A 72,089-nucleotide genomic window follows, 5' to 3' on the forward strand; every position below is an offset into this window, starting at 1 on the left:
AAATGTGTCCTTACCTCGGCTGCACTAGATGCAAGCTGCCATTTTGCTGTTATGGTCAAAATCCATATTCTAGATGCTTGCAGAATTGTAGGTTTGTTTTTTCTTTCTGTCTTGTCTTCTGTTGTATCTCTACCACTAGTACATAATACAATTGTATATTCAAACTTACACAACAATCACAAGAACAAACAAACAGTGCATATAGTATCAGGTATGTCTGCTGCAGGGCTGGCGCAGCGTTTTCAAAAGTGTGGGGGCCCACTTCCAGGTTTCATGAGCTAACAAGCAAAAAAAAAAAAAAAAAGGTCCTCAGCTCATCTCTCCCCGTCGGATTTCTTCAGCTGACAAGCAAAAAAAAAAAAAAAAAAAAAAAAAAAGGGTCCTCAGCTCATTCTCTCCCCTTCCATTTCCGGGTGTTTTCACCTGACAAAAAAAAAAAAACAAAAAAAAAAAAGGTCTTCAGAGAAAAAAAAAACATAACCTTACCGCCGCCATACTTCAAGATCTCTTTCTATATTAGTGCCACTTATGTACTTCCGTGTTTTAAAAAAAAAAAATATGGGGGCCCAAAGTGATGACACCTTGTGTATTCCTTTGTATGGGTGCACAAAAAGTGTGGGGGCCCGAGCCCCCACGGCCCCCACGGCTGTGCCGGCCATGTGCTGCAAGTGGATGGTAGAAAAAAACTAATAGTTTCAGGGGTAGAGACATACTGCAGCTTCTCTATCAGATGTTCATGACGTGCCTATCATCACCTTGCCTTTTTCTTTATATTAACAATGTGTGGTATCCTGAAGGCCAGATATATGAAATTTCCATCTAGGCATCTTGTGCGATTTGCAGCACTAGTGATAGCTTTGCATGTATTCATGTACAATGTACCTCCTCTAATTCTCTTCTCTCCCTTGCTGATAATGTTTCATATTCAATATCATACCAATTCTGGAATACAGTATGTCCCAAAAAAAAAATTACAACGCGGCCTTCCGCAATGATATCTTTAAAAATAGTGAGTGAATCTTAATAAAAAAATTCAGGGTATGAGACTATAACTCATTGCCCACATCTTACAGAAAAAACCCCATTCGATTTGCTTCAGTGGTCAAAGAGAAATACGGAATTTTGTAGAGGATATCGGGAATCTCCTCTGTCCAAGTTCTGTCTATTGTTCACACACAAGATCATCGAAATGCTAAACTCGGAAGAATCCGATTCATGACATGCTTTACAACAATCCACATTTTTCTGTGACCGCTTAACCAAATTGAACGGGGTTTTTTCTGCAAAATAGAGCTAAGATGTTATACCTTAAGACTCTGAAGTAGCACGTACACAGGTTGATCATAATAGATGTTATCAATTCGATAATCTGATTGTAATTTTTGGGGCGACCTACTGCAGTATGTCCCCTAAAAAAAATTACAATAAGATTTTCGCATTGATAATGCCCAATATGATTAAATTTTTCAAATGCTACTTCAGGGTCGTGAAATATAACATTTTAGCTCTCCTTTGCAGAAATCCCCATTCGATTTGGTTAGGCGGTCACAGAGAAATGTGGATTGTTGTAAAGCATGTCATGAATCAGATTCTTCCGAGTTTTTAGCATTTCGATGATCTTGTGTGTGAACAATAGACAGAACTTGGACAGAACAGATTCCCGACATCCTCTACAAAAGTCCGTATTTCTCTTTGACCACTGAAGCAAATCGAATGGGGTTTTTTCTGTAAGATGTGGGCAATGAGTTATAGTTTCATACCCTGAATTTGTATTTAGATTGATTCACTATTTTTAAAGATATCATTGTGGAGGGCCCCGTTGTAATTCTTTTTGGGACATACTGTATAGATCACCAAGGAAATATGAAAACACCGCTCTTACAACCTGCTCTTAGAGTTCCACATTCACTTCATTTTCTAACCTCTTCACCTTCTTCTCTTCATTGCTTCTCCAGTTTTGGCTTTTCATTGATCATTTCAGTTTGTCACTTCAACATATATATATGTATATCATGGCTCGACACTAACTTTTTTGTTTGGTGGCCCGATGGGGCCACCAAAATCCTAAATTTCAAATTTTTGGTGGCCCGAGAGAAAAATTTGGTGTCCCGAAAAAAAAACAATAAAAGACATTAAAAGTCCTGTTTTTTTTTTTAAATGAGTCAAATATTTAAGTTTTATGATAGTAAGTATTAAAAAGTTGGACATATCTACTCATAAATTAAACTTCAACAAACTTGCAACACTCACTCTCAGGCACTCATTCAGTCCTTTTCATCCATCCTTTAAACAAATTTAACTGCTAATTTCCGGCGCAAAAAGTTACGAATTTATTGACATACTTTTCAAAAAATTGTGGTGGCCCGAGGCGGGCAAACCAAATTTGCCCTTTTTTGAAATTTGGTGACCCGACTTTCATTTTTGAAGGCCCCGGGCCACCGGGCCACCGTTAGTGTCGAGCCCTGCATATATATATATATATATATATATATATGCACCTAGGTCTCTATTTGTGGCTAGCACTATGTGGTTTTAGGGTGGTTGTTGTTGTTGGTTTGTTTTTGTCTTGTTTGTTCAATTGTTTGTGTTATTAAGTGTGTTTGTGTTCCTCTGTCTTGGTCTCTATTTTCTCCGTCTGTCATTTCCACTGATTGAAATCTGCATACCAATAGATTTTTGGCTGATCAGAGCTCTGTATGTTCAAAACATTCACTTGTTTTCCAATGTAATTTTCATAGATTATTCATGGTTTTTGCTCATAGGGAAGAAACATCACCACCACTTACTACACTATGTACTACAAATATACCATCATAATCAACACACACACCACCACCATCATCGTCGTCGTCATCATGATTATCATCAACATTCCTCACTATTCATTTCTCAGCTGCATTGTTTACTTAAAACAGAAAAATGCTAATTACAAGACTTCTGTTTTTTGGTGATATGAAATTTTTACTTTCTAAAAACATGATAAGAATTTACTATACAAGTGGACCTCTGTACAAATACACTAGGATATAGAAAACAGTCCCGATATTTTGAACTCAACATCTTCACCGACGTTTCCTGTACATACTTCACTGAAACATTGTACATATGTGACACTACTGGGATTCACAAATTGCAGAACAAAGATTGGGCTGTGTGTGCAATTATTGTCCTTGATCGAAAACCAAATTGCAAGAATCAAGCATATTTTTGAGGTAATTTGTACTCTCACTAATTGCTCACAAACAGACAGTGCATTGGTTTCTTTATAAACATCAAGCCACCACAGCTGGTACCAAGTTTTACAAACGTGGACAGCTTTAAAAATCATAGAAGTTTATTAAAAGTGTATCTGAAGAATAATAATAAACAGAAACCCCTCCTGTTTTGAGCACACTTTAAAATGTACACTTGGCAAAATGGTGCAATACAAATTGGCCATGCGTCAGCCAAAAAACCACTGCAATATGTACCTTTTCCACTACAGCTTTATTTGGTTTTTGTACCCCCCCCCCCCCCCCCCAAGCAAAAAAAAAAAATGTGCAAATCTCGTACACCTGTTATCCTTAAGTTGGACAAAAAGAAGCGTACAACCATATTTTTTCCTGTCAAGAAATACGAACAGCACATGTGCAGAACATATCAGCAGAGACTACTACATAATTTCTATTCAATCTCCTCATCAATAACATCTACACATTTCTCTTCTCTTTTATTCATACATTGTATATGCTCCACTGTTAGCGTCTTACCTAATGCTACTCACAAACTGCAGCATGGCTTGGCAAATATCAAGTGAGGTTCCTGTACACATCAGTATGTATATCTCTTTTTATCTTTCTGCATCAATCTATTCATGCTTCACATCATCATTGGGGTTGAAACACAGGATCAATGTAGACTGCACAGACCAACATTTACATGTACCATCCTAACACATGAATATAAAAGACTCAATACTATATACACATACATTGTACCTGTGCAAATACACAACACATTGAAGTCTCAAAATAATATGCACATCAAATTTCTCTATAGTCGTTTCAGTGGGAAGACTTGTTCAATTTGGCATCGTATTTCAAATATTTCTCCTTTTTTTTCTGAGCATGGACTCTACTAGAAGGAAAGGGAGTATACAATGAAACTACGTGAGCATTTTCTTCCACAAAATAATGTATCACTACAAACATATTTCAGAAAATGAGTACAATGTACAAGATAAGCTCCAGATAGAATACCACTCATCTCCACCAGTGCCATGATATGTGCAAATACCAGAATATGATACTGGATTTCATAATTTCGTGATTTGAGAGACGACATCGACCACTCACTATATTTCTGAAATCCAGGGCTGCTTGATTTATCAGGTTGTATCTATCATTGCATTTTGAGGGGTTGTTTTGATTGTTTGTTTGTTTGTTTGTTTGTTTGGTTTTTGTTTTTTTTTTTTTGGGGGGGGGGGGCATTGGGCGAGGAAAATTGTGTCATTAGAAAAAGAGGAACACCAACAACTGAACAAAACATCAGGACATTACATAACACACAGGACATTGTCACATACTAATACAGTGTATTCGTCAACAAGACACACAAGTACACTCACTTGTGACCAGGCATTCCTTGGACAGACTTAACCCATTCACTGTTCACTGTGAGTTTCTAAATCCCCCCGCCCCCTCCCCCAGGGGTTAAGGGATTGTATTCTATGTTGCAGGAGATATACTGCCAACAACACTGGCCAAGATAGGGAGGCTCTCAAACTCCTCCAGCCTCTCTAGCACTTAGAATTATCCATTTACAATGATCCCTACAGCCATTCATGATCACAAAATTGGCAACTCCCAACCTTCCAAGTCATTATCACTCTCCTGTTTAGTTGCCTTTTATCACTACTGTAGCAACGCTGACATTTATCCTTTTACGAATACATGTAGTACAATGCTCTGCTCTGTTGGAAATATGAAGCAATTACCTGGAATATGCATTACATATTAACTGTTTATCAACACCATGGTTTTAGTTAAGATGTCCGGAAAATATTTCCCAATGTAGTGATCATAACACGCAATACATAGGGATGTGTGCTCGCTTTATTTTTGTCAGATTTCCTCGGGAGAAGTACACATATGGTGAAGTATTAACATTTCAGAATGATCATTAGCAAGGGTCTGGTAAAAGCAGATGGTAAGAAAAATTAGCACAAAGAGAGTACAGGCATCCAGATATATACAGATAATCACAGTCAGGGATAAGGCAGGCATAAAGGTATGCTTAAAAGGAACACAATTATAAGTGCACACGAAGTTACAGAAAGGAGAGAAAGAGGAAAAGGGGAGCAAAATGATATAAATTGAACTTGTGTAGGAGAAAAGCAGACAGAGAGAGAAAGAGAGGGAATTACTTGACTTCATATCATAAAGAGGAGAGATGCAATATTGTGAGAAGGGGTGCGGTGCATAGGCAAGAGGTATGACAAGGACAGTCCAAAGCAGATCTCGTAAGTCATGGCAGTAACAAAATTTGTGGCCTTTACCTGCCGACAGTCAAAATCAACCCATGCAGCATAGCAAATGTACATTCATGTATAATAATCTCTGAAAGAGGGAAGAAGTTCCTACACCTGGGCTGGAACATGTAGGTAGTGCATTGTTTTCTGGTGTCTATATTTCTGTGACACTAAACAGAAATAGACGCTTTACACAAATGCTCGCAAACCTCGATAGTAACCTCAAACCCCCCCCCCCCCCCCCCCCGAACAATTACTGCACACCATATCAATAACATTTTCAGTGGGTGAACAAGAACATTGCGTGAAATGGATACAGCAGTTGATTAGGTTTCACATACTTTGGAAAAGCTATTCCGGCACCACTTTAATGAGGCCTCTCAACAAACTGTAGATGTCACAAGAGTGATGGGGAGATATCATAACACTTGGGACAATGTCAAATTCATGGTGGACATTTTCTCAATTAGGGCAGTGGACATGTTACACAACATGAGGTGTGTGCACAGCTTCAACATGATATAACTAGCAGTCCCCTATGTCAATATGCAAAAGAAAAATAACTTTACACTTACCATTATGTGTGCATACAGGCTATTGAAATAGGTTTTTATCCACTTTTGTTTCAAAAGAAGGACAAAGGGGGCAATAAATTGGCACTGAAAGAAGTACCTGTATGTGATTTACTAAGCCATACTCTGTAAAAATAGGTCTCTGATAAGACAGTGTAATCTACTGTCTTAAATCACCATTCTAAGGACTGTTTTTCAAGACTACAATGCTCCAGAACTGTGAACTACATTCAGGTATAAACTTATACCTGAAGTCCATTTATGGACTGATCAGGACTTCCATAGAGCAGTTTTTTTAAGAGTTGGCTACCTACAAGCCGTTTGTAATGTTATGTTTAAGTGATTCACCATTAATGAAATTGCCAATACTTTCTTGATATATTTGTCTCATGTTGATCACATTGTCACTTATCTGTTGTCTTTGTGTACTTGAATACAGTCAGCATAGGATATTTTGTGGTGATGAGTCCATTTGATACCAACAAACAAACAAACAAACAAACAAACAATAAATAAATAATAAATAAAAAGGATTTACGACATTTAGTCCACACAAGTTTATGCCACTGAAAGTAAAGGTGTCTACAGTGAGCTCATAAAGGACATACAAACTTCATCCTACTGGACTGAGTGCAAGAGATTAATAAAGCACATTTTTCAATCTTACAGCAGAAGTCTTTCTAAATATGGATTCTTCTTTTACAAATAAATCCCATAATGAAAGAAAGATATTATTCAGAGGGGTGAAGGTTCAGGTGTGAGTTTCTTCAATTTGTCTCCCTCTACAAATTAAATTTGTAGAGGGAGAAAAATTGAAGAAACTCACACCTAAATCCCATAATGTTTGGAGTCACACAAGGACCATGTTAAATGGGCTATAGTTCCTGTGGCCTTTTCCATTCTGATAATTTCCAGTAATGTAAGGAATTACACATCGATCAGAATATGACACGCGATGTCACATCTTTTCGATAGGAGTCCTGCTCATATGATTCACAGCAAACACACTTTACAACCACCCTAGGAATCGCGACAAAAAAATACAAATATCTCTGTTCACAACAGTCAATATAGCTTCAATCTTTGAAATATGTAACTGCTAATCTTTTATGCCATTCAGTTTGATGTTTACTCATTCTCTCTGAAATAAAAATGGGGGTGGGGTGGAGAGAAAATGAATGCACCTGCAGCAACATTACTTAGAAGAAATTCTACAATTTGATTCTATTCATCACTTACTGTAGTAATCTTGTGGGGTTTTTTTTCATGATTTTATCTACAGTGTTCACTTTAAGTAGAATCTGCAGAATGAAAGCACTTGTTCCAGTATTTTAACTAAAATTTCATTTTTTTAAACTAAAATTTCATTTTCTAACTAAAATTTCATTTAAGCTCCATTATCACAGGGACGCATACAGGACAGGGGAAAATCGTAACATTGTTTTACTTTTCTGCAAACTGTGACAGTCTCATAAAAAAATAAAACAACAAAAAATGTCACAAATAGGCTGCAAGCAAAGTTATTTCACTCTGTTATGTTGTACTAATAAAATGTACATTTTAAGTACTTGCTTGACAGTGATACTTATCTCAGAGGCAAGCCCTGATGAAATGTCACCTTAATTCTTGTTTTGTTTTGAAACATTCATACACCCTCACAAACACACTCAAAATCAACCATGTTTTCTTTAAGAAAAAAAAATGCAATAATGATGCAAGTACTTGTTGGGAATCACTTGGCTGAAAAATCTAAAGCACCATCCTTAGAACAACCTCTCTGTCCAATATTAGAGTAACTTGCCAGAATTCCCGTCATCCAGAAAGATACCATTGAATATGATATCATGTTTAACACTCTCATGGTCCTATTGACTGTTGTCACCCATACCTCTTGTTGGTCCAAACTTAATTATTTGACATGACCACCTTTGGCAGAGAGAGCTTTTCTCCTACTTTTGCAGTGCATCATTCATAATATATCTTGATTTTCATCAGAAATAAGTTTTCTAACTCATTCCCCTTCAGAGAGATATTTTACTTCCAAGATTTGCAGGAGGGAGATAACAACATAGACAACATGTGTACTTTGACTGTACAAAATATAAAATTCAAAGAGATATGACAGGAATGCACTGGCCAAATGCACAATATTTTGTCAAGGTAAACTATGGCCATCAATATCATACATCAACTGTGTGACAAATGGTCCTTATTTTGACACAAATCTGTTTTTGGGTTTTTTTTTTTAATTTCCATAATACAAGCTGTCTAACTGTGAGGATACATATGAAAAGTTGTTGTATTTGGTCCCTTGCATTTGATTTTGATGTATTCTAACCAGCCACACCTTAACAGATATGAGTTCAAAATGATTTAGCTCTTGCTTTCACACATTTTAGTACCACCTATTTCTAAGAAATTGGAAACTGGAAACTACATTCAAGACCCAACTTCAAGACGATGTAGACCTTCACAAGAATAGGACTTCTACAAATGTTGGATTAGGATCAGAGAAAACTACCAGTAATCTTCATTTCAACAAGAGGCACGAATGTTCAAAAAAAAAGAGAAGAAGAAAAGAAAAACAAAATGCTATGCACATAACATTCCACTGGCTGGCTGTAATGTAAAAAAAAAAAAGAAGAAAAATCATAATAGTGATAAAATATGAATGAGTAAATTAAACAGAAAATGGGATAAAGGTTTGTGCTATCGTAAGTTTTTTCTTTTCATGTGTACAATAATACATACAGTGATAATCCAATATATACAAAACAATGCAACCGGGTAGGTGAGCTAGCTTTGGCCTGCAGATGTGCTCCCAGCTATGTGATTGGCTGCGTCTTGAGCCGGACGAGGGGGATCTTCTTCTCCCGGACACAGCGGTCGCACACCCACTCTGCGGCCTGCTCCGAGTTGAGCAGCGTGTAGGCCGTGGTCGTCATGCCGGTGCAGATGCGGTGGTACCAAGTGTGGCAGCTGCTGACGCAGATGACCGCATCCTCGGAGTCCTGCACTTGCTGGTGGCAGATGCCACACGCAAACAGAGTCTGTGGGTTGCTGTACATCATTGGCGGCACGGGGCCGTTCGAGTTGTGGCTGTTGGCCAGGCTGTTTGGGTACGGGGCGCCCCCGCCCCCTCCGGCGCCGATGCCCGGCGGCATGCCGTGGTGCTGGTGGTGGGCGTGGTGGTATGAGTTGCCGTAGGGGCCAAACTGATTGTTCATGGCCGCCGTGCGGCTCAGGCGGCGCGTAAGCAGATTCAGGCCCCGGGTGGTGGCCGTAGCTCCACTCGGGTCGTCTTCAAAGGGGTTGGCAGCTACAATGTTGTCACCACTTGGGTTGGGTGGGGGCGCCAGGTTGCCCGCTGCGCATGCACCACTCCCGGCACCCTACAGATCAAAGAAAAGGTGGAGCAACCAAAGCAGAGAACATGTGAATGTGCAGACGTTCGTTGTGCTGTAAACATGAACACCAATCACTGTACAAAATTATGGTATACATACCTGGCTACCTCAGTTTGCATCATATCACAAGAATATCAACCTACTGGCAATAGTTGTCTATTGCAATATTCAGAGTGCTTTTAATGAGATATACATGTACTATCAGTTGCTATCTGCAGTACCAAGCATACTTTGCTAACATTTATGGCTAATTACAGCAGGAGTGATGAATATAAAGACTTACCTACGTTTTGTATCTACAAGGTATGTAGATGCTCTACAGAGATATGTACTGACAGTTAATTAATCTCTAGCAAAGGCTTTCAAATCTTTATCCAGAGGCAAGTAAAAGTCTTCATTAGGTGATCCGAGTATCCTCTCGGATCACCTTCTGTATCTGTACGGATTCTTTGTTCTTCTTCTTCTTCTTCTTCTTCTTCTTTCTTTATTTCTGGACAAAAGTTGTGTATCTACGTACTCAAAAAGTACTCAGAGTATCAACTTCAAACTCATACCATATATGTATCATGTCCCAAAGACGACAAATCTAATGTATCATTGTGATTGGTCGATCGTGACGTCACTATGACGTCATTATATGAAAACACATTCTCACTCCTATCTCATTAAAGGAATGGAATTTTTCAATGAAATTTACGTCACATATAGTTCAAGTCAAGCGCATTCTACTCATATAATCAAAATTCATATTTTCTCTTAAAACGTGCGCGTACGCGCGCGTTGAAATATTTGTATGCTCAAATCGAGCTCAAATTTTTTTCGCACACGTTTCAGACCATTTGGAGCATTTTTTGAAAAATTGAAAAAATTGGACGGACGCGTACGCGCGCGCGCATATACGCACGTAAAGCTCATATGCAATAGAAATTTCCACTTTTTTTACACAGATCGGATGCCTGAAATGTCAAGGAATATTTCTACCAAGTTTCAAGTCAATCCCACTCAAAATGACGTCATACGGGTCCGTCAAAGTTGAAATTCCGCGCGCGCGTCAATGGCGATATACAGTGCAACAATGCCAAAAAACTGCCAATTTCAAATCCGATTTTACTCGTCAGGATGGACGGTGACCCCCCATTTTCTTTACATATTCTGAATGCTGATGAGTTGTACATGTCATTTCATGGGTTGGCAATGCTGGAAAAATGATTAAAATATATCAAATTTCTTAATAAAGTTAAAAAAGTAAATTTTCAAAATGACGTCATCAAATTTCAAGTTCATTCAAGCATATCTCACTTATTCTTTAGTTGATTTTCGTCCAAATTTCAATATGTTGTAGCTTATTAAATGATCTTTCAGATATATAATAACAACAATTTGATTGGATGACGGCATCACCTCGTAAAAAGGGATTAAAAGTAACATTGTTAAATTTGACCAGTTTACGTGTTATCTCTATGGGAGTGCAGTTTTTCTGGAAATGAAAACTGACATGACTATCTTTATCGAGCACTAGCTCACTTATGCTTCGATGAATTTCTCCCAGATTTTAGTATGTTGTAGCTGAGACTTTGGGCTATCGTTAATGTGCCCTTCGTTTTTTCATACGGAGTCGGCATCATGCCCGAAAACTTGGTTGAAATTAAAGCTTATCTTCCATGTATTTTCATATTCCTTTCTTTCTGCAACTTTCTTTGCAATAACTCAAGAAAAACAAGCTCTATCAGCCCAATATTTTGCACATGTTTAGTTTATGTCACGTACATTATTTCATAAAATAACAACTACTTGATCGGGCACCTTCTTGGGTATGTAAATTAGGGTCAAAGGTCAAAAATGTTTCATCCTGTATCTTGGTGAATACATGTCTTATCTTTCCCATATTTTGCATACGTAAAGACCATGTTACAAGAATCATTTCACAAAATAACCACTTTTTGCTCAGACGCCATCTTGTCTGTGCAAAGTAGGGTCAAAGGTCATATGTACTTCTTTCTTTATCTTCATTATGACGTGTTATCTCTATGGGAGGGAATTTTTCTAGATGTGAAAATTGACATGATTGTCTTTATTGACGACTAGCTCAATTACCCTTCGGTGAATTTCTTCCAGATTTTAGTACATGTATGTTGTAGCCAATGTAATACTCTTTAACTTTTGTGAATCAAAGTTTTAATCGGATGATGTCTTCACCACGTGAAAATGGATATAATGTAACCTTGTCAAATTTAACCAGTTTACGTGTTATCTCTATGGGAGGGAATTTTTCTGGAAATGAAAATTGACATGACGGTCTTTATCGAGCACTACCTCACTTACTCTTCTGTAAATTTCTCCCAGATTTTAATATGTTGTAGCTGAGACTTTGGGCTATCATCAGTGATTCTCCATTTTTTCATACGATGCCGAGATCACGTCAAAAAACTTGGTTGACATCAAACTTATCTTCGATGTATTGAGATATTTCTTTCTCTCTGCAACTTTCTTTGCAATAACTCAAGAAAAACAGCCCCTATCATCCCCATATTTGGCACATGTTTAGTTTATGTCACGTACATTATTTCATAAAATGACAACTACTTGATCAGACACCATCTTGGGTATGTAAATTAGGGTCAAAGGTCATAAATGTTTTAACCTGTATCTTGGTGAATACATGTCCTATCTTTCCCATATTTTGCACACGCAAAGGCCATGTTACAAGAATCATTTCACAAAATAACCACTTTTTGCTCAGATGCCATCTTGGCTGTGCAAAGTTGGGTCAATGGTCAAATACACTTCATTCTGTATCTTCGTTATAGTGTATACCGAATTTGGTAACAAAGATAGCAGACCTGACTCTCTTTTCTAAATGAGAATCCAAATATCACACGTCCAATGTCTCTAAACACAGATGAAACCTATATGGTCATGCCTATTGCGATCAGGACTCGAATCATTGTTTTAAAAAAAATCGGATCACCTAATTTGTCAGTCTTGACAAATTCCAAGTCTAGTTAGGTGATCCGAGTATCCTCTCGGATCACCTTCTGTATCTGTACGGATTCTTTGTTCTTCTTCTTCTTCTTCTTCTTCTTCTTTCTTTATTTCTGGACAAAAGTTGTGTATCTACGTACTCAGAAAGTTCTCACAGTATCAATTTCAAACTCATACCATATATGTATCATGTCCCAAAGACGAAAAATTTTATAAAATCATAGTGATCAGTCGACCGTGACGTCACTATGACGTCATTATACGAAAACACATTTTCATCCATATCTCATTAACAGAATAGAATTCTTCAATGAAATTTACGTCACATATATTTTAAGTCAAGCGGATTCTACTCATATTGTCAAAATTCATATTTATCTTAGAACGTGCGCGTACGCGCGCGTTGAAATATTTGTATGCTCAAATCGAGCTCAAAATTTTTTTGCACACGTTTCAGACCATTTGGAGCATTTTTTGAAAAATTGAAAAAATTGGACGGACGCGTACGCGCGCGCACATATTCGCACACACAGCTCATATGCAATAGAAATTTTCAGTTTTTTTACACGGATCGGATGTCCAAAATGTCAAGGAATATTTCTACCAAGTTTCAAGTCGATCCGACTCAATATGACGTCATACGGGCCCGTCAAATTCAAAATTCCGCGCGCGCGTCAATGGGGATACACAGTGCAACTATGCCAAAAAAACGCCAATTTTAAATCGGATTTTACTCGTCAGGATTGACGGTGACTCCCAATTTTCTTGACATATTCTGAAAGCTGATGAGTTGTACATGTTATTTCATGGGCTGACGATGCTGAAAAAAGGATTAAAAGATATCAAATTTCTTAATAAAGTAAAAAAAGTAAATTTTCAAAATGACGTCATCAAATTTCAAGTTCACTCGAGCGTATCTCACTTATCCTTTGCCAATTTTCACCCAAATTTCAATATGTTGTAGCTTATGAAATGTTCTTTCATAAATGTATAAACATAATGTTAATTGGATGACGGCATCACCTCGAAAAAAATGATTGAAGGTAACCTTGTCAAATTTGACCAGTTTACGTGTAATCTCTATGGGAGTGCAATTTTTATGGAAATGAAAATTGACATGACTATCTTTATCGAGCACTAGCTCACTTATGCTTCGATGAATTTCTCTAAGATTTTAATATGTTGTAGCTGAGACGTAGGGCTATCGTAATGTGCCCTTCGTTTTTTCATACGTTGTCGGAATCACGTCTAAAAACTTGGTTGAAATTAAAGCTTATCTTCGATGTATTGAAATATTTCTGTCTTTCTGCAACTTTCTGTGCAATAACTCAAGAAAAACATACCCTATCACCACCATATTCTGCATATGTTTAGTTCATGTCACGAACATTATTTTACAAAATAACAACTACTTGATCAGACGCCATCTTGGGTATGTAAATTATGGTCAAAGGTCATAGATGTTTCATCCTGTATCTTGATAAATACATGTCCTATCTTTCCCATATTTTGCACACGTAAAGACCATATTACAGGGATCATTTCATAAAATAACCACATTTTGCTCAGATGCCATCTTGTCTGTGCAAAGTGGGGTCAAAGGTCATATGTACTTCTTTTTCTATCTTCGTTATGACGTGTTATCTCTATGGGAGGGAATTTTTTAAATGTGAAAATTGACATGACTCTCTTTATCGAGCACTATCTTACTTATGCTTCGGTGAATTTCTCTCAGATTTTAACATGTTGTAGCTGAGACTTTATACTATCAGGACTCAAATCATTGTTTAAAAAAAAAATCGGATCACCTAATTTGTCAGTGTTGACAAATTCCGGTTCTAGTGTTAAACTTCCCGTTGTCACAAAAAAAAGTTCTTTCTCCTCAAATGTTGTGTAGAGGTTAGCTCAGAAAGTCCTCATCCTATCAATGTCAAAATTATACCATATATGTATCATGTCCCAGAGACGACAGATCTAATAAAATCATAGTGATCAGTCGAAAGTGACGTCACTATGACGTCATTATATGAAAACACATTCTCATTCATATCTCATTAATGGAATGGAATTTTTCTATGAAATTTACCTCACATATAGTTCGAATCAAGTTGATTCTACTCATGTTCTCAAAATTCATCTGTACTCTTCAAACGTGCGCGTACGCGCGCGTTGAAATATTTTTATGCTCCAATCGAGCTCAAAAATTTTTTGGACACGTTTCAGACCATTTGGAGCATTTTTTGAAAAATTGAAAAAATCGGACGGACGCGTACGCGTGCGCGCATATACGCACGCACAGCTAATATGCAATAGAAATTTCCCGTTTTTTCACTCAGATCGGATATCTGAAATGTCAAGGAATATTTCGACAAAGTTTCAAATCAATCCAATTCAATATGACGTCATGCGGGCCCGTCAAAGTTGAAATTCCGCGCGCGCGTCAATGGCGATATACAGTGCAACTATGCCAAAAAAACCGCCAATTTTAAATCCGATTTTACTCGTCAGGATGGACGGTGACCCCCCATTTTCTTTGCATATTTTGAAAGCTGATGAGTTGTACATGTCATTTCATGGGGTGGCAATGCTGACAAAATGATTAAAAGATATCAAATTTCTTAATAAAGTAAAAAAAGTAAAATTTTCAAAATGACGTCATCAAATTTCAAGTTCATTCGAGCGTATCTCACTAGTCCTTTGTCAATTTTCACCCAGATTTCAGTATGTTGTAGCTTATTTAATGTTCTTTCAAACATAAAATAACAAAATTTTGATTAGATAACGGTATCACCTCGTATAAATGGATTGAAAGTAATATTGTCAAATTTGACCAGTTTACGTGTTATCTCTATGGGAGTGCAGTTTTTCTGGAAATGAAAATTGACATGACTATCTTTATCGACCACTAGCTCACTTACCCTTCGGTAAATTTCTCCCAGATTTTACTATGTTGTAGCTGAGACTTTACGCTACCGTAAGTGTGGCCTTCGTTTTTTCATACGATGTCGGGATCATGTCAAAAATTTTGGTTGAAATTCAAGCTTATCTTCGATGTATTAAGATATTTCTTTCTTTCTGCAACTTTCTTTGCAATAACTCAAGAAAAACGGCCTCTATCACTTCTATATTTTGCACATGTTTAGTTCATGTCACGTAAATTATTTCATAAAATAACAACTACTTGGTCAGACGCCATCTTGGGTATGTAAAGTAGGGTCAAAGGTTATAAGTGTTTCATCCTGTATCTTAGTGAATACATGTCCTATCGTTCCCATATTTTGCACACGAAAAGACCATGTTTCAAGGATCATCTCACAAAATAACTCCTTTTTACTCAGATGCCATCTTGTCTGTGCAAATTGAGGTCAAAGGTCATATGTACTTCTTTTTGTATCTCCGTTATGACGTGTTATCTCTATGGGAGGGAATTTTTTTTAAATGTGAAAATTGACATGATTGTCTTTATCGAGCACTAGCTCACTTACCCTTCGGTGAATTTCTCCCAGATTTTAATATGTTGTAGCTGAGACTTTGCGCTATCGTTCAATTGCCTTTCGTTTTTTCATACGATGTCGGGATCACGATAAAAAACTTGGTTGAAATTAAAGCTTATCTTCTATGTATTGAGATATTTCTTTCTTTCTGCAACTTTCTTTGCAATAACTCAAGAAAAACACGCCCTATCACCCCCATATTTTGCACATGTTTAGTTCATGCCACGTACATTATTTCATAAAATAACAACTACTAGATCGGACAACATCTTGGGTATGTAAATTAGGGTCAAAGGTCATTAATGTTTCATCTTCTATCTTGGTGAATACCTGTCCTATCTTTCCCACATTTTGCACACGTATAGACGATGTCGCGAGAATCATTTCACAAAATAACCACTATTTCATTAGATGCAATCTTGGGAGTGCAAAGGTGGGTCAAAGGTCATATGTTCTTGTTGCTGTCTCTTCGTTATAATGTATACAAAATTTGGTACCAAACATGGCAGATATGACTCCCTTTGCTAAATGACAATGCAAACATCACACGGCCAATGTCTCTAAACACAGATGAAACTTGTATGGTCATGCCTATTGCGATCAGGACTCGAATCATTGATAAAAAAAATCGGATCACCTTAATTTGTCAGTGATGACAAATTACAATCTCTAGTTTCTTCTTGAAACTCCTCCATATCTCATGTTATGATTTCATTTGTTATTTGTTACCATTTCTAATATTTGTCTGAAGGCACTAAATGAATTTTACAGGAAGATGTGACCACTTTTAAGAACATCATCTACATATATGTCCAGAAAATCAGTTCAGGACTGTAAATCTGTAGTGCCACTAACTTGGGGCAAGTCACTGCAACCAAGTTTTGAGCTGGACAAGTGAACTCCAAACACTTGCCCAGTTGGGCTTGATGAGCAGAGTATATATCTGTAGCATCTCAATTTAAATAAACAAACTGTAGGTACATGTAGCTATTAAAATATAAATAATGCACACTCCTTTTTTTAAAAAAAAAGAACAAAAATTGAAATTAGGCAGTGGGCAAATATGTTACTGTTGACCTAATCTTATGCTGGCTTCTTGGTGAACTCTGTTCCTGACCTTTGAGCCGGGAGCTTTCTTGCGCTTCTTCGTTGGGCTGGGGGGCTGGCTAGTAGATGAACCCTTGCTGCTGTCTGTGTTCTCACGCTCACTGTCTGTTGATGCAGCTTTCATTGGCAGGTAAAAGAAAACGTTAAGAGGTTAAAATGGAGATGGGATTATTAATACAGCCATCCTACATTGAAGGAAGATATGATGCATCTGTCACCTGATGAGATGGGAACATGTTTTTCTTTTCTAAATCTTTTACACAAATACTGTTCTACTCAGAACAATTTCAGCATGTTACTGTTAATCCATCTCCTCCTCAATACACTATGAATACATAGTTTCTATGTGCTTTAAAACTTACAAGTGCGTAGTCAAGTTAGGTATCATGAAGAGGCATTGTGATGTCAGTGACTCCCGAGATCCCGTCCTGAGAGCCCTTTTTTTTCAAAGAGGATTTTAAGAGTGTGAGACAGATTTTCAAGGACATGCCTTGTCATACAATGCCCGACAATTTCCTCATTCCATGCCACTCATCTGATGGCTAGAGGAAAGTAAGCTTGTGTAAATCCTATCAAGACTGTCTTCATTTAGCATCATAAAGGGGCATCAAGATGTGTCAGTCTCCCAAAGACAGCCCCCTTTTGCACGGATTTTAACTGAGTGAGAGGCAGATTTGACTCGTTGAGGACGGACTGATTTTGCTACAACACAAATTTCCCATAGACACATGCCTGAGTATACTTGGGACTCATCCTCAACGGGTTAAAGTGCAAGTCTTATCATTTCTAATGCCTGACAGTTTTATTATTCCATGTAATTGGTCTGATGATACAGAGGATTATCAAGTAGACATACAACCTGAACATCAAACACAAGCTTTCTTGAATCAGGAACACATCCAATCATATTTAGACAGAAAAATTTGTCTGTTTGGAGGAGTTTTATAATTTTTTTTTTTTACTTTGACGGTTCTTCTCCATGGAGAGGGATTCTGTGAAGCCAGATGTAGTCTTGGTGCTGGTGTACTTTTGCACCACCTCGTCAATTGATCTCCAAACAAGCACAAACCCATCCTAAATATTCAGCAACAAAGAATATTTGCATCTGAGTGAGTCCAAAGTCCGGCAGAAATGGAATATTTGCTGTTTTGACCGAGTGCCACTTTTACAGTATGTTGATTACAGCTACAATATTTGTAGTTCACTCTGCACTGCGTTGTACAGAAGCAGAAGGCCTGGCATTGCATACAAAATATGTCCACAGCAGTGAGTGCAGCGATTGATCTGAATATAGCAATCTCACAGCAATCACAGCAAGTTTTTCTATGGTATCTTTAAAAAGATTAATTAGGTACTAACTAAAGCGATGGACTTCATAGTATAGTATCCACAGAATATATCCTCAACCGAAACTAGGCGAAAGATCGGTCTGTATCTGGTTGTCGGAGATATGTTCTGCAGAGACTGCATCTGGCTTCACGGATCCCCTCCTACACTACAAATCTCCGGAGCTCCGGAGGAGAGCAATAACTTCAAAGTATAAAAAAAGACTCCTCCGAACAGACGGATCTTTCTGTCTAAGCATATCCCTGACAATATACAGACTGAAATTTCGGTCTACTTTGTAGGCCCTATAAGACGTATTGTAGAGTTTCTACCTTTGTAGCATTCATTCCATGACATGGTGATACAATTTTAAATGCCTAGAAGAATAGACAGGAGTCATACCTATCTGCCTATTACGCTCTAAAAATAATAACAAATTATTGCTAATTTTAGGCAATAAAGCTTTTTAAAATAGGCCCTAAATCAAGTTAGAACTAGACTAGGCCCTACTGCTAGGCTCTAGTAGTAGGTCTGGTCCGAGTCAGTAACGTTAGAATGGAAGGTGGCATATGAAAACGCATTGCCATTTTGTCCACAGGAAAGCGAAAGTCGGATGTGAGTTATTAAATTATAGAAAGCCTGTGTAGAACGCTACGTCGATCTTCGCACTGCACTGTAATCAGGTAATCAGTAATTTAACTACAAACGCTGATAGTGCAGAGAAGTGCTTAAACTACTACGTGATGCGATGCGGTCTCCGCAACTGACTTGAATTATGACTAATTAGTGCATAGTGGAGCAGTGTACCGAATTACGAAGATTACTGCTGCATGCACACCATCCACCACTTCCAGGCGAGGCGGTGACGCGGTAAGGCATACGCGAAACGTTGCGGCGTAGCGGCTTACCAGGGTAGTGGAAAGCAAATCCACGTAGTCCGTGCACAGAGGCAATTTAGTCATACAGATCTAGTCCCATATCACTACTTACTGCGGAGTCTTTTGGTAGGTTTTTTGTCCCTTGGCATCGGGTAGCTAGTTGCAATAATGTCGCTGTGCAGATATGGTGTTCCAGCTCACGTTTCGTGCATTTTAATGTCACTATTTCCGTTCTTAGCTATTTCTATTACGCACTGGCCGGGGTCACATACATGATTTTTTTCCTTTACAGCAATATCATGTTACTGGCTCTAGAGGGCGCTATAACTATTTCACTGTTTCTAGTCATTCCTTTATTTTTCAGCAGGCAGATCGTGTGCTCAGTATCTATTCATCGAAAAAAAAAAATACGAAATTAAAAAAAAAAAGATACGTAAGGCTACGCTCGCTCAGTAATTTAGACATTTCATGACTGAATTCACGCTGGAAAAGGAATTCAAAATAGGCACACTAGCAGTGAGAATTTGGGGCATGAATGTGCAGGTGCTGTTTTGGTGGAATTACATTATCACCTTTAAGAAAAAAAGAAAATATTTCTTTCATGCATTATTCCTTATATATTTCTCTTTCATGCATTATTCCTTATATATTTCTCTTTCATGCATTATTCCTTATATATTTCTCTTTCATACAGTCACATGTCATATTTGCGATGATATTCTCACACAGACTCACGTGATTTAATGTGCTCTGAGATTTCTCAGGCACTGGTTTGGCAGAAGAAGAAAAAAAAATGAGAGTGAAAAAAAAATCATATGACATAGTCATTGTAGAGATACAGGAATGGTAAGAGCTGGACAAAACAAACAAACAAACAAACAAACAAACAAACAAACAATTTTCACACACAGTCACCACGCAAACACACTCAACAGAGTTGAAACTAATACCAAACTCACTGCAGTATGTGCAAGACCAGGCTCGAGTTGGCCATTACTTGTCATATTTTTGTGAGGAAACTTTACGAGAGAGACTACAAAACTGTTTAATGACAAGAACTGTTACACTGTAATGTTGTCATCTGCAAATATCCATAAAGAATTTCTTCCTCCTCGTCAATATCCACTCATTAACATTATACATACATTATTTTGCCAGCCTCCCTGCTCTGTTCATGTATTCCCCTTTCCTTTCAACACCTTTCTCTCTCTGTCTCTCTGTCTCTCTTTATATCTCTCTTTCTCATACACACACACACACACACACACACACACATACACATACACTTTCTCTTCTCAACATTGTAGCACTTACTGCTATCTGTGCATGACCAGACAGTTGTATCAACTTCCTCTCAAACACAGTGAAACTGAATTTAAAAATGAATTTTATTCATACAAACATCATTTACCCATTTTGGGTTATAACATCTTCTGTAACAGACAACAGAAATATTTCATTTGGCCAGGTAATTCTTCATACACAACATATGAACACCCTTTTTGTCAGTGGTGTTTGCATGACGGAATATATTTCGTTTGGGGAGGGTGGAAATGGGGAATAGGGTTGGGGGATATGAGAACATGTTTCAACTGGAAACAAACAAACAAATAAACAAACAGAAGGCCATACTTTAGAAATATATGAGTTTAAGGACTTGAAACATTGACAGATAGAGATTGAAACCCTGTTTTATCAGACCTTACCCTGACAACGTCGAACATCAGGAGAACAAAATTCCTTGCCTCCGGCAGGAGAGAGTGAGGGGTACCCTTTTTAACAGACACACACCAAAAACCGTCTCTGGGTAGGCTTCCATAACAACCTACCCATTCATGTGCAAAAGGTGGTGTGGTTACAATCCATGCATGTCATCGGCGAGCGGTGTGTCATTCTGTTTGAACTATTGCGCATGTGTGTTTGAGTATATCAAAAGAATGTTACCGCAGAGCGTTTTAACAGAAGGGTTGTTGGGGTAATGTCAAGGTACATGTAATTACCCTAGCTACCCAGGGTAGAATTTGGCAAAAGTTACCGCGACAACGTCCCAGCAACATTTTGCAGGGACTGTTTTAATACGCAGGGTAAAAAAAAAGTTTGCCCAGATGTTGTTGCAGTAACTCTGGTTTGAAAGGCTCTGTTAAAATGGGGCTTGAAAAAGAAAACTGTCTTGCATTTAATCTACCAGTTGGTATTGTCGTTACAAAGGCCCCCTTCATTCATACTCTCATCGCTTGTACAGGCTTGCCAGATAAGGACAAGGATACAAATAAATCAAGGCACAGAAATACACAAATATTGTGGTTATGCTTCTCTTCTCCTTTGTTTCATGGTGAAAGAAAATCTTCATACCTGCAGCAGTGGTACAGGTCTGGAAAAGTCCAAAGTATTCCATAACGAAGCTGAATGTGTAGAATTTAATGTGCCCATATATGTTCATATTGCATTTACAAAGAGGGTATCATGATCAATATGGCATCTGAGGACACTGACTTGTCACTTCTTTATCTGTACATTGCTGACACAGATTGCTTCTCTTTGTAGAGATAGCAAATCAAATTGAAGCTGTCCCCACAAGAAATCAAATGACAGCCTCCATGATTGCACAAAGAAATACGTTAACCAGTACACAGGTACCATGTTAACCTGTTAAAGATGAGTCCCGAGAATACTCGGGCAGGTGTCTATGGAAAATGAGTGTTATAGCAAAATCCGTCCATCCTTAATGGGTTAATAACCCTATGTGTCCTCCTGTCGCTCTCCCAGATATACCCTGTACCACTAGCACACCTGTGCCCTTGTGTACTGTCAGTTGCTATGACAACTCATGAGGAAACTCCACACCACTGGATTCTCGATAACAATGCGACATGACTTTGGAGGTCTGAGATTTTCTCCTAACACCACATGCAGCTCATCTCAATGTGGAGTGAACATCACAGAAATAACGCAAAGTCCTTATGTGTTACAGGAAGTAAATGTTGTGCGCTTGAGCATGGGTTGGAAACTTTCTGTCAGCTCAATGTGTACTAGGATATTGATATGGTTTGAACAGGGAGGTGGAACGAGAGAGTCTTTCCACCTACTGTAAAACATGATATATTCGCGGCATGAATTTTTCGCGAATTGCAGCCGACGGCCTTTTTTGCGGCATGAAATTTTCGCGAACTACCACTGGCATTCAATGCATATAGTGTAGACAAAAACTTTCGCGTGCATTTTAATTTCGCGAATCTTGGCGCTCGCGAAATTCGCGAAATTAAAATGCACGCGAAAATTCCTCGTTTTACAGTATTTGGTTTGCCTGTGCCCAAAATACTCTGGACTGACTCATGACGTTGATAGCTGAGATCTAAAAAAAATAACTATAAATACATAAATAAAAAGAAGAATATGCTGATAATTATGAAAACTTTGAGACTTACACTTTCAACTCACAAACAATGTCTGCTAGACATCATCTGATAAAATGTCTGTGTCTTCCTGGCAGGTCACAGAGTGGTGGTAATAAATAGCATTCCTGGTTCTCCGTCCCCTTCCTTGATATCTTTCAGATGGTTCTTAAACAAACACTCTCATTGCTTGTTCAGCTCCATTTTAATTGTGTGACTGTCCATGCATAACACAAAAATAAATACATGGGTACAGAGTGAAACATATGCACTCCTATGATTTATCGCTGCATCTAAAAAGTACTCCAATGCACCTGCTGTGCTATGATCTCCCACTGGCCTCTTGCATGATGAAGTTGTTCAGAACGAGCGCTGTCTGGTCCACCTGAAGCTCACTCTGTTCTAGTCTGGTGCCATGGAAACGGGAGAAAAAGAGATGCAAAGACAAGATTGAATGGGGGAAAGGCCTCCTTGTTCACAAATGCCGCTGCATGCCTGACAGTTGCATTTGACAGCAAAATGCTTGTACAGTGGACTCCTGTTATAACGAGGTCCTCGGGCCCGGCAGTTTTCTTTCGTTATGTCGAAATTTCGTTATAACCGAACAATAAAAATACATAGAGTGAATAAAGTTACAGCCTGAATTTTCATTTTGTTGAAATTGGGATTTTGTTATAACCGTGTTTGTTATAACGGGAGTGCACTGTAGATGTAAGCACAAGATAATTCACGACTTACTTCCTCAAACCTAACTCCATTCTATTTGTGAGTAAACACTTGTCACACATTGTTGATGGTCCCTGCTATAGGTTATAGCCCTATGTAATAAGGACATTCGCATCTTTGCACTTTTGTCTACTACATGCCTTCTTCAACATAAATTAATCACAACCTACTCTTCTATTGTTGGACAACAGCAAATATCATATATCAAAACAACAACTACAAAATAAGGAGAAGAAGCAAAGAATAAGAGCAACAGAGGAGGAGAAATGACAAAACAGTAAAAGGTCATGGCACTCACTTTGCTATCCTCCTCTTGTACTTCTGGAGTTGCTGCTTCTCAAGGGGTGTCATCATCTTCTCAATCTCCTCCACCTGGGCGGGGTCGGCCCCAGAGCCCTGGAGGGAGGCAGTGATAGCCTCCACCCTCTGCTCCTTCTCAATTAACCTCCTGGCAAATGGAAACAATTTTGGGCAAGTTATAACATTTTGGATTGGCATGGTCTTTGAATTCATCAGTCAAAAGTCACTGCACTATGATTATATGGGCACAAGAATACAACTCACATTAAAAACATGTAAGTTTAATGCCTGGTTCATTTTATCTTAATCCTGTTTTAAGAATAGATGAATAAACAGACAGACAGAAAAAGGAAACATAAGAACCAAATAACATCTAGCAGAGGCCATATGTCAAATAGCATTTGTACAGTGGATTTGATTGGTGAAACATTTTTCACTCAGTCCCACCCATGTTGATTTTTGTATGTGAAGTGTCCTCCCTGGTTTAACCCTATTTACCTGTTCTCTGCTGACTCGTACTGCCTCCTCAGCATGGTGTTGATGAGGGACTTGTAGCAGCGCTCCATCAGCATGTGGCTGACCTGACACAGGCTGACAGTGAAGAGGTAAATGGTGCGGGACGGGGCGTGGTCAGGGGTGCGCGGGATCTCCTGAACACTGAGAAAGTTCTCTGAGAACATCTGGTACACCAACTCCTTGGCCTCCTTTGCCGGTATCAGGGCAAAGTTTTCTATCTAGATAGAAATAGAAAAAAACAAAACAAAATCTGGTTCATTTGATTTCTTAATGTCAAATTGTTTGCTCAAAGTGAATGTAGAGTTTGTGACAGCACAAACTCACATGTTGTGTGTTCAAAAATGTTGTTTGCTCATTACTGGCATTCATACAATCAAACTCTCCCTCAACTCACATTTCTACTCTAAATAATCTCCACACTCAACAAGGACATTATTGTAATTTCAGTAGCAATATTAATCATCTAATCCATGTTTCATTAAAGCACTTTTTGCTCAAATGTAAAATTCCTCAAACTCGCAAATTACAGAGAAATGTCTATGACATGTACGATCAAAAACCATCAGATTCCTGCACTAGTTTTTATTGCTCGGTAGTTTCTATCATTTTTATCCAGATCACTTCTATTGACCATAAGAAAATCATCTCTTCTTGTTAACTGAACTTTACCATTCTCATTTGTTTGGAATCCTTTGATCTGATACATAGCACCACTACACTCTGTGGTTCCACATTGAACAGCAACACAAGAGTACAATTTTACATTTGTTCAAATTTGCAATAATTTGCGTAATTTTCCTGAAAGTTTGCAAGTCTAGACCACATCAATCGGACGGCAGCAGAATCATACCAAAAGTGACCTTGACATTTGAATGGGAGGTATCAGAAGGGGGACTCTAACCCCCTGAGAGAGGGCACACAAACCTCTTTCTGCTCCAAGTACTTCTTCATCAGAAGGGTCTTGAAGATGCGGTAGCTCTTGGAGCCAAACCGCTCCTGGACGACGGATTCGATGTTGGCCGTGCAGATGATGCGAGAGGCCTGCTCCAGGTCAATGTCGTAGGTGCCACCGCCGGCGTCACTAAACTTCCTCACGATCGTGGTCTAGAAGAGACAGATAGAGCCACAACAAAAGAACAGAGAAATGATGGTCAGAATTCTCCTTCTTCATCTGGATACTTGACTGGACACTCCACATACACTAGGTTTACACATCATATATCCTATATTCTTACTACTTTCTTATTCTTCACACATGAACTTATGTACTGATCACTCACTCGTGGATGCAATCTATGTTTTGAACAGATTAACACGTGCACTGACATTTCAATTTTACAAAGACTGGTCATAACTTTGTTCCTTTTTTTTTCTACTAAGCCCACTGCTTAGTGCATTCATTTTTATCTATTTGTAACATCTCTACACTGATGACAACTGTGCCTTTTTGCACGTACCCATTCACAGCTCGTGCACATGTATGCATGGTTTTCCTTGTTGAAATTATTCCATGACTTTGAATTTAACTTGCTACATCATCTGACTCATAAACAATATTATTCTAGCATCTTCATGCAATGTATTTGCCTCAGCATTCAATCTGATTTTAAACATCATCTCATTCATGAGGAATACCATCTTAAAGGCATGATTTACCATTTGCAGATGAAACAAAAGCCCAGCATTAATGCTTTAAAATAGTTCTAAAATGTGAGTAGGGATAGAAACAATCACTGTAAAAATTTGAATCTGTATAATCGATGTTAAGTATTGTTAAATGCACAAAATGGGAACAATAGTTATAATAAAATGTTCCTGCCTAAACAGTATACAGCTATGGTTTGTTGAGAAAAATACTGATATCTCCTTCTATCTTAGGCTTTACTACAAAAATTTGATATGGTAGGATGTTTTGTGATACAGCAAACCTAGACATATGCATCAAATGTGATACCATGAACATTTTTAAAATCACTCCCAAAGGTGAACAGAACCTTTAAGTATCTTTGTGCAAAGTAAATACATTTTTGCATTATTTAAGAACCTGACAAAGTTTATAATGGAGCATCTCAAAACACAAAGCAGAAGGAGTGCAAACATCAAAGCTTAGTATCCTTAAATCTGAAACATCTTCCTCACAAGATGTTATGAATACATGAATCACACTTTAAATCTGACTGGGCTTCCCTACATGAAATATCTACTGACAATAGTGCATAGGCACAGGGTCACATTCTTTAGTGTTGTCTTCAGGTAATTCAAATGAATAAACATTAGAAGCTACCATACCTGATCATCTATGAGTAGTTTCATGTACTGCTCCAGGCGCCGGTGATCTAGCTTGCACTCACTGGGCAACTGACGGGAGATCTCGTGGGAGCTCAGTGGCTTGGTAGATCTGGCCATAAAGTCAGTGGTCAGTTCGCTTATCCTCAGCATGGTCCTCACGACCTCACCTGCTGTCTGGAGCATAGATAGAAATATGAGACGTAACCAGGGCTGTCACTGACAAAAAAGACAACATCTCCTCTTTATAACATCATCATCACCATCATCAGACTCATTAGGCCTGCTTACATGCAAATTCACAGTGAATGATCATGTTTCTGGTAGTAATGTCAAATGATAAAAGCTTTGATTTCAAGTTTCTTATCATCTGGTAAAATGAAATGAGTTTAAGAAGCATGAATTCCATGTTTCAAATGTGGATAAATTATATGCCAGTGTAATGTAGTGTCAGTAATCTTTGTGCAGGAAGTACAGACAGAGTTTGACTCTGTCAGAAAAGAGAATTGTTTTCATTCTCCCTTAAACATCAATTTCAATTTGGGACACAACTCAAACAAATACAACTTGCAGCACTGAAATAGATGCAATGCATTTGTGCTATAATGAAATACCAAATAGTACCAAAGTTACATTAATTACAACCTAATCAATTTAGTTCTTCATATTCCTTTTCTTTTTTTCATCCACTATCTCGTTGTTCTTATCTACCTGAACTCATCGACAGCGACAGTTGACATCATGGTACAAGGGAAAGAAACTTGACTTCTGTTCACAATATTCATGCATGTTATGAATTAAATGCATTCTGGCTCTGGAAAAGGAGTGAAATGGCAGGTCACTGTGCAATATGAAATTATGAGCAAATGACAGGGGGCGAGACAAGCAGTACAAGCAAGAGCACAGTAAAGAAATAATTGTTTCACGAAAATATATTCTTACAAAATCACTCATTTTAACTTGACATCTGTGTTTTGTTTTGTTGTTGTAGTTTTTGTTGTTGTTTCTTGAACTTTATTGAATGCACCTTCATAGCATGGTGAATCTCAAGGTGTTCAAGGCAAATGTGACATAGCTTTCAAAGAAGCTAGGCCAATTATTTACAGACTCTGGAGTTTACGTGAAATGTACCTTGTCTATTCTTTGCGTGATGGCCGATATGATGTCCTGATCCCTGAAGTACCGGTGGAAGCGCTCAAAGTTCACCTGCCAAAAGATGCCATCATCTGGAGGAAGCTGCCAAATTTATGAGTAAAGAAAAAACAAAAACCAAGACTATTGAAAATGAAAAACACACACATACATACAAACAAACAAAAATGCTGCCAAAACTCCTGAAAAGAGGATACACATGAAACTGAAGGCAGTACTATGACTGAATGTTTCATATCGATTCTAAACATCCACCACATTTTGTAAGATCAGCAAGCCTGAATTACGTTGCCCTGTCACAAAGCACCCTTTGTTTCATCTACTGTAAGATCACTTATGATTGCAATGCTTGTTTCATATGCGAGTACACATCACTACACCCGAGTGGGCTTGATGACTTTACAACTCTGTCAGGTTTGGATGGTTTACTGAATGTTGATGAGAAAGTTTGGCAATTAAAGCTAAATGGCTGGGCACGTAAAGGGTTAACTTAAATGAGGGCAGACATACCTCTTTGCCATCAGCTGAACTTGTTGATGAACTCCTTGCTCTCTTGCTGCCTTCTGCTTTGCCGACATCTCCAGTTGACCTCTTCCTTTTCCTAAACCCTGATTAACATCACCAAAACATGTTTCAGTTCAATAAAGTAAATACTGTAATGTGCTGTTCTTCAGTATTAAAAGCATTCACTACATCTCTTCATGAGAACTTTATACTCCTGTTTCGGCTTCTGAAAAGTGGTGACATATGGAGATGGCACATGCCTTGGCTGGGTATCCCCTTTCAAAGATATGACACATTAGAATTCTCCCACTCAGTCAGTTTTGTAAAGAATAAGGGTTTAATGTTCATCCTCAGTTACGGTTTACCAATGTCATCATTTCCGAAGGCCTTGCCATCATTACAATCTCAATATCTAGGTATAGCCAGATAATCATATTACCACAAGGATCAAGTAGAGGGACAAGATGAACAATATGCCTTGTCCAAGTCATTGAGCACTTTCCACCCCCCCCCCCAATTAAGAATGACTAAAGCCCAATCCAAGTCTGCAATTTGTTTGTGTCATTTGGTTTCATAAAAGGAATATCGCAGAGAAGATTATATCTGATATGGTTTCCTTAAAAGCGCTTTACCAAATCAGAGGAAAAAGATCACTATGCTATATTGACTCAATAGCATGAGATACTGGGCATTACAAACCACACACATAAACAGTCATGAGTGTTGGACAGAAATGCACAGCATAGCTTTGTGAACTCTGCCTTGGGTGCATTCCAAAAGTGTAAGCACATAAATATGATCAGATTTGGCATGCTGCTCTTGTGTACCTTCGGTATGCAGATGGGCTGGCACTGTGTAAAGTTCTGTGTCACTGATCTTCAGCTGAGGTATGGCTGGCAACGTCTTATCATCCCCCTTGGCCTTATCCACAGGGTCACTGCATGCCGGCAACCGCTGGAGGAAATGTGTGTGTACAAGTTCAATGAACTTGTCCCTGATGACACTGGGATCAAGCTGATTCCCTGCCAAAAAATAGCAACAAATATGAGGGCATGTGATTATAAACCTGCACCAGCATGTCTACTTTTCAGCATATTTTGTGAGTATATCTCTGTGAGCAATGTATTACAATGAAATCTTGCACACAAGAGGACTGTATCAATCAACTTATTTTTTTTTTTTTGATAATCACACCCAGGGCAATGCCTGGGTAAGTCTGCATATATTTGCAAAATCAGTGTGCTCATAAAGAGTTGATGCTGTTTTACTCAAAGGCAGGCAAGTCATCTGCTGAGTTTGTAAAATGTCATACCCCTGCTCTGGGCACATCTGATTCTTAATTAATCTTGCCAAAGAAACCAAAAGTCAAATAAGATTTACTGAACAGTCTTTCTTTCCTGCCATAGCCTTTTCCAAAGGTCCTTACAATGTCAGTACTAACAGTTGTGAGCACAGAGACTAGAGGCGAAAGTGAGTGCATCTGCCAGAGAGTCTTTTGGAGTGTTTTGACCTTTTGAGATCTGCGAGTGAGATTATCATTCACAAGCAAGTAGCAAAGCCTAACCAGCGAACCTCGTGAACTATTTGGCTCTGAAAAGTGGTCAGTTAGAGACTAATGTATTGCTACATTTGACCATCAGCTGTATGTTTGAAATGCAGTATGCATGAGTGTTTTTTAAGCAGAGTCCCACTGATTGGTTGTTGTTGTTGGGTTTTTTCTCTATCAAATGATGGTAGAGAATTTGGTAATTCAAAAACAAAGATACAGCAATTCCCTCCGCAATTACTACAGAGAAAAGGTCTGTGACAAAGGCTATGATACCTTCCATTGCCTCCTTGAGTTTCTCCTTGACCTTCTCGATGACTGTACTCATCAGAATCTGCCCATGATGCAGCACCTCTTCAATGATCAGCTCCCCAACGTCACCATATAGAGTCTTTGCGCAATAGATGTACTGAGCGTACCGAACCAAGAGCAAGGCTCGTTGAATATCCGCTGTGTACTCTACCAGACCTCGCCGACTGACAGCAAAAGTCACAATGTTGTGCTGTACCAGGACACATAGAGCCTTCTTGACCTACAGAAATACCAAGGACATTTTCATATAAAAAGCAAGCCCCTTGAAGAATTCAGCCTACAATGAAAAGAGGAAAACACACAAATGGCAAACTGTAACATTACAGATGTGATTTGCACATGTCACGGTCGCACAGGAATTGAACATTTCTGCATGATTTGGCCTTGACTTCGTCCTCCCTAGCTATGGATATGAAAAAAACTAATTTAATTCGGTGGATTCACAGTGAAACAATGTGCCAACTATTGGCTGTAGTGGACAGACCAATTTTCAACTTTGGTATCAACATGCAGAACCCAGCTGTCTATACTGCCTATCTAGACTATAATCTATGTGACCGTGCATCACAGAACGAACACAAAGTCGCAGCCCTTGATTTTGCGTGAGGACCTCAAAAGGGTGAAATAGGTCAACCAAGTCAATCTTGAGTTTTTCATACTTTCTAAAAGAGCTATTCTTCGTCTACATTATTTATAAGTTTGGGGTCATAAAACGAACAGGAAAGTGTGTTTTCAACAGTTTTTCTACAACCCCTTTTTTGTAGAGTAGTGCGATTAGGTACGTCTTCAGAGGTCCCTTTTTATTTCTTTAAAATCCTGTACACACCCTTCAGTTTCAACTCCAATACTAGTAACTTTTGAATAGAGCTACCACCTTGAAAAGTACGGAAGCCCATTCATGCCACGCAGGATAAAACTTTCAGTGGAGCTAACTGGCGGCCGCCACTTAATTATCTGGCGGCCGCCACATAATTAAGTGGCGGCCCCCAGATAATCAAGTGGCGGCCGCCAGGTAATTATCTGGCGGCCGCCACTTAATTATCGTTTAGCGATATCGATAATATCGGTATCGATAATTATGTGGCGGCCGCCAGATAATTAAGTGGCAGCCGCCAGATAATTATGTGGCGGCCGCCAGATAATTAAGTGGCGGCCGCCAGTTAGCTCCACTGAAAGTTTTATCCTGCGTGGTACGAATGGGCTTCCGTAGAAAAGTGACATTATGGACAGAATGTGTTGAGCTTGCTCAATTTCAGCTTAAACTGATAATCCCTTCATTGTTGTTGCTACGGTGGTTTACATCCTGTGTTTTCTCTCATTCATCGCACAGCCAGCACGATTTCTAAAGATTAAGTGCTTGAATAGACCCTTTACTTCAGAGCAAGGAGCTTCAAAGCTCCTTGTTCAGAGCCTCTTTTCTCAGTTCACACCTTTCCAGAGTGTGTGCTTTCTTTCCAATATTTAGATAGGTTAGGGGAGTCCATTTGAATTGAGTTATACATCATTTCAAAAGCTTAGAATCTGCTCTTTCAGAATCTGTTCTTACCTAAAAATCCAACATTGGCGACTTTTTGTTGGTTTTGTGATGCAGGGTCACATATGGTGTGTATAGATAGGTGTGTGTATGCTCACTGGCTATCATGCGAGGGTCTTAAAAACTTTTGTAGTTTTGAATGTATTGTATGTATATCCATGATTTTCATTGACATTATCATGCGTGCACCTGTTGAAGCCAACAGTGTTATCTTCCCAGTGCACATGCATCTCAATCTGGCAGTTATCTCGACATGTCATGTCTGATAATCTTGCATGATAATAATAGCAGAGACAAACAGACACTGACATAGATAGGGTTTTACGTGCAGTGCAGATTTTCAGATGGAAAATTAATTTTATATGGGGGTTTCTCTCCAAAATTTTAACTTAAAATATAGACCTAAATGGGTTTCTACACATCTCCTGCTTCACACTGCACATCTTGTTTTCTTTAAATGTACAGGTAGAGTAGCTATAGATAGCTGGAGCATTACATTAGAGGCACACCTAGACAGAAAGATCCGTCTGTCCGGAGGAGTCTTTTATATTTAAGACGTGAGGGGATCCGTGAAGCCAGACGCAGTCTCCGCGGGACATTCCCCGACAACCAGATACAGACCGATCTTTCAGTCAAAGGCACACCAAGCCAGACCACAGGGCAGGGATTTCAATGTCGACCATTTCCAATGCGGCATTTCGGATTGCGGCCTGTCCACTACTGGCACTGCAACTGATACTAGGTGGCGTACCATATTGTGAATCCACCGAACTGCTCGGGCCCAGCCAGGTCAGGCGTCAAGGCCTTCCTCCGGAGTAGACATTTCTATACCGGTACTCATGTCAATGGGACAATGCATCTGATTTTAAAGGACAAGTTCACCTTCATAAACATAAGGATTGAGAGAATGCAGCAATATTAGTAGAACACATCAGTGAAAGTTTGAGGAAAATTGGACAATCGATGCAAAAGTTATGAATTTTTAAAATTTTTGTGTTGGAACCGCTGGATGAGGAGACTACTACAGCTTGTGAGTCATATGCGTACAACAGTATAAAGAAAATGTAAAGAAAATTCAACATATTTTAACTTTTTTCGCATAATAAAAGAGCACTTGACTTGCCTCTTTCTAAAGGCAGGGGGAATAATATTACCCATAACATTTGTCGGTAACGAGTTGGGGGAATGTGTACTTTTTTCAAAAGATGAAATTTTGTGAAATTCTCTTTATATTTTCCTTACATTGTTGTACGCATGTGACATCTAAGTTATTCACACACTGCAGTAGTCTTCTCATCCAGCGGTTACTGCACAAAAACTTCAAAAATTCATAACTTTTGAACGGATTGTCCGATTTTCGTCAAACTTTCAATGATGTGTTCTACTAATATTGCTACATTCTCTCAATCCTTATGTTAATGAAGGTGAACTTGTCCTTTAAGGACTGCCCTCGCCCTGCGCCCAACCTGCATATTAACTAACATAACATTTTATTAACAATGTTATTGTTATTGTCATTGTTATTGTTAAAATTTTATTCAAACAAGTAAAAATGAAAATGACAAATGACATCTTTGAGTGACTACGTAAAATGTAACATTAAAGGCAGGATGAATTACGGTACAAAAGTGTATCATCACATGGCCCGAGTAGTTGATATGCGTATGGTTGTAAGGAGTATTATCAGAGACACTTTACACACGCACAAAATGCATTTACAACATGGTAGAATACTACTAGAACATGAGAGGTTTGTCATTTAGCATACATAACGTTAGGTGTTCTAGTTGTAAAAAAAAAAAAAAAAGACAACTAGAAGTGCTATATATGGGACTGAACAGTGCAGTGGTCTAGACCTATTGGCCTCGGGACTTACCTGATCGGCCCTCAACTTAGTTTCTGCAATCACTACTCGTGAGCTATTTGAACCATACTTCAAAAGGTAGGTGCAAACGTTTTCAACAACATCGCCGAAATGTTCAGCAATAACGAGAGAAGCCAGTTTGATTTGAACATCTGACATGGTGTTTGTCTTATGAAGATAGGGCCTGCAGCACTGTACGACCAGGGAGGTGCCGTGTGCTACCTACCTCCGGCCTCCGATCCGACTCCGGTCGCGGCCTGGTGGGCCTGGTACGTGATGTACGTGTACGCACTTCCTATACTAGTATGAAGTTGTGTTCACATGTCATCATAACACACGATGCATGCTAGCTATCTACCGCTACGCTATGCATGCGTCGTCTGCGACGAGGTCCTTTTGCTGTTCTTTACCGGTGAATAATGGCGAAATCGTCGATCCCGCAAAAGGTGCTCGTGCATCTCCGTCGTAAATCACAGGGATTTTATGAACGCGCAGTCTTCAAGCAGGTAATTCAATATTTCAAATCTTGATTGGAGGTCTCTGAATGTGAACAGCAGCGAATAAGAGTAGCTGTGGTGGTGGACTGAGCAAACAAATGTCACCACAGTCCCATAAATACCCTAAGATGTTGGTTTTGTGTTTAGTCCATGCGTGGTGGCTAGAAAGCTAATGTTACAACTACTGAACTGGATTACAGCTGGGGGTGCCTTCTACTTTCTAAAAGTATAACTAATATAAGGTTAGAGGTCTACAAGTGAACTGCTTGTACGCATTTAGATGAAACTGAATTCAGCTGGGTTGGGTTAGGCGTTTAATAATATAATAGTAATAGTAACTAGATATAAATCTAGGTTCAATAATATACGCTTGAATGAGAGGGGCGACCTCATTCAAGCGTACCGCATCATAACACAGTTAGACAACATCGACCCAAATTCCATATTCCAGAAAACAATATATCAAGGTACCCGAGGACATTCCCAGAAACTTGCAAAGACATGTCCTAGACTGGACGTAACAAAGAAAACACTTCTACAGCCAACGAGTGGTAGACAGCTGGAATAAACTCCCAGAAGATGTCATCAGTCACAGACACTCCTCACCTTCAAAATGAAATTGTCTAAATTGGGTTATTAATGGGCTAAAAAGCTCCCTAAACCCTGCCACACTTGCAATCTATCTACGTGAAGATGGAGGTGTGGCATTTCAAGGTAAATTCAAGGTATAATTCAATAGTAATACAAATTAACTGTTCAGATTGTAAAAGATTCGGCATGGTTTAATTGTGCCACTTGATTTGATGTTTTGAATTTGCATTTTTGCAATTAAATCTTGGCCTTGGTCTAACTCTAGACCAATGTATTAGTAACAATAGTGTCCAACAAATCCACACTATATAACTTACATTGAAACCGACACCCTTCTATTTATACTATAGCATCACGCGTAAAGAACGAACTTTCACTATGTGCCGCGCCAGGGTTTCGCATTCTTCATTTTTCATGTGCGCTTGTGAATTCAGAGTATTTTTTTTTACATGTGAGTTAAATTTCAGGCAAATTGTGAGGTAGAAACATTAGGATGTCGATGTGTTGACACCCAACTATCCTTACATGAATTGCAATAAAATTTGTTGTGATAGGATAAGTTCTACTAGATATTTTTCTCCACCAACAAAGATTTTTATATTAGTATTACTGTCACATATGGCACTTTGACGTGCTAATATCTATTATTTTCTTTGTGATGTGGTGCTTTGTTGCAGTGCATACTAGATTATCTCGGCTTTACAGGGACCAGGGGTGAAGTTACCTGCCGCCTGGAAGGCGATCAGTTGATGCTGTCACCTGTTGATCCTCAGACTGATGAAGACTGCATTTTGCTCAAGGTTTTATTTCTGTGAAGATTTTGTGATAAGTGGTCTTTCAAGCAAACTATTTGTATTTCTTGTAATCGCTAAATTAGTTTTGTGTGCAAAAGGATTGGTTCTGTGTTTAATTTGTAAACAATATCTCGCTGTACTGTTATTTTCTTTTTTCAGAGGATTATTCCAAAGTGAGGTCAGGATTATGCTTAACTGTCAGAGAGGATAGATGGTAGAAACTGAGATATGTATCATATCTTCTTGGAGCCTCTTTCAAAAGGAATTGATTATTTATTCATTTGTGTGCCCATGGCTTTGTTTCATCTATTACCATGGTCTTAGATCTGTAACATGCAATAGTGGAAGCTACCATACCAGCTACTGAGCTGCTTGCATGGCAAATGATTGGTCTTTGTGTTGTTGCGGCCTTTATAATTTTGCATTCGTTCCAAGTTGCACCTATTACTTTTTTTTTCTTGTCTTTTTTTTTTAATGGTGATGTAGGGTCCTGGCTGCATTTGCTCAAACAAACTTCCTTTTATTTTTCACCAGCATCCCTCATTTTGTCCATTGCGTCATCTGTCGCCCGATGATGTCCCAAGCATACCAGAGGAGATTCTAGAGCGTGGTGTTGACTGTGGTGTGGCCACACTCCTGTGGTCTGCAGATCATTATTTGCTACTAACCAGGAGAGCTTCTCACCTCCGCACCTTTCCCAATGTCTGGGTGCCTCCAGGGGGTCATATAGAACTTGGAGAAACGGTGAGGCACCAAACTCTCTCTCTCTCTTTATTTTTTTAAAAGGATGGTACAGTATTGGTTGAGGTGAGGATTTGGCTTTTAACTTCTTCTTTTTTTGAGAAACTTAGAAACCACTTTGCAAAATGTTAAAGAGCATACAATTCTAAGAGGAAGTCAAAGTTTGTTTGATGAAAGTGGGTCGTGAAATGGCTGAGATAGCCAACGCAAAGCGATCAGGATCACTTTGTTTTACTTTGTTTCTGGATATCTCAGCCATTTCAAAACCAATTTTCATCAAATAAGCTTTGAATTCCTCTTAGAATTGTATGCTCTTTCATATTTCATAAGGGGTTTCTCATTATCTCCAAAAATAATAATAAAAACATGTTGGAAACCTGAAACTCCATCTCAACTGAAACTGTACCATCTCTTTAATGTCTGTATTACATATTTTTACAGTCAGTGGCACTGAAGAAAATAATGCCTATATTTACAGGGTACACTTTTAATTCTTTATGTAAAGATCAACAAGCAAATTATCAACCCATTTTATGTAGGCATAAAGTTACTGTGAATAATTTCCCATCTGTCTGAAATGCTACCCTACCTTTGTAGACATATTCTCTTCAAAGAAAAAAAAATCATCATCAAATAAATACTTGATATGAAATGGAAAGACAATGTGTGCACAGCTGTAATCAACCTAAAATGAACGAATCCCATCTAAGGATGTATGTGAATTTCATAGATCAGATTGCTTTTCTGGTATATATGATAACAGAAAAGCAAATGCGTAAGCCAATCTTCCAATGCATGAAGCCAACAAAGGAGACAGCATTGGAGAGTGCATACCTCCTTCATATCATTGTCCAATTCATGGCTTTCAGGGACATGCAGTTATAAGCTTTGCTGCAGTGAAGCAAGTTCATATACCTGCTACATGTATATGCCATCTTAGGTTTGTCAATTTGAAGTCTTCATTATTTACAAGATACAAAATTGAATACAGATTTTGGGGGATATAAAAGAGATACAGTTTCATTTCTCATTAATAACAAAAAGCTGGTTGCTCTTTCTGCATCATGTTTCTAGCTCAGTGGACTACATAGTACAGTGGAAACTCGATATAACGAGATGGTCGGGACCGAGTCATTTTCCTCGTTATAGCCGATATCTTGTTATATCAGTAGGCATAAAAGAAGGCATTAAACATAAAGACATTAATTTGCACATGTGGGACTACCCATCATATTTCAATTAATACGGATAATTTGATATTGTGTGTGAGGGTATTACTCACCTTTATGGGTAAGAAGATTTTTTTCACCAAGGTAATCCAATATAAAGAATGTGTTTCTTATGAATTGTAGATGTTTGAATTTGTAAATTTATATACCTGCTTGCGATTGTATCAAGATCGTCTGTGGATTGGTATGTGGTTATCGTATGGGTGTGTGTTGTGTGTTAAGCTTGAATATCGTCTGCACAATGCTGTGTGTGTACGTGACACATTCTGTATGTACATTATGACTGCGTGTGTGTGAAGATGGGGAATTCCCTACGTAGAAGGCCAATCACAGCATCAGATTGCCTCACACCTGCTAAACGTCATGATGATGTCATGTATACATATGGTCGTCCCACCACATTTTCTGCATGTATCAGTGTGCGCGCACACACACACACTTACACGTACAACATGCAGTGCTAGCTGGAGTGCACTGAAGAAAATGATTATGTGTGTACAAGACAGTTTTTTGGCGCATCAGGCTTTACAATCTCGGAAGATGATAGCACAGGCGAAGTAAAGCTTTACCGAAGGCATTTTGCTTTACCTCGCTATAGCAGGTTTGATTGACTATGTTTTTCTTTGTTTGGAAATCACAAAATTTATCTCGTTATAGCAGTTATTTCGTTATAGCCGATCTCGCTATAAAAGTAGCATTTTACATAGACTTGTGTGGAAGGAAATTTGGGACCGGGAAGATTTCCTCGTTATAACCGATATCTCGTTATAGCAGTGTTCGTTATACCGAGTTTCTCCTGTAATATGTCTTAATGAACACAAATATGTTCTGTGGTTACAGGTATCTATGTGAGTATAATTCTGCACACAGCAAACTACCACATAAACCTCCAAATTTTTTGATAACAGTCATTTTGTGAGCCAAGATTGATACCATCATGTTAATCTGCAGCTGTTGCCTGGAAAGACTCAACTCTCTTGATTTAGGAAGGGTGCCATCTGAAATAGATTGAGATGAAGAAGAAATAGAAATAAAAAATGTATGTTCTCTACAAGGTATTTTAGCTTTGCTTTAAATTCTCTGTAAAAAGGCCACTTTAGATGATTCTAGTGTGGTATGCTGGCCATGTATTGAAATTGCATGAGAAAGAAATGATGCAGTAAGTATTCTCAAAATCATTTAAAGTTAGGTGTCTTTTATGTGGAGCAGATGTAACACAATCTGACCAAAATAATCAAATCAAAACAGTGAAATAGTTATTTCATAGTTCACCTATGCTTTGCTAACAGTAATTTCATATACAACAGTTTGTCAAATAAATTTTGCTAATTGCATTATCACAGTGTAATCTACGACTCATTTCTTGATAGAGTATGTTTTCCCTAGATGGAATTCAAAGCCCAGTAGTAATATGACTTGACATATATTGCAAATGATTGTCATGTGCTGTCCTACTAGAATTGTTGGAAGTTGAATGCATTCTAAGCATGCTGACTGTGCCTCTTTCAGTTAATTGAGGCTGGTTTAAGGGAACTAAAAGAAGAAACTGGACTGCAAGTCAATCCAAAAGAATGTCGGCTGGACCTTGTGGCTCTCTGGGAGGTGAGTGGTGAGAAGAAAGGGTGAACTCTGTGAGAACTGTGTAATGTGTGGTTGGAACTACTAACACAGGTATTGCAATATCTTGTTGTACTCTACCATGGAGCAGCAAATGCGGCTTCCTGCTCTTATTTTGTAAGTTCACATGGACATGCGATCCTGTCTGACTTGGAAAATAATGTCAGTAACTTCTGATTGTCGGAGCAGAGAAATGATAAAGGAGAAATGTCTCACATTGTACTTGCTTCTGTTCCAGTGCTACTTATGTAAATGGACATCAGTAAGCCTGAGCAATCTGTCGACATTTTCTGCTGGTCTTTCCATATTGTTAGAAATTTTGCCTAGTGAATGAATTGATTGCAACTGATTAAGAATTTACCCTTCACTGACATGAATATGCACCAATTATTCAGTGTTTTTGTAGTAGTCGATGATTTAAAAACAAAGAATAAAAATGATAATAATAATGAATGAATAAATAATAAATATCATTTATAAAGCACTTATAACAATGTTTCTAAGTGCTGAGCGTCTCGAAGAAAAAATTAGAAAAGAGAAATTCAATTAATAATGGGCATACATACCAGTACTCGGGTTAGACCCGAAGTAACAATCTTATTCTGAGACAGGTGTTGTATCCTCTAGACTACTGAGCTTCCGCCCAACAGCCAGTGCTGGTTCTTATCCCTTACAGCAGTGGGGACTGTGTATCAAATTCAAATTAATGAATTCTTGTGTAGAGTTGTGTTTATAATGGAAGCTCAGTAGTCTGTTTTCCTGTATAAAATAATCTATTGCATGGTACATGTGTAGCATGTTGGGAACTGTATGTACTTCTAAGGCACCACGCAGGAGAGACTTTTTGCCTAGAAGGCAATTTTTGTTCATCACATTTAGAATTTTTGTTGCTGTGCATCAGTAATTTCAATTTCATTTTTGTTTCTCTAGTCAGTCTACCCACCAATGTTGTCCAGAGGACTTCCAAAAAGACATCACATAGTAGTCTACCAATCAGTCACTTCTTCAAAAGACCACCACCAGCTTGATCAAGAGTTGTGCATAGATCCTAATGAGGTTGGTGCTGCAGCCTGGCTGGAGGAGTCTATGGTCAGAGCTTTAACGGGGATTGCAGACAGCATGGAAGATGAAACTGACAACACAGAGCAGAGGAGAAATTTTCCAGACTTTATAAGGTAATGTTTTCAGTCTCATGTTTTGTTACTAAGCAGCAACAAAAATGCGTTCAGAATCTTTTGTTGTCATGAGTCCCACATGATATTCAGCATTCAGTAAGAGTACTTGTTTCCAACAAATGTCTTGTCTGTACATGGTTATATATACATGTATATATATATCACATGGTTCGTGAGAAAACACCGCATCATTTTTACATTGTGGTCAAGTTGGCCGAGTCTCTGTTTTAGTGCACCCAAGTGCAGAATTGATAATGGAAGAGTGGGACAGTTTGCTTATAATTGAGAATAAATTGATAACAATCTTGATGAATGGATGACGGATGACAGTATTGCCTAAGGGTTTGTTCAAGCGCTCTCTTAAAGTGTACGAGGCTGAACTGTAATAGTGCCAGAGGAGTGCTCAAATGCTCCCGAAGTGTACCATACTGTATCGGTCCAGAAGTGGATCACTTCCCGATGGGCTCCAAAAGCGTCCTCTACCGTACTATGCTGTGCCGGAGAGCACTCAAACTGGTCCTGAAGCTTACTGTACTAGAAATTGACATGAGAAGAGGGCACATAACACACACTACATGAAAGATCAGATTCTCTTTATTAAGGACGCCTGTACCGGTATGTAGTGTAAGCGCGAGAGATGAATGTGCATGTTGCTACAAAACGTGTCGCCCATCTGACTCGAGTCAAAATACAACTTGTGAGGTACACCATCTCTAAGCTCCGGGAGCACTCAAACTCTCCCAATCTTGCATGGTACAGTATGTTGCAGATCGTTTTAAAAAAACAACAACAGCAACAACAACAACATGTTGTGCCAATCCTTCTCAAACAAGCAAATAAACAAAAAAGGAGGAAAGTCTTCAGTGTTCTCTCTGGGGTTGGTTTCATTCCCCCTCCAGAGCTACAGTGGTAGATCCCTCCTCCGGCCAGACAACGTGCCAGAATGTGTCCACAGTCATATTTAGTGAGAGAGCGCCCCCTAGTGGCAATGATGTGGAGCGGATAAGCACAGGAACTCTATTCGCGATGGAGCAGTGGTGTAGCAAGAATACCAAGAGATGATAGTACAGTGTACACGGCTCGGACAGCCGTGGGCAAAATACGGGTAGCTCACAAGGACTCGAAGCAAGCTTTACAATCAATATAATGGATTAATTGAATTCTCCACTGATTGCATTCACTGCTGAACTCAATGTGTCTTTCTCATTGTGCAGCAATCTGGACAAATTATTTGATCATGTATAATTCACATGTTGCTGAATATAATGGACATGTGAAGTACAGATGTGTGAAGAGTCATAGCAGTGTATGGATTTCCAATCATGTTTGCAGTGACTGGCAATGAAATTGCAGACTTGATTTGCAATCTAATAGTAATCATATATGATATACATTATCTTCAAATGACTAATACATTGCTCGTCATTGTGATTTAGAGGGAGTCTATGTGATCAGGTGCCTGTGCAAGATTCTATTAATGGGGAACTGCTGGAATACAGTTCAGTTAATGACCAGTCATTTAATGTCATTAAGTTGTTAAACCTACATATTAAAATATTGATCTTATGTGCTTTGTAAATATCAAATGAATTACCAAAGATATGATGAAGACAGCACAAGATATATATTTTATGCAAAACTGTCAGCAATTTTACTCTCGATCAATATATTATGTCAATCTTAAAGTGAATTTCTTGTCGTGAAGGAGACCAGATGATTTTTAAACTTCTGCATTCTTGCATCCATATATTAGTTTAACTGGGTACAGAATTTGTAATGATTGGGATGAGGAATAGGAATGTTTTCAAAATTAATAACAAATCACAATGAACAAGGACGATGACAAAGCAGCTTCACATAAAATGCATGATTGGGTGCTCAAGGAAGCAGAACAAAAAAAAAAAAAGAATGCGTGCATAGCGTTAATTCTATACAGGTGAACTTGTTAGGCAAGTTGTATTGTAAGTGAATTACATTGCTACATTTTACAGTGGTATGTGTAAGCCTGCTAAGTCATCATCCTTGTTCAGTGTGTTATGTTTTGGGTTTTCAGAGTCTTGGTTTATCTGCTCAAGGACCAGAATAAATTCTACAGATTTGTAAATTGCACTATTTATTTATGTACTACCATATGTGAAATTATATAAACTGTCCGGAATGCGCCCTTTAAATTCACTTACAATAAGTGCTCATGTCATGTGAAGTCTGTTTACATCTTCTCTAGTGATTGTCATAAGAGGGCTTCTATCTTGAGAATTACTGAGAATGGCAACACATTGCACTGCATACGATAAAATATGAATGAACCCACTGCTTGTGTTAGCACAAAGATGGTCAGCTAAATCTTTTCTCATTCATCACTCTTTATATGCCTGGTACTACAAAAGGGCAAATATAAATAACATTGATGGTATACCAAGAGTTGCTATACACACATCTTAGCTGGGGCGGGGCAGATACTTTCAGTGGCCCTTGTCCTTCTGTGAAAAGCTATATAAAATCATGGTATCGGTGTCACGGACAAAGTTTACATGGCCCTGTTTCACAGATGCTGGTACCCCAAGAGCAGCCAGTGCATTTGTATTTTTAACACAGAGATTTAGAGCTACTGGTATGTGTGTATAGTATGTATTATATACATGTATGTATGCTGTCAATCAAACTTTAGAAGGGCACACTTGTAGTCTAGGAGTGGGGGCAGTAAGAACATACTCTTTGGAATAGTCCATCGAACCCTGTCAAGTGTAATCGTGCCTCTGTAATGTCTTGGTGAGCTGTCTGGGGCATGTCCGTGATCAAAATAAGTATTGAGGGAAAATAAAGACTTCAGTACAGTACCACATTGTTGTTATTAAGATATAAACATGTTGTCTTTGCCAGCCTTGAAAACTTTTAGACTCACGTGATGATCAAGCCAATGTTTGGCAAAAGCACCACATCACCAACTTGCTTTGTTTTCACAATAACTCAGTCAATTGATGCGTCCGAACAGGCAGTCGGGACATTATTTGCAATGTTCCAAATGCACCTTTGTTCATTGCTTAGTCTACCAAAAGTAAATAAATGGTGTGATGTATTTCATTCTGATGAGCCATGATGAGAGATTGAATGTTTGAACCTGACTACATTGCACCTAATTAGCAGCTCTTTTTGCAATGGAAACCCATTTTCTTTGCTCAAAGTTTTCACTATTTACCATTAATTTCTGGTCAGTTTTCCCATTGTTTGTTATCATTATATATACACTATATATATATCGTCGCTGGGGCGACAAGACCTCGTATCTACGAAATGTCAAATGTTCAGGAGAGCCAAAAAACATGGCGGCCAAAGCACTGTGGCAAATGGGATAGCCTTTCCTTTGACATGCCGTGGTGGCTTCATTTTTCGAGTAAGACAGTTGAGATTTGGACAGGACATCACTTAACCCATTATTTGACCATTAATCCAAAAAAGTCATTTTCACCAAAATTGCAGACACAAGGTCTTGTCACCCCAGCGACGATATATATATATATATATATATATATATATATATATATATATATATATATATATATATTATGTATCTTTGTGAGTTATGAGAAAGGAAGGAGAAAATGGTGCTAGCTTTGCCATCATTATATATATATATATATATATAAATATATATATTCATACCAATATTTATATTTAGGATTCATGAGGTATCCAGTTGAACACATTAGTTGTGCTGTCCAATAATTTCCACCTGTCACTGGTTTTCTAAATTCCAAACTCTCCCATTGCAAGGTGCATTTTATGATAGTATGCCCCAAGTCCCTACCTAAAGTTCTGGCTCAACACTCTTTGTTGTTGTTGTTGTTGTTGTTGTTGTTGTTGTTGTTGTTGTTGTTGTTGTTGTTGTTGTTGTTGTTGTTGTTGCATTGATGAAAATTTTGCACTCCCTTCTCTCTCTCCAATTTTGATCTTTTTGCATACATTTTTTCCCCAATACCCAATGTAACTGGGAACCTGATATATCACCTTACCTTTGCTGTTCCTCATTTCATGCCTTGTTTGAAAGGGTTTACATCTTGCCCAGTTACTAAAAGTACTCAGCACAATGTCTGAGTGATTACTTTTGTTTGTTCTATTTGGCTGTAAGCAAATAATGACTTTCGTATGCATATGTGTGACCAGATTTTAGTTCTTTTTTTTTTTAATGAAATCTTGTAGTAAGAACTGTTCTCTATTTCTCTATCGATTCAAAACCAACAGATCAATACTGACGTACAAAGAACTTACATTACTTTATGACCATTGGTGTTAGCACAAACTGAACAATAAATTTCAAAGTGAATATCGCTTTAATCTTTCTCTCCGTCGATCTTTCCTAGTTCTGCCCTCCCCCCCCCCCGCTCTGTCGCTCACTCCCCCTTCTGTTTCATACCCTTTTACGTCTCTCAGTATACTACAGTTGTATGTGTATCTCTTTCCGTCTTCTGTGGAGATGAACGAGAGAACATTAATTTACTACTCGTGACATTGCATGTTCTTGCATCATGAGACAGAGATAGTGGCCGCTTAACCGATCATGTGATGTGACGTCATAAACTCACAAGACATGTGTGGGCTACTCTCGCTAATAAGCAAAGCAGTCGCCTTCATGCAGTCTGTTACGCCCTTTGTGCAGGTGCAGCCGTGCGTGAATGATTATGAATACGCCAACTATTATTAATGCCGCAATTTTTTCCGCCTTAATCGATTAATTTCCGGCCGCAATTAAAAAAAAAAAGGAAGAAGAAAAACAATGATAAATGCTTATTGAGTTTGTAGCTTGGAGCGGGGGGGGGGGGGGGGGGATAAGAGCAAAGTAGAGTATACACATGAAAGCTATGTTGGTGGCCTTATTCGTAGCGAAGACACCCCTATATATGACTTCACATGTCCGTGTTGGCCCTTTGCAACCCTTGCTGTCACGGCTCATGTCCATCTAAACAAACAAACCTCAAAAGGAAACACTATGTTTGCTTCCTTGCCTGGCAGAAAAAAAATGCTCCAGTGCTTGTTTATCCAGGTCACCATTCCCAGAATACTGACTTTTTCATTTTTCTGGCATCCGTTCATGTTCATATCATTTTCATATATTCTTTTATCATTTTACTTTTTTATTTTTTTCTTATTTTTTAATTTTTTTAGTTTTTAATTTTTAATCTTTTTTTGGGGGGGGGGGTTGATAGATGGTAATTGTAATAACTTGTACATAAATATAATAGAATTTGCCACTGGCCGTGATGTCCTTGTTTTTATCATAACTTTATACACTCTCTATACACCTATTTGAAGAATGGCGTCATTTATGGGCTGTTATACATGTACATTATTTTAATTGATCCCATTATTTTTCCGTGAAAACAGATCGTATACTAGTAACTTCATCTTGCAAATAGTGCAAGAAATGTAGATGTAAAGCAGAACAAAACAAAGCTCAAGTCATTGAATGGTCGAGCTATACATGTACATGTATATGTTATGGTTACTGCCGTTTGAATGACAGACGAATGTCAGACATCTGGGTGGAGTGAGGACGAAAATAACAACACCGGACACTGATATCCTTGTGCCTTTTTTTTTCGTCTGAATGGTCAGTCGTTTGACCCATCCTAATCAGTTCCCATGCATTATCACAATGGTGATTACGCCGTATGAATGTGTGGCGAAGGGACCAGAGTCACACGTGAGCGCGCATAATTAAATTTCGACTGCCCACGCAGCTATATCCCCTCATCATGTATACCTGATAGGCCTACTTTTTCACGCGTAATTCAGAGAGTTGACCAATCAAATGACTGTTGTCTTATCCAACTCTGCAGGAAAGGATATTATTATTTGAGTAGGGAAATATTGGAGAAGGAGTGGAATCTTTCGCAATTTGTGCATATTTATGCTAAAGTTCGAAGTTATAGTATGCTTAATTTTCCACTGACTTTGCCCTGGGACCTTGATGTTCCCTGCGCCAAGACACTCTTTCATAGACTTTGGATAATTATGCTTTACACCAAAGAAGGGGTTCTGACTTCTAAATTTATGCCGCATTTCCGAGAAATTAGTGTTGAAATCCTGAGTTGAACTTCCTTGTTATATTGTACAGAACCCTTCAAGTTTTCTTCGTGTTTTGAATGCCGCAGAACTGGGGGAAAAGTGTATCATTGTCTCATAAATAGTTACATTATAAATACATTATGCATAATGTTGATACCTGAATGTTAAGTCTTTCGGATAAAATGAATGTATATGATTGGTCTTTCTATGTGTTTAGAAGCATTGGAAATGTAAAGAAGTACAATTTTCTTTGACTGATTTCCCTTCGCGTGCCCTGTTCCTAGCACCCTAGATAATGCGTGAAACATAGAAAGTGACGTCTATAACTGCTGCTCTTAGGTTCATTGTGATTTAGAAACGATGCATACTTATACAGAAGTGATCTCTTTTGTCAAAGCAATTTACTGACTCTCGCGAAATAGAGCGCATAACTTTTACGCGGCACGGAGCTCGGATACAAAGGAGAAATTCAGGTTTCTTCTCCTTCTGTGACACTTCCCTGATTTGAGATTTCTAGGACTCGCATGAAATGTTAAATACAAGTTATGTCTGCCACAAGGTTTCCGCTTGCAAACTAGTGCATATCACATCTTAGACGTTCATACAGACGACGTCGTTTCCCTATAAGCAATACACGAGGCGTAACAGAGGCCCGCTCCGTTAGGGGCATCCTTAATACGATACTTTTACTGTTCAACCTAAATACAAGTAACAGTGTGACACAGCTGATTAAATGTTGTTCTGCTGCTGTCATAGTGACTATACATACAGTCACTGATCCATCAGTTCTTAGGAAACACTATTTGCGTGAGAGTCCCGGATGTGTTTTGCATTGTTGAAAGACTGCAAAACGTTCGACATCCAGCTTGTCATTTGACTACATGTTGCTAAAAATCTTATATAATATTGTTCATTTAGTCATGTGATACAAGAATCAGGAAGGTCACAACATTAATCACCTATGAATTGTATACTGATGGACATATTCTTTGTGTCTGCTGTACTGTTTTTTTTAACTGATTGCCGTATACGTATAATCATCAATTAGGTGTAGATGACGCAGGAGATAAATTCCCTATGGGCACAAAGAATAAATATTATACAATGCGTGTATATACTACCAATCTCTCTCTCTCTCTCTCTCTCTCTCTCTCTCTCTCTCTATATATATATATATATATATATATATATATATATATATATATATTATATATGTATTGGGTTAAAGAAGGGGGGAAACTGACCAGAAACAAATAATAGATAGTGAAAACTTTGAGCAAAGAAAATGGGTTTTCGAATCCCGATGAAAACCCATTTTCTTTGTTCAAAGTTTTCAATATATATATATATATTACGATAATAGCTATATACTTTGCTACTTTGTATGGCAGCTCTCCATAGCTCAAGCGCTCTTTTTCGTTTTAGCTGATATCCTTTACCAGTTTGTGCAATATTTTCTTTTGTTTTATATACAGTACGTATAACGTTTAACTAAGGTAATACACCCTGCACAAAATCATGCATGTATTTTATTGATATATAACAATATACATTGTTTTGTTGTGGAAGTGCTGTTCTGTGTGTCCATTTGTATGTGTGAAAGAAAGAGATAAGAAACATCGAGTTGTTGAAGAGAGCTCAGTCGTGATGACACGCCCGGCTTGTCTTCGCTGGGTGATTACAAGAAATGAACATTAGAGATTGAAGGTCCAGACATTTCACCTTCTGACAGTCGTTCGTAGTCCACCGACCCGTGTAAACTCTGGCACTTTTGTTTTCTCTTTTGTCTGTTTGTTTCCTTGTTTATTTTTTTCGCGGAAAGTCTCCCTTTTTGTTGTTGTTTTTGTTTTTGTTGTTGTTGTTGAAAATGATAGCAGTGGTAATAATTATCATCAGTAATACTGGGCTTTATACGTATATACTTCAAGCACGTTTCTTCAGTCAAAACAATTTCATCTGGGCGGGTCCTGTCTTAACCAATGCCGTCAAATCTTACGCTGTGAGTCAGAAAGCATAAAATGGGGTCGTAAAATATCTTGTCCAACGACTTGGTGTACAGGTTACACCCAGCCCAACTGTAAACCGAATCAGAGGCTCGTTTACTATACCACATCTCTCCCAGATCTTTGTTCCATTTTTGCACATAAATACGACAATGTTTCTTTGCTTTATGACAACTAACTTTGACAAAGGAAGTGCAGAAAGTACAATAGCAATATGAATATCGAAAGACGTGAGCATATTGAGGTAAACATGAGGCGTACTCTCTAAAAAAAAATCGAGTGAAAATATTCACTCTTAGAAGAGTGAATACAAAAAAAGAGTGAATTTCGAGTGAAATTGGAGTGAATTTTGAGTGAAAATGTTCATTTTCACTCATTTTGGAGTGACGTCAGGGATCACTCCAAAATCTTCGAGTGATCCCTGACGTCACTCCAAAATGAGTGAAAATGAGCATTTTCACTCAAAATTCACTCCAATTTCACTCGAAATTCACTCTTTTCTGTATTCACTCTCTTTAGAGTGAAAATTTTCACTCAATTTTTTTAGAGAGTAAACCAGACAGTTTTTCAATCATCATTTTGTAATATCATGAATGAATTTTACCACAAAATGAATTATGTATATAATCACACTATATAGGGACCATTACAAGCATAAGCAGGATTTGAAGGCATAAGAACCCGAAATAGAGAAATAAGGTCATGACTGTATACATCCAGTGAATCCCAACTTTTTATCTCTAAATTTATAATGTGCATGCAGTTGAGACAATGCTTGCCATATTATTTTAACACTTAGGGTTGGTGATACATGTACTAAGTCCAGCATGTTTCGTTTTCATACTGTACAGACACGAGGTACGACACTATAGGTTTTCCCTGCCAATTTTGTAGAATTGTCATCCATTTTCATTTTATGTGCATTCAAATTCGTATGTTTGCAGCGGTGCGGTGCAGTGCAAACGATTTCACACTTACATACTCTCAAATTCATTTTAGGCACCCAAATCAATGGTCACAAGTTCAAAGTCGGATGTTGTACATCTAATCATTCCATTTCGTGTTTGAGCATGGATTTCCAAGTTTGTGCATTTACACTTGTGCGATGGACTCGATAAGCACTTAAAAGCATTTTCAATTTCGATTTTGATGAAGCGATTTTCACAGAATTGAAGGAGCATTCAATTTCGTATTACACCACATGTACTTATATGAGGAAGAGGGATTTTGTCCATCTGATCGGTGAATGTGACTTTCACATTTTATCTTAGATTTCATCGTCATGTTCAGCACTTATTTGAACATCCAGACTTTTTCTTTTGCTAAATGTTATTTATAATTAAACTCCATTATGAAATCCTCATTTCGTCTTGTCATTGCGTGGCTTCCTCAATCTGGCTAATTTTCATCTTTATTTTCATTGAGATCATTATATTGTGTTAGTCCTTTTTTGACATCTTTATTTTACTTATCGTACTGCATACTTTATGATCTTCATTTCACATACTTATTTACATTATCTGTGTGATCCATGTAGACGTTTTTTTACCATTCAGTTTATAACGCAGTACAATTATGTATGTACTTTTTAAAAGAAATCGCACAGATTTAATTTGAATGCTCCTTTTATGAACTTGTTTGCCCATGTGCGAATTTGAAAACTCGGAAAGAGCTGGCGACAGGTGAATGATCTTTGCCAAAAATATATGCGCATTCAATCTGTTTGAATGCGCGAATGGGAAATCGGTTGCCAAAGTAATGAATTTGAACGAAGAAAAACGATTTTGAATGACGGTATTTCGATGGCTGAGCAAATTTGACGATAATTAATGTTAATAATGTGAAATTGAATGACAAACAAACTAAATTGGAAGGGAAAAACCTATATTATACATTTTATACTTCTCAAATGATGAGGGTATGGTGTACATGACGTGAAGGTCCCATCTTCCGTAAACATTACAAACGTTGCTGCCTACGATTTTCTCGCCGATAGAGGTGAACGGACTTCTTTGTTCTGATCTTAAAGTTGATTGGCTATTGCCGTCATTTGCCCGCGAAAAACGAACAAAACCGAAGATAAATATACCCATCAAACAAAAACAAACGAAAGCGTGTATGGGGCACGGACGTCCAATACTAGCAGACCGGTGACCTCAACTCCCTGGTTCTGTTAAAGTACATTGTCCCGTCTATAGAGATATCTATAGGTAAAGGCTATTTCCGACTTCATAATGGAAACCGTGTGCACGCATCTATAGCGGGGAGATCGCGCCCAAGGACGCATAATGTTCGGCATACATTCAGTTTACGTAAAGGGAATTCATTACGATAAATTTTAGATACAGTACTGTACTGGAACGACTATGAGAGCAAGAAGACAACCAAATTACACTGCATCTTTAATGTATATGTCGTGTCGTATCAATGCACACTCTAAGAAAATTAGGTTCAAACTTGAACCTTTAATGATCACACGGGGAGCACCTTTACGGGTGGGTGCAACTTTGTACCGTTCAGACCAGTGTCACAATGGGAACACCTTTATGCAATTTGAACTTTTCTGGTCTGAAAGGTGCAAAGTTGCACCCGTCAAGGTGCTCCTATGCCATTGGTGTGCACATTAGTAAAAGGGATGGTACAGTATTGGTGGAGATGAGAATTTGGCTTTTAACTTTTTGCGAGATACCAAGAAAATACTACGTCTTATGATATTAGTACAGAGCATACCATTTTAAGAGGAATTCAAAGTTTATTTGATGAAAATCGGGTTTGGAATGACCCAAACATTCAAAATCAAAGTAAAACAAAGCGATCGTAATATAATGTGGGTCCCATTGCACACTTTATTAGAATCGCTCTTTTTTTTTTTTTTTGGATATCTCAGCCATTTCAAAACCAATTTTCATCAAATAAACGTTGAATTCCTCATAGAATTGCATGCTCTTTCATATTTCATAAGAGGTTTCTCATTATCTCACCAAGAAATGTTAGAAACCTGAAATTAGGTCTCAACCAAAACTATACGATCCCTTTAAAGGAGCAAAGTTGAAGTGAAATTACAAAGTTGCAAAGTTGAAGTAAAGTTTTATAGTTGAAGTTTATTATCTGTACCCATGTGCACATGGCGTAATACATCTCAAAAGACACGCATGCATGAATACGGGATAAAAGGTACCAGAAAATAGCATGAATGCTAATCAAGTCCGATACCTGTCTGATACAAAGGTTTTAAAAAAGTGATAAGTACAGTACAATAAATAACTATACAAATTGTAGTTTGGAAATATATGAAACATGAACATATTTACCACTATTTACATAACAGAAGATTTGAGTTTAAAACTTGACATGATGATACATCTTTTGTAAGTGTAAATAAATGTGTACATAGGCAGGGAATATTATATCTGTTATTCTACAAAAAACAACAACAACAACAACAAACAAACAAAAAACACACGACTGTCGCTATAGTCATTTGTTTCCTTGAATCGAGCAAAATACCATGTGAAGGTAAAACTGGGATTTTCAGTTCATGTTCATCTTCTATGTGAAATTGAGACCCGTATGATGCAATTAGCAACTTTTAGCCCTACCGGCATCAGTATAAATAAAGGACCTGGGCATAGTTCTTGGAATATGAAATCAAACAGACTGAGAGGGCAGTTTGGCATGAAGCCAAACGTGTAGCCCTACTGTTTCTCCGTCCCCACCAACCCCCCCCCCCCTCTCTCTCTCTCTCTCTCCCCTCTCTCCCTCTTCCTCTGCTCTCTTCTCCTTTCATTTCGTTTCCTATTATAGTATTATGTATATATATATATATATATATATATATATATATGTATATGTATATATATAGATATATACATACATATATATTTGTATAATATGCATATTATAATGTTATAGATGATGACTGGCGGGGGAGGGAACATACCGAATGTTCCACCGAAGGGTTTGAAATGCTATTGAGGGAGGTTAAAAGTCCCGAGACGATGTCGAGGGACTTATAGCCTCCCAAAATAGCATTTCAAACTCTGAGGGTGGAACGTTTGGTACATATTCCCGACAGCAAAAGTCATCATCTGTTATATTATATGGGTTAGTCAAATTTGCTTTTTTAAATTGTATGGAATAGACAAATTTATCCTATCGATTGCGTGAAAAATGTGATCGTTAAATCGTTTGGTATTTGTTACGTGAAAATGTTTTCCCATATGAGAGAACATTACAAAAATGTTCTGCCCATGGGTGAACATAACCAATGTGCCTCCATCACATGACTGTGTTTAGCCAATCACTAACCGGTATTTGACTAACCCATCTAATATAAATATAATGTGTGTATGTATCTTTTATACGTATGGCTTTGAATTTAATTGAATGACGGTTTGTTTTACACGGCAGTCACGGAAGCAATGGGTGCTTGCAGGCAAGCAGCAGTGTTACTGTGAGTCACATAGGCCTACCCATCACACCCATTAAAATTACACATAATTATATACAGGGTTGAAATTTGGGTGGTCCGAAAGAAAAGAAAACATGGAAATCCACTAAAGTTGCCTGATCACGCCACCAATAGGTGACCGTTTCGAAAATTTACTGGCCACTTAATTTTTAGATATATACAATAATAATTACTATGTTCTCAGATGAGAAGATGAATAACGCAGTGTACAACGAACCAAAATAATCTGTAACCATACCGAGTGCATGCTCCATTTAATAACACACAAAAATGTTTGCTCTCTAAATGGCAGTGTTTTGTGCGAATTCTTCAAGGTCAATGCAAATAGCATTATTTTTGTGTAGAAATTCAATGGATATGTATTTGCGGACTCTCTTACTAATATTTTCTAGGCTATTTCAGTATACAGCTGTATTGTGATAGTGAATCACGTTTACCGTACCCTTGACAGTTCGGTGGTGATAAATTTGTAAATATTTTTAACGATCGTATTAGCCTTTGCTATTAAATTATGATTATAGTGCCTGGAGTATAAAGAAGTGCATGTGCAATCATTCAGGTACAAAGCATAGGCCTATTGGGTCATGCATTAATTTTCTCCATCTTCATAATTATTCGGCTAAGAAGTCATTCAGTCACCGTGGTCACTCATTGACGTATTCTCTATTCACTGCACCGTTTTCACTGCACAATTTCATTTCATTTTATGTACTCATGAATTCATATTCCAACGTGAAAAGCTTTCGTTCGACGGGGGCCGCGTCAAACCTCATCACTCGAGGTTATTGATTTCTTGGCAAGATGCCAAACTGTTTTTCCGCGTGTATATATACGATAACGCGTGTCGCTTTTGTGTGTAGTTTATCTGGAGCCACAAAATTATTATCGTTTATCAACTACAACCGGAGGGAAGTCACCTGGTATCATACACCCGCTGATGTTGCTATACTTATTTTTTTTTTGATCGTTTCTGTTTTGTTTTGTTTTGTCTTGTCTCGTTTTGCTCTGTTTTGTTTTACTCTGTCATGATTGTTTGTTCCCCTTTGGTGATGCGTAAGGCGATCCCATCATAATCACCAAGAACTTTTCCTGCGAATCGACTGGCGCAAAAGCAGTGATGGCTCTTTAGTGCACAACGCTCTTATGTAGAATGGTTATTGTATCTGTCTTTTTTATATAAAGTTCCATGAGATTAATAGCGAAACACAAAATCAAAAGCTAAAACGAAACAAAAGCAACCCGTTTAATCGCTGCTATCAAGCCATATTCGCTTTTGATAACACACATGGAATCTATACATTACTATCAATTTAGTTGAAATAAAACTACCCCTGTTCATATATATATATATATATATGAACAGATATATGAACACACACACACACACACATATATATATATATATATATATATATATATATATGTATATATATATGTGTGTGTGTGTGTGTGTGTGTGTGTAAGAAATTTCTTTATCATCTCTTTTTTTTAAACGGCACGTGGTTCATGTTTTGCAAACATCGTGATCGCATATAGGGCTATCGCGTAATGTAAATACATTCCCCGTCAAAACAGTCTAATCTCCAGCTATGTTATCTGTGCGTTATGAAACATTTTGACTGTGGGATGTGAAAACATGAAAACAAAGGGACGTACGCAATCATCATAAGGTGAAATAGAGGTCATCGGCTGTTTTGCTATAGTTTCAGTCCCTGAAAGTCAAGAATGTCAGAGATAAAATCACAGAAGTTGAATCACAGAATTTGAAATTCAACAGGTTGCCATCTGTCGGAACCACACTCGACTTTGCCTCGTGTGTTTCCAACCGTTCAAAAGATACTATCGGGTGGATAGTTCTTACTGTGTGTAATGTTCATTATTTCTCTACAACGTCAATAATTATACAACAGACTGGCTAAAACATCGCTGCTGAAGTTGCACCCTTCTCACAACTCGATATTAATCGATAACGATTAGACAATCCGGTATACTTCCGATGGTTCCAGGCAGATATCCAACCATTCGGAAACGATACCAGTATTATCTGATAACTATATATTCCCACTGGTTTTAATGTTGAACATGATTGTTAAAAGTATATATTGGTAGAGATAAGGGAGAAACATCCGCCTCTATCTGCTTCCTGTCTAGATATCTATTCCCGTTGGTTAGCATCTGGGGGTCTTTAAAAAAGTGGCTAGAAAAACAACTTACGCTTTGATAATCTTTTGCTATATATACTTACTCGCATTTCTTTCAACCAACGGAACTTGGTTCCCTTAACTTACCAGGAAAATGTTGAGCTATATATGTTAATTGCCAAAGGGGTATGGAATATGTTTTGCCAAAATCAATTCGTCAAGCAGATTTGCCAGAAATCCCTTCTATTTACATAGTCGCCATAATCGTGATAATGATCAAGGCTCGGGAAAAATGTTAAAACCTCGGTTTAAAACGCCGCACTGTGAAAGTTATTACAACTTTCGGCTGAAAGTGCTGCAAACTCTTGCCTTATGCGTATTGCCTTATATGCATATTCCATTCGCGTACTATTCTTGTACGCGAATGGGCGAGACACATAGTCATTATGGCACTTGCCTTGTTTTTATTCAACAGTTAGGCCCTATGCGTTGTTCTTTGTTGTTTCACGTCAAAAAGAGGATAATTATTTAGTGGCAATCTGCGCATATACATGTTATGATTATGTACTGTTGGGGTTTTGAGGGGTGTAAGGCGCTGTTAACCCTCATCATGATTGTAATGGGCATATATTGCATTATAAAAATATACGTAATATATTAATTAACGCCGTTAACATTTCCTTTTCTTACCAGACGCTTGAAACTTTTTCCAAATTTGATGAAACTCCTTGTCTGATTTTTACTCTATCAAGCCATAACCTGACTGTGTGGTAGAATAATTGAACCTTGATAAGGTCACCGTTAGTTCACTTCTGTTTAAAATGCTCAAGCTATACTTAAAATGACAACTGTGTACCCTGCACAATGACAGGTTATGCTTCATGAAGTGACATTTGTTTGAACTTTCTCTGGTCCAAGGATGATGTGGTGGACAGTTTTCATAATTGACCACTTCCTCCCCGACGATTTTAAGCGGACAAACCTTTTCTGATTCACGCTTGGTTAGTCTACCCCCGAATTAACCACCTGCGATTTGGTTTGGGTTTAGTTTGGTTTGTTTTGGTTTAGGCTTTGTTTGTTTTGTTCATCTCCATAATATGCAAGTATACAAGAAAGTATCGATATAGGAGATATGTGTAACAAACCCAAATAATAAATGGAATATCAATCCCACAACATCACAGACGATGATGACATATTTCACGAATGATAATTTTAAAAAATCATATAGTACAGCAACGTAGGGTAAATACATCTTATAATCATAATCCAGTATATTCTGATTCTTATAGTCTAATGATTATTAAGTAAAAAGGAAAAGAAAATGAAAAGAGGTCGCGCCACCATTATCAGAGTTTATTTACGTGGATGGCGATCCCAAGGCATTAGAATCAAATAATTGTGTAGTATTCGCTTTTTACATATAGGCCTACGTTAGTTTGACGTAGGCTTACGATTCACTCTGACTCGAAAGCATGGCTACTTGACCGTCAACATACATTTGCTGTTAGCTTTCTCAACAAATTTCTTTCATTTTCTTTCAACAAAGAAGGTTTGGCGCTCACTATATAGGCCTAGATCCCACATATAGAAAGGAGTACAGCGTGGAAACGTTCGGTTTCAACCACTGCTAGATGAATTCATCTCTGGATATTGTCTAACTATAGTTGTCCCCTTCCCCCTCTTTGAAAGGATTCAAGTGCTTTTCTCCGTGGTTCTGTTAGCTTCTGACACTGACAATCGGTATTGGAACTTCCCTTGTTGACTTAGCATGTTATTTTGGAGGGCCCTAGAGCTCTTTCGAGTTCCAGAACTTAAAGGCATAATTTACCATGTGCAGATGAAACAAAACACAGTATTATTGCTTCAAAATAGTTCTAAAATGTGAGTTAGGGATAGGAACAACCAATGTAAAAATTTGAACCAGTATAATCAATGTTAAGTATTGTTGAATATACAAAATGTGAACAATAGTTATAATAAAAATGTTTCCAGACTAAACCGTCTACAGTTATGGTTTAATGAGAAAAATAGTGATATCTCCGTACATTCTAGGCTTTGCAGCAAAACTTTTTATATGGTAGGATGTTTTGTGATACAACTGACCGATACACATATGCATCAAGATATCTTGAACATTTTTAAATCCCTGCTCCCAAAGGTAAACATGACCTTTAAACGGAAACATGACAATCGCGTAACAGCGAGGTTTTTTTTTCAAAGAAAAGCAAAGAAAAACCACACACGATAAGTGTCATCGATTTGATACATATCTCGGTGTTGCATGTCGGCGAATGGTATAGGCCTATATCGTATCAGTGTATATTGTAGATTCTCGACTCTTACTAACTGTCACAACATTGACAGGGATCGAGCTGCGTTCCTGTGACTAAAACGTTGATACTTTCCGCTGGAACTGAAATGAATTAGAGACAAGCCCCCATTGTTGGTTGAATGCTGGCTGAGATGGTCTGCTTCAGGAAGTCCCATTCTATTCTTATGAGCATCCAAGGCTGGAGACATTATCTCTAGCTTTAGCTCAAGACAGCAACAGCGAAGACTAATAGGTCAGCGATGACGTACTTGGTATACATGCGATTAAATTTCGGCCAAGGTGGGGGCGCCCTAGCTTCGCGTGTCCCGTTTACAGTGAACGCGTATAAGTAACACACCTGTATGCAGATATATTTAGTGTATATTATGTAATAGAATGCTGCTGAAGGAATAATCAGCCGACGGCCGGGGGTCCTTTTGATGAAAACAGTGAAATGATGAACCAGAGCAGGGAAAGAATGGATAGACTGAGAGAGTTATTACCAGTGTAATCCGTATTAGACACGAGCACTTCTCACCAGTAGTAACCAATATGACGTCATGATTTTGAATGATGCTCTGTCTTCCTTCCAGTGTATAGGAGAGACGCTTGACGTATTCTCGGGTGCACCATTTCCTTATGACTCTCCACACCCTCTCAGAAGGATTTGAAGAGCAATTCCACATCGTGTTCACGTTAACTTTAACATGTCCAACTGTTAGATATTTCATTAAAGTCTGTCCTAAAGTGTAAGAAAACAACGAAATGTTATCTTTTCACCATGTTTCTACCACATAGTGCTATGATATTGGCCGCAATCACAATTATACCCAAATTGGAAGAGGGTGTTCTGATTATCATCGATGTAAATCCATCCATTTTGTGTTTTATAGGCTGAGTTATACGGAAATCATGATTTTAGGTTGTTTAACTTGCAACTTTAATCGCCTCTCCCCTTTGCTAAAAGGCATCAGTTTCCAAAGCTAAAAATTACTTCAAGGACTCGATGTTGGTGGCAACTGAGACTAAAAATAAAAAATAAAAAATCCCCACAATCCCCTATGCCCACAGCCAGCTCTCTCTCTCTCTCTTGTGTGTGTTAACATTCAGACTCTCAAGTCAGAAATGTGTGCATGCCCTGCTGGAAAGAACACAGTGTCCCATACACAGTATGAAACACAACGTAAAACACAGTGTCCCATACACAGTATGAAACACAACGTAAAACACAGTGTCCCATACACAGTATGAAACACAACGTAAAACACAGTGTCCCATACACAGTATGAAACACAACGTAAAACACAGTGTCCCATACACAGTATGAAACACAACGTAAAACACAGTGTCCCATACACAGTATGAAACACAACGTAAAACACAGTGTCCCATACACAGTATGAAACACAACGTAAAACACAGTGTCCCATACACAGTATGAAACACAACGTAAAACACAGTGGAAACACATGTCATCGTGAACACAGTGTGAAATCTCTTCACACTGACAAATTCGAGCGTTTTAACGTTGTGAACACATTGTGAATCATCAATTCACCGTGTGAATCACAGCATAACTATGTGAACTCTCTATATAAAACCACACCATAATGTGAAATGATCTTCACACTGTTTAACTCCAGCGTTTTCACATATATCATAGTCGATAATGTGAACACATTGTGAACGCACTTTGGAACAGTGTGTTCTTTCCAGCAGGCTGTTGACATGACTACGTCGTCTCTGAGTAGACATTCAGGGTCATTTTAATTCTTGCAGTAATGACGGCGATGCGTCAGGGGTGCTCATTATGGGCAATGACCATATTAAATACAGACCAGACAGTATTGTATAAGCGCAAAGCCATTTCTTGGCCGAGAAATACATTCAATCGTTCCCCCACACTATTATAGCTTTGATATAGTTTACACACAAACATTGTCACAATGCCACAAACTTGTTAATTTAAATGTTGCTCGTCATCATTTACGTGTCTTTAGAGTTGTCAACCCCCCCCCCCCAATCTCCTTATCATCGCAAATATTTTGTTATGACTGTTCGTGATGTCACCTGGAGTTGAGTGTCCATATCACGTTACCACAAGGCCACCTATAGTGTTGGTTTCTGCAAAGTGCCAATATTTCCAGGATACATCAATTAGCATTCAGTCTGTATGTCTTGCATTTCTTTGGCTAAAGCGCGAAAAAAAAACCACACACCCACAAACAACATTGAAAGGCGTACTATGATTTCAGGACGTTCCCCTTTCATTCTTGAGCTCCGAGTGATGAGGTACAACTGTGAATGTTTCGTGTTACATCATCCGAAAGTGTGGCCAATTTAGTGCTGCATTTTAACGATGAATCAGAAATGTTCAGAGGTGATGTGACCAGAACGGGCAGAATCTTGTATTCACCTCGAGTCAGTTTTGCTATTTGAATGTCGATGAGGATGCTCTCTGTAGATGGATGAAAACCGTCCGCGACTTATCAAAGAATATCAAAGAAAAACGTAAATTAGGCCTATATATACATGCGTTGTCCCACGTGTTAATATCCTTGTCGGTAGTTTTGGTGCTGTTTTGGTTTTGTCGTCGCAGACAGCACAAAAATAAATAAAAGTTTACATCATCGATTTGTAATTAACCATGCTTGGCGTGCTGCATAGTCATTATAGCGCTTAACATTTGCCCTTATAACATAAGGACTATTGATTTCCTATCAGCTCTATCACGAAAGCAACTGTGAATCAACCATTGGGTATTCACAATCATAATGGTGATATAGCTATGAGGCATAATATAGGGTATAAATTGACAAGCTGGAACCGACTTCTTTCTGTTGGTTAAATACAGTAAACGAACGTCAGACTGATCAAAACAACATAATCATGTCAGTATATCATTACGCGCCATCAATGCAAACTTTGGCCATCACGATAAAATAGTAACACCTGTCTGGCGTCATCACCATCTACAGACAGGCAGGTGTCTTATGAACTGTGCGAAACTATACGCTTATTCATCACGCATGGGAGCGAAAGGGGGAAGAGAACAAAACATTTGACATGCAGAGACTGCGCCTATTATATGCAACAGAGACTGTTTGGCAACAGACAGGCCAGGAAGAGTGCGATGCCATTCTGTTGAATATGCATGTTTATCTTCAAAGAGAGAGAATCATAACACTGAGTACCAAGATCACGATATTACATTTTAATCAATAACTAATGATGTAGTAGTATCTAATATTTATATCAAACACATTATTATGTTTCTTTGTGTGTATTTATGATAAACATATTAAACAAGTATTACCTGGAGGAGAAATTGTATCTATTCAAGTCACTAACATTGCCTAGTGTGTTTTTGATAGGCCCTATATATTATTTCTGGAAATATTATAATGTTATGTTTGTATACATAAAAAAGCATAGGTATAGGCCTACTCACTAAATGTTCATGTGGATAAGAGTGTGTATGATATATAGTGCTCTCAAAAGGCTCAGTGATGTTAATTATCAGACGGTATACCGTAAATTGAGTTTCCAGTGAGGATTTCATATCTACTGACGCTAAAACAATGTATGGCCGTGGAGATCCAGTAATATCTATCAAAACCCTCTGGATATTTTCACCTGCTGTACATCGTAAATCAGATGATACCGACAAAGATGATCCCGAAATTTCATTTATGATATTGATAATTATCTTCAATTCTTTTTATCAGTGCTTGTTTAAAAGAAGAAAAAACACACACACACACAGGCAAAACGTGTGAAATTTACGCGAACACAAAGGAGCACACAATCAGTGGTTGGAAAGACAGTTTTTGATCAATTCCGATCTGTCATTAACTTCAAGAATTTGCCCATAAAATCATAAACAAAAGCGGGAATCCCCTATCCCCTCTCAGTCTCCGCCACGACTCTTCTATGTCACGTTGGTGAACATGCACGCTCACGCTCAATTACCTCGATTATCTACAATCGAAAATATTGATTTCAGTGAATTAGGAGCCAGCTTATAGCTAATGACTGACAGCTTTTGTCTTTATTTTCGATCGACCGTAAGCTTACCTACGACGAAGTTATACACCAACACCAACACCGTATCTCTCGACCACTGAAAAAAACATTTTTATTAGGCTAAAAATTTTCGTCTTCATAGTAACTTATCCATAAGAAATGTATCGATCAATTTGTTTTCTCTGTCCACACATATATTGTTGCTCATATTAATTCTGATATTATTCCCGATCTATGTAGTTTCGCCGTGAGAGTACTGTCGTAAATTGCTTGCATCCACTGCTTGATTTATGGAGGCTCTTCTGATTTAACCACTAGTACTAGATCTAACTATATACATGTGACCACCCAACTCAAAACCGAAAAAAAGCAGGCGAAAATGAGTTTCCACTTTTGTACATATTTTGAAAGAGTAATCTCCTATAGCTTTAGAATATTATACAACTTGTTAAAATTGGACAATCCTAACCCATTCAAAAAATGATTGAAATAAGCGAAAATGTTGAGGTGCAGTTTCAAAGAAAAGTGGGAAAAGAGGGTTCAATATTAGGGTCACTCAGGCGTGCTGTGCAGGAGCGTCGATGAAAATCTATTCTACCTCTCACATGCACATGCACATGCAGAGCGTCTGGATTTCAAGTACATTCCCATTGTGATCGAAGAAAACAAAAGGACTGATGAGATTACGTAATCACAGTCTGACTGACAGCAAGGCAAGAATAGCATACTCCCTCTGCCGTCAACTATAAAAGTCACTGTCACCTTGCGGGGCACACTTTAAATGGTAACATCAATAACTTACGACTGGACGATTATCGTGATGCATCATACGAACTCATAGACCACAAAACCTTGAAAAATTAGTCACGCATATAATAATGCGAGGCCCTTCCTCAATCGGTCCCCAGTGCCCTTTATCACAGACAGCTTTGAGTTGCGATATTTTGAAATGAAAAAAAAAAGAGAAGACAAACAGATAGGAGATAAAACATAATGTAAGCAAAACAAACTACATGACCCAACAGCTCCGTGCACTAATGCTTTGGAAATTACAGACGAAGGCTACATTATTTTTTTGATCATCTTTTCTGTAATTATTACCAACAGTATCCTTCTTCCTGCTGAAATATAAAGAGGGATACCTGGCAATGCTATATAGGGGTTGATGATGAAAGGGTTGACTTTGTAGAGAAGTGGTAGTCTTGATGAGACTTTTCTGGCAAGAAGTAATCATTGACTATTCGTGGTTACAAAAGTAAACATCCAGAGCGGAGTTGCAGTATCGTTTTCATGGTTGCCCATTGTAATAAGAAAGGTCTGTGCTAATAATTGCGTATTAAACTTAGTATATGTAATCCCACTTGCATATTTCATACATCTATAACGAAAGTATTTCCTTTTATAGAAAGCCGAGAGAAAGACTCCAAACAATCAATTTGATTAATAGATTCACACACACCCACTCACATGCGAGTAGGCCTATCCACAGTTTATAATAATAGATGGATAGGTAGATAGATAGATAGATAGATAGATAGAAAGATAGATAAATACCAGGAGATAGAAAGATAGATAGATAGATAGATAGATAGATAGATAGATAGATAGATAGATAGATAGATAGATTGATAGAGATGTGATTATATATCTTTATTTAATGTGCTCGGATGTGATCTTGCGACCTACGTCAGCGATTGTGTTTATTTCCTTTTTCACTGGACGACGAAGAACACCTTCAACTGCATCCCAGGTCCTTTCATTTTCTTTTTAAAACGAAAGCTTGGCATTCAAAGTGCGATTAGTGCTGATACATTTGCAAATTGGTCAAAATGGGCATACCACTGGACATTACACGCGTGGCAGTTCAAAAATCGATAGAGCGAGCGTAAGAAAGTTCTATACCCCGCAGCTGAAACAAAAGGAGGTACTGTCTTACGGTCAGCGAAGCATAACTTTCACCATGTTCGTTTCAGATGAATTAGTACGAGCAAAAATCTGATTAAGATGTAGCTCCCAGCGTTCCTGTCACTCTTCTTTGTTAAGTGAAAGTGGTTTGGCAGAAGTCCTTGGAGGAGTCTTTGCGCGGGAGGTTCCGTCCAGGCTCCTCATAGGCCTGCATACCACGAGACAGTATTTTTTTCTGTCGATTGGTTGAAATGACAGAAGCTAAACAATTAGTGCCCTTTTGTGCCTGAGGGGTATCCCAAAATAAAGACAATAGAAACGGACGAACAATATGAAAATCGTTCCCCATGTGAGAAAGCGCGCGAGACGTATATAACAGGTGTGACATGCATGCGATCATCTGTGAAACGACTACCTATATGAGCTGTTTAATCGACACCGGGCTGATTATGTACATGATAAAAGAGAAAGCGGAAAAGTATATTCCGCGCAATATTTCCTTCCGTGACTCGTGGTTGTCTTATCGATTGTTCTTCAAGATGCGCACGGAATAAAGCTAAAAACTTGATAACTTTCTAGCATACCATTGCTAAAAATTATATGTATATATAAAGATCCCCAGAACGGGGTTGTCCTTGATGTCTAGAAACATTGCCCAAGGCTTGTCCGACATAGCAAGCCAACAATTTGATACCTGCAAACAGAAATGTAATGCATTGCGTAATGGTGATGGGTGAAAGTTAAAGGTAATAGCTCCTCTGTTTGTCCTCAGAGTATGTAAAAAAATCAATAAATTTAAACATATAGTATAAGTTAACCAGCTCATTGCAACTCGACTAACCTACACCTGGTTTGTGGTGTACAAATTTCAATTCGTAAGTATGCAATAGATCTTCGTAGACGAACATTTTGTATTGAGTGTATAACTTTGTGGAGAGTTTGCCACTTTAATGTCGTTGTCGTTTATTGTGGAAAATGTGTACACTCGTCGGCGTCCTGACTCTGAGAATACTTTACTCAAATTTTACTCCATTATCCAGAGTGTGAAGCATTGCGCTGTAGTATCTGTATAACGTCAACTTTTAATAGTCAATTGAATGAAGTCAATAAAACCCTAATGAAGTCCTAAATTGAAAATGCACTTTTACTTTAGAAAATAAAAACTACCAGACACTTACCAATGGAGGCACACTCTTTAATTGCATAGTTCATGATAAGATGATACCAACAAGAAGAAGTAAACACAGATTCCTTCACGCAAAAGTCAGCAAATGAATGTGATTATTCTGTATAGTCTTGTCTGTAGACAAAGACACAACAAAGTGCACTGATATACATGTGGTTGACAGTTCAAAGAGTTCAAGCACCTCTTGAAGTTATCACAAGACTCTCACGAGGAGGATCAAAAATATGGCTTTAAGTCGTTCGTTTTGGCTGAATCCGCTCCAGTGAACTGTTACCTAAATCTTCCCGCTTAAGTCGTCCGGATAATTACCCATTTATAATGATAAAAGCATGAATATCACGGCAGCCCCTTTCCTCGCGTTTGGGTCTAGGGTAATTATCCCCCGGGCAATTACCCCGGAATCTTCCCCTGGCCCTAATCCTAACCCTAACCCTAACCCTAACCCTAATCTTTACTCTAAACCTTACCACTAACCAGTATTTAGCCGGGGGTAATTGTCCTCGGGGGTAATCGCCCGGATACGCTCGCGTTTATCATGGAGCTGTAGCTCCATACTTTCACAGAGGAGCTACTGTATCTTATGCCTTTCACAGCTTTTTGCCTGGAGGGGCACCGAACCGAGGCATACAAATTTCACACTCGGTAAAGATAATTTTGTGTTAAGATTGCAATTAAAGGTTCATGATTTTCCGATCGCAAACGGAGAGATACATGTCATTTTGATGCAAATGAGCCCATCGCGAATATCGCATAAATACGCTGTATAGTGTTACCGACATTGTAAGAGGAACGCTGTAGAGAAAATTATTTTACGATTTACTGTGCACTTTCACGCGGTGTCAAAGTGACTTTGATGAAGTACAATAACGACAGAATGTTATTTAAGAAGTAAAAAAAAACAAGAAAGAAAATCTTACGTAAGATAAGAATGTGACTGGATTAGACCGGATTCCATTTTTCTTTTTCTCTAATCAACTACACGTGAACTGGAAAATGCGTAATACAATCCCATGTAGTATGTCCTCGCTTCACAATTTTGTGTGTACTTATTATGTAAATGGATTTTGTCATTCAAATCATATCATGTTTTTGGTCGATGATTATGTTAAAAGGTACATTAATAGTCTTTCCCCACTAGTTAGAATCATCGTTGCTATTCATGTGTGAGATATTACAAGACTGCGATATTAGATGCGTATAGGATGCATCTTGTTTATTTCATGGGTATTTTTACCGAAATTTTATTTTGTGTACAGTTCTGTAAGAGACTAACTTGTCAGAGGGTGACGTCAGCCTTGCCAGTTTCATGACAAGTGATTATACTGCTACTGATATCACTAATCTCTTGAATCATGGTCTCTTTGAAAGACACCTTGACTTATATACGTTTTTCATTTTGGGTATGTGTAGAATGTAACTGAAACATTCATATTTCTGGTTATCATTTTCTCTCTCTTTTCTTTAAAGGGGATGGCCAGTAACTAATCAGTGGGAATCAGTGGGAATGCTTGGGGATGATTGTTCCAATTCTTGTGGGATTCATTTAAGAGTATACATTGTATATCTATTCTTGTGTAAAAATTATTTGCTTCAGAATGGTCTCATATTCAAGTAATGTGCAGTTTAATGTTTCCGGGCTAGCATGCCTGTACAGTGACGGGGCATTAAAATGCACATTACCTGAATATGAGACCGTTCTGAAGCAAATAATTTTCACACAACAATATCAAATAAGTGCTCTTAAATGAATCCCACAAGAATTTGAACAATCATCCCCAGCATTCCCACTGATCAGTTACAAGGACCGTATATACATACATACATTTCAGCATAAGAAACGCAAAACTGATAGGGATCTATTTTATTCTCATGAACTTAATTTTTGTTTGTCCATACTGATGTTTCTGTGAATTTACATGTAACGTTGGTTTTGGTTCCTTCTTATTGTCAGCCAGAAACAATGAGTAAACGGTATACAAAGTCGGGGAAATCACAGGAACGCATATCTTTCCAAGAAAAGTGTGGTGGTGGCGGAAAGCATCATTGCCAAAAGCAGTCGGAAAAAAAAAACGTAACCAAACGTTAAACAGGAAATTAGAGAGCAGATAGATAGATAGATAGATAGATAGATAGATAGATACTGTGGATAGATAGATAGATAAACAGAGAAAAATAAATGAATGAACAATGAATAGTACGAAGGACAGGCAAAGAGTGACGGAGAGGAGAGATGAGGTACAGAGGGGAAAGATGGTGAGGGAGAGGAGGGAGATGGGGGGGGGGGAGATGGCGGAATGAAGTGGGAGAGGAGAGCGAAGAGGAAAGGTTGCAAGGGAAGCGAAGGGACAGACAAGGAAAGGAAGAAGAGAGAGACGAAATGAAGGGAGAAGAAAGCGGGAAGGTGACGAAAAGGAGAATGAAGGAGGGAGGGAGGGAAGGAAAGAGAGATGAGGGTTCTGAGAAGGGGGAGGGGAGAGACACGGAGGGTGAGGGAGACTGACAGACGCGTCTAGACGGTGGGTGAAGGGAGGGGGCTCACCTGAGCGTTACCTGAGAAACCACAGACTCGTCGATTCTTTAGAGAGTCGCATTCCACAGTCAGATCCTTTTGAGTGTGTGAGGTCAGGCGGAAATCCAAAACATTGCCTTTTGTTTACTTGGCTTAAGTGCTCGTAGCTAGGAATGATGTGTTCTAATAAGGAGATCGCGTACAGACACAAGGATCTTTCTCTCTCTCTTCTTCTTCTTCTTCTTCTTCTTCTTCTTCTTCTTCTTCTTCTTCTTCTTCTTCTTCTTCTTCTTCTTCTATACTGCGCCTGTTCCATACAAAATCTCCGATGTATCAATAGTTGCTTTTACAACCTGATGTAACACCAGTTAACCAGGTAATCTTGTCCATTCTTACAAGTAAGGGAAATACTTTCTTTCACACTTCTGAATGTCGTCATTCTGTTACTTAATAGGCAGTGGCGGATAGCTAAACTATAACGGCTATAATAAAGTCCGTCATGGATGTCAAGTGCGCATCCATTATAATGGATTATAATACACAGCCGAATAAGATCGACAAACAAAACAACCAAAGGAGGAAACGTAGTAGGGTATTCAGCTGACAATGTCCAAGCTTATGTTATTAGGCTTTTTAGGCTGACCTGATGTTACGAGATGTTACGAGATGCTAGGCTTAAAAATGCACCAGAATCGTCGCAGTTATTATTGAACTCAGATGGAAAAGTGTGACAAATTAACAAGGAAATGTATAGCTCTTTGACTGTCAGAGAAAAATTCTTCTTACTACGGATGTGTAAGCACTCAATCACTTAACGTTAAGATAATCAGTGAGGGACACGGCTTCAAGTTTGGTTCCCTACCATCATGGTTATCTGGTTTAATAAAGAAAAAATCTGGCGAAGTTGATCGGGATATTATATTACAATCATGCAAACATGAAATCTTGATTTATAATTTCTCATTAATTGCTCACATGCTAACACGAAATTGCTCAACATTATACAACATTCTCCGGAATAGTTACAATGCTAAGTATACGCTATATCTTTTTCGTGTGTTTGTTTATGTGTGTGCTTGTTTGTTTGTTTGTTTGTCCGTTCGTTCGTTCGTTCGTTCTTGCTGCCCTCGGAACGGTGTTGGTGGTCGCGATGGGGCGGGGGATACACAATCATCAGCAATTTCACCCACATAACAATGTTCTGTTTAAAAAAAAATGTTTTGCAAAATAATCATGTTTAGGGTGGAATGTAAACTATAGCAGACGCTTTTATATAAATGTGTTTCGTTAACATATTTTGATTTTTTTGTTTTTGTTTATGTGTTTGTTTGTTTTGTTTGATTATGCGTTTATGATTTGATTTATTCAGTTGATAGTTTGTATACCTGTTTAGTACTTTTCGAGGAGAGGGTGGATACCGGTTCTAGACCAAACTCTGTATGGCTATAATATCATGGGGCTGCTGGATCGTTCGAAAAACGCAAGTCCCGAAACTGTATTTCAAGGTTACTCGTAACGAGGAAGTTGCATTGTTAAATAAATAGTCCAGCGAGTAAATGGACAGTTAGGGGGAATTCCACAGCCTTCCCCTCCAGGTTTCAATTGCAAATGTGTCCAAACTCAATCATTCCTACCTGACAATAACCCTCCATTATATGAAACTGAAATGTCATATAACATAACCAGGTGACTAGCACATAATTTCCGTTAACAGTCAATGTTACTACTGAATATTGTAAAAATATTTGAAAGACGGACGAGATGTATGAGACTTTGCTTTATAGATCAAATAAGCTTTCGAATGCGCTCGCCGGTTAGATACCTTGATGCGGGAAGCGGCATTTTGATCTATGAACAATTAGAAAAAAAAAGCATGTCAACTTTCCAATCAAAAGTTATTTAGCAAATTGTATTATAACTATAAATATAAGATATATGTATACGTTCAGTGAATACACATGTTTTCCAGTGTAATAAGTATCCTTGTTTTGCTGATCGTTGGTTGGGTGTTGTTATTGTGTTGTTGTTGTTGTTGTTGTTGTTGTTGTTGTTGTTGTTGTTGTTGTTGTTGTTGTTGTTGTTGTTGTTATAGGTGTTTTTTCTTGAGAGGTCGTCGTTGTTGTTGGTCGAGTTTTTCTTTCTATTTTTTTTTTCTGTTTGTAGACAGTTACACGCGTATATAATATGATGGCGGTCTTTATATACTGCTTCGGCTGGCCTGCTAAAATCGATGAAATGCAAACGGCTATGGATTGTTCTCGCCGGGACTAAAACAATAACGGTATTGATCCCGTCGCTAGCCCTTTCGAAGCCACTGCAGCACATAGGAGAGATGTGAAACAGTGCTGCAATAATTGACTCATTTCGCCTTCCACAAATAGGTCAGAGATTTTGATACAAGAGAGAAAGTATGATTAACTTCGCATACCATTGCCATGTGCATGTAATTATTTTAGGACAAGCAGGTGTATGTGAAAGTACATTCGGCGATATATATGACACACACATACAATATTATGTTTGTGTGTGTGTATGTATGTACACAGTCAACCTCGAATTAGCGACCATCTGTCAATGACGACCACAAGCGCTACCAGCGACCACAGATTTTGCTTCTCCTGATAGAAGGCAACTCGTTCGTATAGTTCAACAAATGCCTGCAGGCTCTCGTAAAAACTGAATTACAATAGTATACAGATAAAGACAAAGATGAATAAACAATGACCTTCCCGAAGTCGGTGTGTGTATGACAATAATTTTGATACAGACATTGATATCGAGCTAATTATGGAATTGCCAAGCGGGAAAACTCTATATTACGATATAATAGTCCATGTATCTGCACACTACGATAGATGGCGTCACTATGGTAGATAGACTTTATATGCGTATGTTTTATAAAAATGAAAGCTTGAAAATGGCTGCGGCATCGATCATGAAGACTAAGCTGTCTGTTATAGAAAGCGTTTCTTGTTTCTCGTGAATTGAAGACAGATGGAGCGACAACGGAAGAGAGAGGGAGAGAGCAACATTTGCACTTATAGAAGCCGTCTGCTCAGACCATCGAGATCCCATTTACAGGGGCATTCAAGCCAATATTCGCATCAGGTATAGTATAATCAGGGAGGTCTCACCTCCCTGGTATAATAAATCGATAGTGCCATGATGTACAGCTTTAAGAAATTTATGTTGGTCCTTAGCTGATAAACAATACTCTGAAAAAAAAACCCGCATAATAAACTGAACAAGGACGATGACATACACTAGTGGGCTCACACATGCGTGTAGCAATGTAATTCCATTGCACTCCTGAAGTAGCACTTGCTTACCAGGCCAACTTATTTATCATGAATTTTGAAAACACTCTTTTTCCCATACAGTCGCTAATTCAATATGATCAATAGATGTCCAACAGTCCAAATGCCAATGTCTAAAACTCACCTTGAAGTCTCCTTAACGACCTTAGAGTCCATCCCATTTTTTTTTCTTTTTTTTAGGGGGGGGGGGGTGGTAAGTGAGGGCTATACCTTTCACAGACTGTATATGAGTATATAGTGAAGATCAATGCCAGACATCCTGAACTTCGTGTACACGTTGATCGAAAACCGGATGCACTTCATGGAATTCTCCTTACGGGAAATAACTGCAACATAGTTTATGCTATTTCATGCCATACATTCAATTCTACATCCTCCCCCCCCCCCCCCCCCCCCCCCAAAGTGTACCCACGTAAGAATGTGCCTTTTCCTTTTTAACATAATTTATAGAAGCTACTTCTTCGATTCTATGAGCTCTGCCGACATTTCATACTGTCTTCAAAAGAAAAATGTGTATCAATGTCAGACTGAACTGCATTTTGCGCTGGATAATGAGCAGTTACCATGGTAATCGAATATGCAGCTCAAGCGAACTTTTTGGATGGAACAGCAGCAGCAGCAGCCGTGTATAGACGGAGGGAAAAGACAGTCAACATACTGTAGTCAATGAGCTTCATCACTGTTTCCATGTGTTGAGCGTTTTGCTTGGCACGCTTGGTATACTCACTTTTCCTTTATTGTCATTACTACTGTAGTCACAATCAACTCATGAATTTACGGAGTAGCAAGAAACCTTCTGATTTTAGAAAAGATGTTCATTATCTCTTATTACTCCTTTAGCAAAAGAATTCATTGTCGTAACATTGCATTGATTGGGTATATACTGAATAATCATCCACAAAGAGAAATACTCGGGGATATGCAGAAAATGTGCACATTATGACTTAGAATTTCATATTTACTATTTTGTAGGGGGGGGGGGACGGGTCCGCAACTCTGATGCAATTTCTCATTGGAGACTTAACGAAAAAAAATCACTGATGGTTATAATGAATTACATAAATAATTTTGCGGTTAATTAGCTGTGACTGATGTTCGGAATTCAGTGACTATTGGTACATTATGTAACCTTCAATGACTGCAGTGACATAGTCATTGATATAGCCATATACAAAGTAAAATCTTCTAAAAAAACCCCAAAGTACATAATCTATGTGGATATTCCCCCTCCCCCAATGATATCGGTGTAAATACGCAAAACTTGGATAATGCTGCCATAGATTCAGAAGAGTAATAATTTAAAGCCAAGAATTGTTGTGTTTTGGTAGCCTTTATCAAACGTAAATTACGCGTCATTGCCCTCTGCAAAACAACAATGTCATAATGGTGAATTCTGGTTGCCGTCTTTTTTGTTTGTTTATTATTTTTTTGAGGTGTGTCTGTTTTATCGTGCACTGTTTTTCAATCGGAGTTTAGCGAGGGGATGCAGAATATCAAACACAATACCATTGTCACATATATAGCATTGGTATGCACGACCACGATTATTTACGCTTCGTGAACTATTTGGTAAAGTCATTGCTGTTTAGAGACAAAGTGCATGTAACTGGTTCAATACGGCAGGGGATGAATATCTTGTGCAAACGAATGCCGTTCTGGTGCAGTGATGGAATTTTTTCACAATACGCTTAGCATATCCAGTTCTTTGTTTGCCTTGTCTGTTGCTATATTTGGCATGGTGACTTTGTTTTGGTTTTTATGGAGATGAACCTTCTGCGTATAGATGCAGGGACAGAATTTTTTATGCAAACGTGCATACTATAGAAGAACTTATTCAAATTTTTCGATCCAAGGTGCATGCACTGTAATAACATCGGTGTTAGATTTAACACCATGGGTGTTAAATCTAACACCGATCAAACTTCAATAGAGGACCACACCCACAGGTGTAGAAAATGTATTGTGACGGTGTTAAAAAGTGTTCGCCTGGCACTTCGTGGTGTTAATTTGACACTGTGGCTGGTGACATTTTTGACACTGCGCTAGAGTTGATTCAATAATGACACCGCATGGTGTTGATTTGATATTGGTGGTGTTAATTTC

The 72,089-nt window shown here is 38.3% G+C and overlaps 4 protein-coding genes across 4 annotated transcripts in view; 2 read left to right on the top strand and 2 right to left on the bottom strand.

Moving 5' to 3' along the window:
- Positions 1–8,795: 8,795 nt before the first annotated feature.
- LOC139709384 (uncharacterized) lies at positions 8,796–19,524 on the bottom strand. The gene is made up of 3 exons (XM_071621346.1): positions 19,388–19,524; positions 17,082–17,188; positions 8,796–9,473 (listed from the first exon to the last, which is right to left on the bottom strand). Exons 1-3 carry the CDS (start codon positions 19,422–19,424, stop codon positions 8,907–8,909), a joined length of 711 nt encoding a protein of 236 aa, XP_071477447.1. The 5' UTR covers positions 19,425–19,524; the 3' UTR covers positions 8,796–8,906.
- Positions 19,525–22,916: 3,392 nt separating this feature from the next.
- LOC139709385 (DNA-directed RNA polymerase III subunit RPC3-like) lies at positions 22,917–33,566 on the bottom strand. The gene is made up of 10 exons (XM_071621347.1): positions 33,420–33,566; positions 29,974–30,229; positions 28,979–29,173; positions 28,158–28,255; positions 27,627–27,731; positions 26,499–26,672; positions 25,134–25,313; positions 24,192–24,427; positions 23,692–23,841; positions 22,917–23,074 (listed from the first exon to the last, which is right to left on the bottom strand). Exons 1-10 carry the CDS (start codon positions 33,564–33,566, stop codon positions 22,990–22,992), a joined length of 1,626 nt encoding a protein of 541 aa, XP_071477448.1. The 3' UTR covers positions 22,917–22,989.
- A 260-nt stretch (positions 33,567–33,826) lies between these two features.
- Positions 33,827–41,150, top strand: LOC139709386 (nucleoside diphosphate-linked moiety X motif 17-like). Its single transcript, XM_071621348.1, has 6 exons — positions 33,827–33,913; positions 35,173–35,295; positions 35,824–36,033; positions 38,769–38,861; positions 39,807–40,051; positions 40,951–41,150. The coding sequence occupies exons 1-6, from the start codon at positions 33,827–33,829 to the stop codon at positions 41,111–41,113; spliced, it is 921 nt and encodes a 306-aa protein (XP_071477449.1). The 3' UTR covers positions 41,114–41,150.
- A 25,387-nt stretch (positions 41,151–66,537) lies between these two features.
- Positions 66,538–72,089, top strand: part of LOC139709379 (antigen WC1.1-like) — a 46,611-nt gene continuing 41,059 nt past the window's right edge. The window contains exon 1 of the mRNA XM_071621341.1: positions 66,538–66,646. Within this exon, the coding sequence (XP_071477442.1) occupies positions 66,538–66,646 (109 nt within the window). The remainder of the gene's footprint in view (positions 66,647–72,089) is intronic.

This window comes from Diadema antillarum, unplaced genomic scaffold (genome assembly GCF_040938485.1).
Source record: "Diadema antillarum isolate AM-2024a unplaced genomic scaffold, OU_Dant_1.0 seq00001430_RagTag, whole genome shotgun sequence".
NCBI lineage: Eukaryota > Metazoa > Echinodermata > Echinoidea > Diadematoida > Diadematidae > Diadema > Diadema antillarum.

Bases quoted from the DNA above. Each gene is read 5' to 3' on its own strand.
- LOC139709384 (XM_071621346.1), bottom strand. From the start codon at position 19,424: ATGCCAAGGGACAAAAAACCTACCAAAAGACTCCGCA. The intron at 17,189-19,387 runs GTAAGTAGTGAT...TGCCAATGAAAG, and splicing joins ACCTACCAAAAGACTCCGCA to CTGCATCAACAGACAGTGAG. The intron at 9,474-17,081 runs GTCAGGAACAGA...TTTGATCTGTAG, and splicing joins AGAAAGCTCCCGGCTCAAAG to GGTGCCGGGAGTGGTGCATG.
- LOC139709385 (XM_071621347.1), bottom strand. From the start codon at position 33,566: ATGTCAGATGTTCAAATCAAACTGGCTTCTCTCGTTATTGCTGAACAT. The intron at 25,314-26,498 runs GTATGGTAGCTT...TGTCTCTTCTAG, and splicing joins AACTACTCATAGATGATCAG to ACCACGATCGTGAGGAAGTT. The intron at 23,075-23,691 runs GTGAGTGCCATG...CCATGGCACCAG, and splicing joins TACAAGAGGAGGATAGCAAA to ACTAGAACAGAGTGAGCTTC.
- LOC139709386 (XM_071621348.1), top strand. From the start codon at position 33,827: ATGGCGAAATCGTCGATCCCGCAAAAGGTGCTCGTGCATCTCCGTCGT. The intron at 33,914-35,172 runs GTAATTCAATAT...GCTTTGTTGCAG, and splicing joins AACGCGCAGTCTTCAAGCAG to TGCATACTAGATTATCTCGG. The intron at 40,052-40,950 runs GTAATGTTTTCA...TTCCCCCTCCAG, and splicing joins AATTTTCCAGACTTTATAAG to AGCTACAGTGGTAGATCCCT.